Source organism: Brienomyrus brachyistius, chromosome 19, assembly GCF_023856365.1.
Source record: "Brienomyrus brachyistius isolate T26 chromosome 19, BBRACH_0.4, whole genome shotgun sequence".
Lineage (NCBI taxonomy): Eukaryota > Metazoa > Chordata > Actinopteri > Osteoglossiformes > Mormyridae > Brienomyrus > Brienomyrus brachyistius.
In genome coordinates, this window is record NC_064551.1 from 6,201,901 (window position 1) to 6,272,133 (window position 70,233).

Genomic DNA, 70,233 nt, shown 5'->3' on the forward strand with positions numbered 1-70,233 from the left:
GTTCAAGAGAACATCCTATAAAAGAAAAGAAAATATAAAAATACAATTTAATACAATTAAAAAAAGAAAATGAAAAGCTATGAAATATTAAAGTAACTGAATAAAGTGCAGTTTATATAGAAATCTTGAGTCCAAAAAGTGCCTAAAGTAGGAGAACATCTCAGATGTTCTGGAAGCCAGTTCCAAGAATGGCCGGCATAATATCTAAATGCAGTTCCACTGTTCACGGTTCTACCTCTGGTTACTGCTAGCTGACATAGCCCTGCTGATCTTAGAGGCCTCTTGGGTTTGTATTTGCATATTAAGTAGTGTATTTCGGTCCTGGGCTGTTAGCTAATTTACAAACAAGTAGCAGCACTTTGTGGGTTGGTGTGGAGGCTTTTCTCACCTAAAACATTTTGGATATTTAGCTCACAACCGGAATGCAGGGCAGCAAGACGACTAGCACCCTTTAGCCTCGCACCTCCGTGGTTGTGGGTTTCAGTCCCACTCCTGGTCCGTGTACAGTTTATGTATCTTCTTGTGTTATGTTGGTTTCCTGCTACAGTCTAAAGATGTGTAACTGTCATCTGTACAGTGCCGGTCGATGCCCATATGGTGCCCTAGGCAAGCTCTCTTGGCACCGCCCAATTTTACTTTGGATGGTGCAAAAACTAGTCCGGGGGAACCAGAGCTTTGCTTACTCAGGAGATGCCGCCCTGGGCAATTGCCCATCTTTCCTTTGCCAGGAGTCGCCCCGCATCTATAAATTTTCTGCGATCGTGTGTGCGCCCCCTGTTGGTTTGGGGCACTCCCCTGCTTTGTGCCCTATGGTCACTGCTATAGGCCCCTCTGACCTCATACCAGCTTTTATATACATATCTATCTACACTATTATATCCATCCATCCATCCATCATCTCCCGCTTAATCCGGAGTCGGGTCGCGGGGGCAGCAGCCTCAGCAGGGAGACCCAGACTTCCCTCTCCCCGGCCACTTCGTCCAGCTCCTCTGGGGGGACCCCGAGGCGTTCCCAGGCCAGCCGAGAGACATAGTCTCTCCAGCGTGTCCTGGGTCTTCCCCGGGGTCTCCTCCCAGTGGGACATGCCCGGAATACCTCCCCAGGGAGGCGTCCCGGAGGCATCCTGATCAGATGCCCGAGCCACCTCATCTGGCTCCTCTCGATGCGGAGGAGCAGCGGCTCTACTCTGAGTCCCTCCCGAATGACTGAGCTCCTCACCCTATCTCTAAGGGAGAGCCCAGCCACCCTGCGGAGGAAACTCATTTCGGCCGCTTGTACCCGCGACCTCGTTCTTTCGGTCACTACCCAAAGCTCATGACCATAGGTGAGGGTAGGAACGTAGATCGACTGGTAAATCGAGAGCTTCGCCTTTTGGCTCAGCTCTCTCTTCACCATGACAGACCGATGCAGCGCCCGCATGACTGCTGACGCCGCACCGATCCGCCTGTCGATCTCCCGCTCCATCGTTCCCCCACTCGTGAACAAGATCCCGAGATACTTAAACTCCTCCACTTGGGGGAGGACCCCATCCCCAACCCGGAGAGAGCACTCTACCCTTTTCCGGCTGAGAACCATGGTCTCGGATTTGGAGGTGCTGATTCTCATCCCAGCCGCTTCGCACTCGGCTGCGAACTGCTCCAGTGAGAGCTGAAGGTCACGGCTCGATGAGGCCAACAGAACCACATCATCCGCAAAAAGCAGAGACCTAATCCTGAGGTCACCGAACCGGACGCCCTCAACGCCCTGGCTGCGCCTAGAAATTCTGTCCATAAAAACTATGAACAGAATCGGTGACAAAGGGCGGCCCTGACGGAGTCCAACCCTCACCGGAAACGAGTCCGACTTATTGCCGCCCATGCGGACCAAACTCTGGCACCGGTCATACAGGGACCGAATCGCCCTTAAAAGGGAGCTCGGTACCCCATACTCCCGGAGCACTCCCCACAGGACCCCACGAGGGACACGGTCGAATGCCTTTTCCAAGTCCACAAAACACATGTAGACTGGTCGGGCAAACTCCCATGAACCCTCCAGAACCCTGCTGAGAGTATAGAGCTGGTCCACTGTTCTACGGCCAGGGCGAAAACCACACTGCTCCTCCTGAATCCGAGGTTCGACAATCCGGCGGACCCTCCTTTCCAGGACCCCCGAATAGACCTTACCAGGGAGGCTGAGGAGTGTGATCCCCCTGTAGTTGGAGCACACCCTCCGGTCCCCCTTCTTAAAGAGGGGGACCACCACCCCGGTCTGCCAATCCAGAGGCACTGCCCCCGATGTCCACGCGATGCTGCAGATGCGTGTCAGCCTGGACAGCCCCGCAGCATCCAGAGCCTTGAGGAACTCTGGGCGAATCTCGTCCACCCCCGGGGCCCGGCCACCGAGGAGCTTTTTGACCACCTCAGCGACCTCCACCCCCGAGATAGGCGAGTCCACCCCCAAGTCCCCACACTCTGCTTCCATATCGGAAGGCGTGTCGGTGGGATTGAGGAGGTCTTCGAAGTACTCCCTCCACCGACCCAAAACGTCCCGAGCTGAGGTCAGCAGCGCACCATCCCCACCATAAATAGTGTTGATGCTGCACCGCTTTCCCGCCCGGAGCCGCCGGATGGTGGACCAGAATCTCCTCGAAGCCGTCCGGAAGTCGTTCTCCATGGCCTCACCAAACTCCTCCCACACCCGAGTTTTTGCCTCAGCGACCGCCAAAGCCGCATTCCGCTTGGCCTGCCGGTAGCCGTCAGCTGCATCTGGAGTCCCACAGGCCAGAAAGGCCCGATAAGACTCCTTCTTCAGCTTGACGGCATCCCTTACCACCGGTGTCCACCAGCGGGTTCGGGGATTACCGCCGCGACAGGCACCGACCACCTTACGGCCGCAGCTCCGGTCAGCCGCCTCCACAATGGAGGCACGGAACATGGCCCATTCGGACTCAATGTCCCCCGCCTCCCCCGGGATATGGGAGAAGTTCTGCTGGAGGTAGGAGTTGAAACTCTCCCTGACCGGGGATTCCGCCAGACGTTCCCAGCAGACCCTCACTATACGCTTGGGCCTGCCAGGCCTGGCCGGCTTCCTCCCCCACCAGCGGAGCCAACCCACCACCAGGTAGTGATCGGTTGACAGCTCCGCCCCTCTCTTCACCCGAGTGTCCAAAACATGCGGCCGCAAGTCCGACGACACGACTACAAAGTCGATCATCGAACTGCGGCCTAGGGTGTCCTGGTGCCAAGTGCACATATGGACACCGATATGCTTGAACATGGTGTTCATTATGGATAGTCCGTGACGAGCACAGAAGTCCAATAACAAAACACCGCTCGAGTTCAGATCGGGGGGGGCGTTCCTCCCAATCACGCCCCTCCAGGTCTCACTGTCGCTGCCCACGTGAGCATTGACGTCCCCCAGCAGAACAAGGGAGTCCCCAGGAGGAGCGCTCTCCAACACCCCCTCCAAGGACTCCAAAAAGGGTGGGTATTCCGAACTGCTGTTTGGCGCATAAGCGCAAACAACAGTCAGGACCCGTCCCCTCACCCGAAGGCGGAGGGAGGCTACCCTCTCGTCCACTGCGGTAAACCCCAATGTACAGGCGCCCAGCCTGGGGGCAATAAGTATGCCCACGCCCGCTCGGCGCCTCTCCCCGCGGGCAACTCCAGAGTGGAAAAGGGTCCAACCCCCCTCAAGGAGACTGGTTCCAGAGCCCAAGCCGTGCGTCGAGGTGAGTCCGACTATATCTAGCCGGAACTTCACAACCTCGCGCACCAGCTCAGGCTCTTTCCCCATCAGAGAGGTGACATTCCATGTCCCTAGAGCTAGCTTCTGCAGCCGAGGATCGGACCGCCAAGGTCCCCGCCTTTGGCCGCCGCCCAGATCACCTCGCACCCGACCCTTATGGCCCCTCCCATGGGTGGTGAGCCCATTGGAGGGGGGACCCACGTGCCTTGTTCGGGCTGCGCCCGACCAGGCCCCATGGGTGTAGGCCTGGCCGCCAGGCGCTCGACATCGAGCCCCACCCCCAGGCCTGGCTCCAGGGGGGGGGCCCGGTGACCCGCGTCCGGGCAAGGGAAAACGTGGTTCCAAAATTTTTCTCATCATAAGGGGTTTTTGAGCCGTACTTCGTCTGGTTCCTCACCCAGGACCTGTTTGCCTTGGGTGACCCTACCAGGGGCATAAAGCCCCAGACAACATAGCTCCTGGGATCATTGTAACACGCAAACCCCTCCACCACGATAAGGTGTCGGCTCCAGGATATATTATTATATATCAATATATAATGCAATAGATAATTATAGCTACAACTTTAGCTAAGAAATAGTGCAAGCAGTTGCCAACATGAAACATTTTTCATTTTCATTGTAATTTTCCTTCGGTATCTGATTGGCAGGAATGTAGACAAACAGTATTAAGAGGCTCCCCTTCTTCACAGCTGCACATATGAACATTTTACATTAGCCAGTTATTAAAACCTTTTGAGTAACTGTGCTTATGACAAAACGCCGCCCGATTTTCTGGTGTGATTTATGAATGCTGACTGCGGTATAATTTAGATTCAAAAAAGTCTGATGAAAATGTGATAAAAGCTGATTGTTGTTCTCACTTGTGACAGATACTGGGCAAACGCTAGCAGTGTTTTTTTTTTTTTCTCCTGCGGGTTTCAGCGACCTGCGTGCTATGTGTCGCCACGACATGGTGCATGTCGCAATGTCCATCTGCAGCCGATCGCACGATTCACCGTGAATAAACAGTCCGTGCGCTGCAAAATCCCAGTATTTTTGTAGCGTTTTCAATCCACTTAAATTACAATGTGCAAATTACATATGGCACTTCAAACGGGGGAACTAAATAAGCGTACAACCCCGGTCGCAATTTTTTTTTTGTCTCCAGTCAGAGTGGAGCTCACTGCCTCTCCCCTGCTGCGATATGCACTGCTCAAATGCGCTCCTTTGCCAAGTTGATTTCTTGTACACTGCAGGTAATTCTGCACCCCACTGGAGAGCACTGGAGGCCCTGAGGAATCTTGGGGGGGATGTAGCTGGCTGAGAATCCTGAGGCCGTCTTTGGTGCAACAATAGCAATTTGCCATGGTGAAGTCCTGGTATCAGATCCTGGGCCCAACGCAGGGGTTTTCTCAGTGCTTGGAAAGGGGCCGTTTTAGTGCCCGATTACAAAAAGAATACACATCAACTGCAACCTCAGTTATTACAGGGATGCCTTTACAATTTCTGCCATTATTGGTGACAGTGTCTTTTGCATCTTCCCTAGATTCAAGTTTGTGAAAGAAGGGCATCATTTTCATTTTATGAATAAGTATTTTCCTAATATGTGTTGTGTTAATATGTAACATCACGACACAAGAAGGGAGTTTATCAGAGATGGATCGTTCAGTCCAGAAAGTAAAAAATCCAGACCAAGATTTGCTTCAACCAACCTGTTGAGTACAAAGACTCACAGTTACAAAGTACTGAACTGGGTGGTTGATTTAAAATCTTGGTCTGGATTTTTACATTCTGGACCTGAACTATCCACCTCTGGAGTTCATTAAGAGGCACTGGCAGACGGATGCATTGAAATGCAGATACTGTAATCATAATTTGGCAGGCGAAGCGGTCAGAAGGGAAACACCCACCATTCAACAAGGAGCAGGATTCAGCCTCAGGTTCACTAAGGAGTAGTTCTGAATCCCTGTATCGTACCATTGGAAAAAAAAAAACACTTTTTATTGGGGGGTTGATGGACATGAAATACGTCATGCAAATCATCTACATGACATTTATGAACTTCTAGCTTTGATAAATCATAACTCCTTTATATGCCATTTGCACAAGTACGAGTACAGGTACACTGGAAATTCCCTTCCACCTGCCCCATTTTGCTCTCCATAGTTTGGGAGTCGGAAGATTTTTTCTTTTTTAACCTATTTTAGATTTGTAGCAAAAACACGTGAGACAATCTTGATGAAGTGCAGAGACATGAGGATTAATAGTCATCACCGTGGCATGAACCATTCTGAAGGACCTTTTTAGATGAATAGGTTGTGCATCAGTGTATGTAGGACAGCAGACTTAAGGATCACAGAAGGCTACACAAAGACATGAGACACTGATTGTATTTCAACAGCTTAAATATGACTCAAATCCTTAAAAAGTAAGCAAATCATTACCTGAAAAAGTTGCTGGTATCTGATGTGCATTTTCTTTGTAATACACCTTGTTCATTTCACATGCTGTTAGCAATATTCCTGATTTTCACACATTATGCTAATGTTCTCATCCGTCATTTACCTTCTGTGGCTCTCTGTGAATGTGCTGAAATGTGGTTGAAATCCTAGACTTACTTAATTCAGAGTATCTGCTCCAAGTGTTTGGAAAAGACACATAAAAGCAAATTGTACATATTGCCTGGTGGACATTAATTCACTTTTACCAGAATATTAAACGAGGCACAAGGAGCAAACTAATGTCTTTTGGGGCCCATGGCCGACATAGGTAATGCCCCCTCCCCCCAACTGGGCCATTCCTGCTATTTATGGAGCTGAAATAGAAAAGAAAGGGAACTAAAGAATTATGTTAATCAAAGCGTGGGGTGCCAGTGGTAAAACTTACCCATCTGGGCGGGGGGCAGGAGTGCTGTTGGTAAAATACGCCGATCAGGGGGAGGGAATATCACCAAGTTTAGCTGTTCTCTCTTTTGCTAAGGTTAGTCTTGAATTTTTGCACACGCGCATTTCATTGTATTCTCTCCACGTCCGTTCACAATTTGTCTACCAGTCTAGCAGGACAGTATTCACTCCATCGGGATAGTATCAGTGACACTGGAGATGTAATGTTAGAGTTGTATCTTTGTACCATTTTCTGTCAGGCTACTTTGTATCTATTTGCTTACAGTGAAACAAGCAATAGACTCCAGTGCTAAAAGAAAACTGGGCAGAACACTGTCTCAATGTCAAATCGTCCATTACAACCGGACAGGGGCAACTTTGTGTACGCTGACAACTCTCGCTAAAAACATTCAAAGAACAGGAATGTTTTTATAATTTTAATTATCTTACTATGTTAGTGTCATGCCCGGCTCGTCCGCTCCTCCTGTGCCACGCCCCCTGATTACCCACGTGTTTTCTCCCAATTGTACCCAGCTGTGTCTAGTTAATTTGCTCAGTCCTGTGTATTGCAGTCCGTGTCTTACCTGAGTCCATTGTCTGTCATTGATGTTAGTCAGTGTCTGATGTCTCCTTCCCCGATTCCTGTGAATAAATCCCCGTTTACCCCGAGTACTGCCTGCCTAGCCTACTTTCGGCCCGCTCGATCCGCACGATCGCCGCTCGCTGCCGTACCGATCGTGACAGTTAGATCCTTAAATGTAACTTGTGTGACTTTTCTTGCATTAGGAAATAAAGGTAAAATAGGCAAAATATAAATATGTCATTGTTCTTTTATTTAAGAATAGTGCATTGTGATATAATGTAAACCCAAATTGTCACTTTGCATTCACAGAGGTGCTTTTACAAACCCTACTGGCCATCCTCATGATTATTTACCATGACTTTACACACAAATTCATTCCTAATCACTCTCCACAATTTACACCTGTTACAGTTCTCCCTTTATTCACACCGTTAATGGTGGTGACAGGTTCACTGAGGTTGCCTGTTATTCATAAATGCTGCGAACGGAAGCCATGTGTCTGAGCGATTGCACTTGCACGCGCTTAGCTAAGGCAGTGGTACGTACACGGTGAGTAATAGAGAAAAGCTTCATGTGACTATATAACAAAGTAATAGTCTCACATTAGGAATAACTAATCTTACTGAAGATCCTGTCTGACGATAAAAAAATAACTCAGGATGTCTGCCATTTAAGCAGCTGATATTTGTAATATAAAGTACGTTACAGAGGAGGGAGTGTAAATGGCCTTTCTGTGATATGATTAATGACACTGTCATAATAGGCGATGTACATACACTGGCTGATGTAACCTCTATTTTACTGTAAACACATTGTAACCATAAGGTCACCAGCACGACGGCTAATCAAAATTTAAATTACAAAGAGCACCGTAAAATGTTAAAAAGTGATATAAGGAGGGAAAACATATAAAAACTAACAAGCTGTTTTAACATTTCGGTGTTGCTTTCTTGGTAAATGTCAATACATAACGCATAACAATGCCCATCTTATATACAGAATATTTATAACAATTACTACAGAACGTATTCCACACTATAAGTGGCTTTAGCGGGTTTTCAATGAAGGCGTTATATTGACATATATTCTTATGTCACTGTCACACAGCTAAATCATTTTACTGTCTTGTGCTTTGTACCCAGTTTATGACAGCTGTCATTAAGTGGCATGATATGTTATTACAGACAATGTATTAAATGTATTATTATAATGGAATTAAATACTGTTACCAGTCTAATTTTATGTACAGTTAGTGAATTCGTACATGGTAATTTCCACACAAATGTGCTTCATTCTGCCATTGGTCGGACGTGATTGCCTCGTTTAGCATTGCCTCGTGTTTGAAGCATCATTCGAGGTTGTCTTTTAGATCCCTTTCGTGCTAAGCGAGAGGACAGCCTGCACTGTCTATGGTCCCATTTACGCACCTGAACACTAGGGTTACTTTGGGTAAGAAAAGAGAGATGCCAGGTGATCTGTTCATCCTCATGATGATCTATTAGGAGATGCCACTTACTACCCTTCGAGTGTGGAGGGTCATTTACAGCGGGTTCTTGCTTGAATACATAGGACCAGCATTCCCCGGAGCACCAGGTGGACCAGGCGGGCCCGGAAGACCAAATGGACCAGGCAGGCCCGGATCCCCCTTGGGGCCACTGACGCCATGGAAACCTGCGGGACCTTTCTGCCCCTTTGCTCCAGTGGAACCTTTAGGGCCTAACAGTCCATCCTTCCCAAGAGGCCCCATGTCACCCTTTTCTCCTTTTTCACCTTTGACCCCTGGATACCCCAGGGATCCTTTGGCACCCTTGATGCCCAAACTGCCTTTGACTCCAGCAGGCCCAGGCTCTCCAGCAGCTCCCTTGGGACCCATTAACCCTTTCTCACCTAGGGTCCCACGAGTCCCCAACAGCCCTTTGTCCCCTTTAGGGCCAGTGATCCCCCCAGGGCCTCTGGTTCCAACATCCCCCTTGTTACCCTTCGGACCTGGAGGCCCAGGCGCCCCTGTGAAATACATAGAGACGCATTGATATGGATTCAGGCACAAGATAAAAATGCTGTAAAATGTAAAACTATGTTAAACAGCTAAATCATAGTGTTTTTATAGTACTGGACGAAAGTCTGAGGCAGTCACAGAAAATGATGTTCAAATGATCTTCATGTTAGTATAAAACGATGATGTCATCCTTGTCATTCTAAGGGTGTTAGATTAGCCATTTCAAAACCTCTCCTAATGCCACTCCAGAATTTGCAGAAACCATGAAATATTAGTATTTGTACAAGTATTTGTTGACTCGACCACTATCATACCATGTGTGGTTACCCGATACCAAGTTGAGGTATCTAAAGTAGTCATATATTCATTTAAATACCATTTTTCTGATTAATACAAATATTATTGTCTTTATCCCAAGTTCACAGCCCCTGACCTATGGCAAGGAGTTTGCAATATGTTATGTGTTATGTACAAAGGACCGCAAATTTTAGATCAATACCTTTCAAAATGGTGAAGTTCTTGATGAGCTGATCATGCTTGACATCAACCAGCTTCATTTCTTCCATCAGCATGGAGAAGTTCCTCACATCCACATCCATACGTATACTGAGATACATATACTGTTGCCTCAGTGTGTCAGCAACGTGCATGAGAAGCAAGGCTGTATTGTTCAGATTGTGTAGGTCTTCTGTGTAGCTGCTGAGTCTGGACTGGCAAGAAGTGCTTTCAATGTTGATATACTTGTACATGCTTTGTACATGGTTGACTGTGGCATTGATGCTAGATGATATTGTATCAATTTCCATTTCGATTGAGTTCATTCTGGTTTCCAGAGTCCCAAACCTTTCTCTGGTTCGGTTTTCGTAATACTTGGTGTGATAGTGAAGGTCGTGCATATTTTCCTCATGTTCGTCCATGAATGATGTCACGTTGTCCATTTGCATCTGCAGGTTCATCACCTGCAGAGTGAGGTCATGGACCATTTCTGAGCTCATGCTGATCCTTTGGTGCGTGGAAGAAATTCCATTCTGGATGCTTCTTATTGACTGGCTTGTGGTACTGGAGTTGGACTTGATTGCTCCCAGAACCTTGCTGTAGTTCTGCCATTCTGTTGTCAGTTTTTGCAAAAGCAGGGTCTCCTCATCTGCCTTTCTCTTAAGAGTTTCAATCCACTGCTTGCTAAGCAGTGCTGTGGTGTTGACTTGTTGAACTGTTGCTTTAAGATCATATTGGTCTTCAATGAAAGACTTCATAGCTTCGTCAGTTTCGGTAATGACTACCTGCCAGCCATTTACCAGACCCAAGTAGCTCTCCAGCGACTGATTCACGAGCCTCATGCCCATGGAATAATTCTGCATGTCACGTGTCATCCTATTGTTAGACAGCAAAAGAGTTTGCTGAGTGTCTTTAGTCTGGTTTAGCGCTTGCTCCTGACCGAGAATCAGTTTTTGAATATCCTCCAGCTCCCTCTTGAGCTTGCTGATCTCTTCCCCGAAACGGGTGCCGTCAAAGAGATCTGAAACATTGCTGGCAGTGCTGAGATCTGCGATGGAGACAAAATGTTAACAAGCCTGATTCACACACGAGATCTGTCAAAGGAGCCGTTGCCACAAGCTAAATCTCAAACTAGCACTGCGTGGTATTGCTAAAGAAGGAAACCCCAAGAACAGAAATCCTACAGCCACTGTCAGAGTAATGGACGTCTCTCAGTGAGGTATGTCTCTCTGAGGACATCTTAGCGTAACCTGTCATGAGATATGATGGAGTGCTCTCGCTTTCATTGTCATGCTCAACTGACCTCAACGTTACACTCAACTGAAATGTTGCCTTGTTAAACAAAAACAGCCTTTCATTTTTTTCAAAAGTCAAACGTCAAAGTACCTTTTATTTTCAACTTTATATGTATTGGTGCCTGGAGTCAAACACTGAGGTGAAAAATCATTCTCGTTGTTCACAGTACAAATCAGACGTAATAAATATAACATAAATACTGAGACTTATAAACATAATATTAATATGACATTTTAATAAATGGACATTAATGTCTTGCCAAGCTTCACTGAACCTCCTATTGCCACCATTTCTGCTTAATCATATTATAAAGCTGATTTTGCCAAAAGCACCTTAGATGCCGTAACTTAACATAACATAGCATAACATGAAGTCTGACCTTGTAAACTTTCTTGTACATTCACAATTTTCTTGTTATAAAGGTTTTCTTCCTTGGATAAGTAGTCAATCTTCTGCATGACTTGTAACAGAAAAGAGTATGAGAGCAGAATTTTGATCCAACAAAACATTACCATAGAAATGTTTACATTATAATTAATATTGATGGAGATTAACAATTATACTTCATAATAAATGTTGTATCTTTGCAATTTCAGTTTTTCTTTAGAGTCATGACAGAAGCTGAAAATCTTTGAATCGAACTACATAGTGTGTTAAAAGATTCAGGTTTCCATACAGTAGTAATGTACATTTTTATTAAAGTATATTTGTAACTCAAACAGGGGTGGCATGGTGGTGCAGTGGTTAGCACTGTCGCCTCACACCTGTGTGACCTGGGTTTGAGTCCCCGCCTGGGTCACATATGTGTGGAGTTGGCATGTTCTCCCCATGTCGTCGTGGGGTTTCCTGTGGGTCCTGCGGTTTCCCCCCACAGTCAAAAAACATACTGAGACTAATTGGAGTTGCTAAACTGGTGTGCATGTGTGAGTGACTGGTGTGTGAGTGTGCCCTGCGATGGGCTGGCCCCCCATCCTGGGTTGTTCCCTGCCTCGTGCCCATTGCTTCTGGGATAGGCTCCGGACCCCCCCACGACCCAGTAGGATAAGCGGTTTGGAAAATGGATGGATGGATGTAACTCAACCCAGACACTAAAGCTGTTTGCAAGAAGATAATGACAGGACTTTTTTTAAAAAAAAAAAAAGGTATTTGCATATGTAATATTCTGAAAATTAGCAAATTTGTTATGAACATATGGATTAAGGTAGGCATAATTGTTTATAACTGATTATAACTGTCATCGACATAAAATTAGAGGTGAATAGTTCAGGTCCAGACAGTAAAAATCCAGGCCGAGATTTCGTTTCAACCAGTCAGTTGATTATAAAGAATCACAGTCACAGAGTACTCAACTGGCTGGTTCAAACAAAATCTTGATCTGGATTTTTTACTTTCTGAATCTGAACTATCCACCTCTCCTTATAACAGTTACACTATATGAACAAAAGTTTTGGGACACATGCAGTCAGGTTTACAAACACTTGTGAAAGAATGTGTCGTTCTGAAGAGATCAGTGAATTCAAGCGTGGTGCTGTCATAGCAGTGAAAATGTGGAGTGACAAATCACGCTTCTCTGTCTAGCGGTCTGATGGACGAGTCTGGGTTTGGCAAATGCCAGGAGAACATTATCTGCCTGACTGCATTGTGCCAACTGTAAAGTTTGGTGGAGGAGGGATAATGGTATGGGGTTGTTTTCAGGGGAAACCAGTGAAGGGAACTCTTAATGCTTCAGCATACCAAGACATTCTGGACAAACCTATGCTTCCAACTTTGTGGGAACAATTTGGGGATTGAAGGCCCTTTTCTATTCCAGCATGACTGTGCCCCAGTGCACAAAGCAATGTCCATAAAGACACTGTTGGGTGAGTTTGGTGTGGAAGAACTCGACTGGGTACGTCCATATTGATGCCTAAGGATTTTGAATGGCGTCTCATAAAAGTTCCTCTAGGTGTAATGGACAGTTGTCCCAATACTTTTATCTATAAAGTGCAAGTGTATAGCCAACTTATTTAATTGAATGAATTTAATTTAATATTATATGATCCAATCACCATATGAATAGAATGTTGAACATATGTCCATTCATTTTCCAGTGCTCATCCAGTACAGGATTGTGGAGACCTTGGAGTCTGTTCTATGCAGCACAGGGAAATAATGCAGGCAGCATCCTAAACTGCATACAACACAACCAGTACAACGGGTGGTTTAGAGTGGCTCATCTGACTGGATGTATTTAGATTGCAGGAGGAATTCTGCCTCCATACAGAGCTGGGTTAGGGTTCAAACCCCAACCCCTGGTGGTGGGGAAGGTAAGAGGCGTGGATACCCTCTGTGCCACCAGGCTGCCCAGTACATGGGCCCATCATGTGAAATTCCAGCAAGCTCATGGGCGATTCCAGGGCTTTTTAAAAAGAGGGATCATAATTCTTACAAAGGGGCGGGCAACCTTATCATTAGCCAATGATATGTTTTGAATTAGTGAGTGACAGGGGAGACCACTGCCCCGGTGACACTCCACCATGCAGACCTCAAAACAATAAATGATTACGGGACATAAAATACAGAATGTATCGTTTGTGGAGCTTCTTAACTTAACATTTCCAAGGCTGCAGCGCTGTTGGATTGCAATTGTAATCGCAGCCACACTTCTTACACAGACTTGTCACTACATTATTACGTTTCTTTACAGATTTGTCCCTGTTGAGGAGCCCCACACGCTTGTAAACAGGAAATTACAGTTTAAATATGGAAAATGTCTCGTGATATATAAGACTAAGAAGTGGCTATGCAAGACACAAGAAGCAGAATGGCCGAGAAACTCAAAGTGTATGCAAACCTTTCCCCCCTTTTGCAGTATTCCTCCTAAGTGATGTATACCTACAGTATGAAGCATAAGTAACGGAACAGGAATGAAAGGAGCACCAAAATTCTGCTGCGCATCATGTACGATAAATACCGGCCAGCTCCATCCTGGTGCCTTGCTTTTTCTCTAAACTGCGAGTTCATTGTCATGTATGTATGTGTATTTATTTAAATCTGAAATATGTGGCACAAAACCACCCAAAGAAGTGCCAAAGGAGGCAATCCGTTTGGGATCTTTAAAATGCATTTCAAATGTTATTGAATTTTCCTTCCTGGAACTTGTGTAACACTGGAATAAACAAAGGTTTGACGGCGCAGTCTGACAGCGGTCACTGAACCGCATTCCCCGTTGCATTTGTAGCTGCGGGTGGGCCGCAGCCATGTCTCACGGCGGTCAATCCCCCCCGGGCGCACTCACCCAGTGACGCCAGCACGGTGACAGCGAGGGCAAGGAAAGCGAAAAATGCGTATAGCGCTTTGACAGTCACACTGAGAGAATGCTTCTGCTGGCACTTAATGCAGCCGCCCCGGGTCCTTCCTGTAAACACAACAAGGCTTACTCTCCACACCATGTCTATGCCAAGGGGCCGAGAAAAATAAAAACATAATTCATTTATCTTGGAAGCTTTGGATAGATTTACCTTAGTGGGAAAGTAAGCATACATTTTTAAGAACTTCATTTCCATATTACAATAGGTAGCGGGCTTACTATGCTAACGAATGCGTAGCAGAGAAATGAAGTCTTTTGCTATGAACCCAAACATAAAATGTCTGAATGTAAAGTTCTGTCATCTTTACAAAACTACTGAAGAAGCGTATTCAACGACGCACATACAAGAATTACAATGTGCTGGAATCCATCAGCTATTACACCACGTAGGACTGCATCTGACAATGTTCTGACCAGCTTAATTCTGACCACACAATGGGTCAGTTCTGGGCCTCAGTTTTTGTCTTTCCCTGTTCAGCTCCATTGTTTTACTTCTCGTTCCCACATTTCAAGGTTATTTTATCCTACAAATATTTCAGGCTTTGAGCTGTTTCTGACCCAGAGACTGACACGATTTAATGAACCTCACCTCTAAATGGAGGCATCTCCTCTTCTTCTCCTGCCAGATCTTCTTCTGAAACGCAAGAAGTGGGAAAAAAAAAATTTGGTATCACTTTGCTTAAAGTTGTTTGTCAGGGTTGGTGCCCGTCCGTCTCTGTCCTATGTGTGATGTCCTCGTTTGGCCAGCAGGGGTTGCTGGCCATCCCTTTCCCTCATCTGTCTTGTAGCCCCTTAACCTAGTGTTGCCTCCCTGTTTCTTTGGGGTGTTGTATAGGTCTATGGGTTGAGTGTGCAGTTTGGAGACTGTTCCCTCTGGTCATGGGTTTGAAGCTGGCTGCAGAACAGCCTTATCTGTTATATTTCATTTGTGGTATTTTGTTTCCTAGTTTCTATTATTAATTGTTTCCCTGCTTTAGGTTTACTCCATTTCTGTCATGATTTATCATTCCTGTGTATTCTTATGGTCCTAGTGCTTCTTAGTATAGTTATCCTAGTGTTTTGCTATGTTTCTTAGTCTTGGACTGTTTTATTTGTGTTTTTGTGTAGATATTAATTTGTCAATGTACATTGTACATGGGGTTAGGGTTACCCAAACCTAACCCTAATCCTAACCTTTACCCTAACCCTAATCCTAACCCTTACCCTAACCTTAATCCTAACCTTAACCCTAACCCATTTTTTTCACTGAAGAAAACTTGAGTATGATAAACACATAAAATAAATCCCCGTTTTGTATGATATGATGTAATGATGGACTATAAATCTTTATCATTGAGCTGTGGTGTGTAAAACAAGTGTTAAAAAAAACTTTAAAAAGCAAAATATTTATGCACCTTTGAACAGCTGATTTTCATATCCACAATGGCTCTCTGAAAAGCAAAAATAAAATAATGGTGATTGGAAGGAGAAACGGAGAAAGCCAGTGCTTTTATACTGGGAGAATGTGATCTGCGCTTCGCAAACACTCAAACAGACATCCTACTGTATTACTCAGATCATAAATCACCAGATTTGCAGACTGTTAAGGTAATAGCATCCCACTGCACACCATTTCCAAGCCAATCAAAGCATCAGACTGAAGCTTGTTTTTTAGCATTTCGCACAAGTACTTATTTACTCACTTTATTGATCTTGCTGTTTCAAACCAAGTGTGTTGTTCACTGAGCTGTAGCTCACGTTACTGCTGTGAAACCTTATCATTGTGAGCGTAGCAACAAAGACGGAAAAGCTCATCGGTGTCAGGCATACATTCCGGGCGCAGATGTAAGTAAAGCCAGGGCTCTGCTTAGCAGATTGCTCTCCTCCCAACCGCGTGAGTGGGGCTTGAATTGGGATTTTCTGCCACAGAGCAAATGCAAGAACACACAGTGCACAGGACTAAATAAACACAACTGCGTGATGCAAGAGCTGGACTGATGCTAAACTCGCGTTTTGATTTCTCCACAGATGTGTACTGTAACCGGAGAAATTAGATCAGCATTGCTTCCTTGTCTTGTATAGATCACACCAGTGATGTAGGCTTCTCATAATGGGCCCCAATGCAAGACTTTTCTTTTTTTTTTGGGGGGGGGGGGGGGGGGGGGCTCCTTACTTCCAAACACATGTCCATGTACACAAACAAGGCCTTTGACCCATAATAGCTAAATGTTGCATATGTGCCATGTATCCATGAAATATCGTTAAGACGTACAATATGAATATGAACAATTAAATATTGGACACTCTGAGCAAGACAGATTTGCCAACAAGGGTATATATATATATATATATATATATATATATATATTGTTGTGATTCCTATGGTTTATAATGCAATGTAACATGCTTTGTTAATTTAAGCTGACACATGAATAGCCTTCTAGGGCCCCAATTTCTGTGGGCCTCACTGCAGCTGTACTGCCTATAGTTCTGCCAGTTGATCGTGCCAATATTGGTCTAGTAGCTTTTCCCTAAATACACCAACCTGGCACGTCTAGGTTCAAATGATTGTACACTAACTGACTTGAGTTACACAAATAGTTTGTTCAGTCAGGCCCATTGTTCCATCGCTATTGTAATGTTTGGCCTAACGGTTTATTCACCCAAAGGCTGTTAGGAACAGAATATGCCCCGAAGAGCCTAGTAATATTTTGAAGTGTTTTCCCGCTGAAGCTTAGACAGGGATTTTTAATTTCGCTTACATTTGTATTTATACTGATCATTACGATTCAGTTATTCCCATAGCCAACGAATGTATCCATGACAACTGAAATTTCATTATATTCATGACTTGCAGTGCTTATAATACACAGGGGAGGAAACTGGATAAAAACGCTTAAACCTGGGTACTTAGGTCGAGACTCTAAAATATAGCATTTTGGGGGAGCAGAGACACATGAATTTGTGTTACAAGTGTGACCCGTGAACCACTGCAGCCACATTGCCAAGCCTTGTTCGCACGTAGGCATTTGATTGGTCAATAAACAGGCCAACGGTCACTCGCAGGGAAAATGAAAGGGCTGCCCGTATACCTTTACTGCAGTGTCGTGATGGCATGTAATTTAATGTTGAAAGGAGGGGGGCGTGTTTATGTGCAATCATGGAAGGACTAAAGTCAGAGGCTGGGGCGGGGGGGGGGGGGGGGGCTGAGGTCTGCGTTATGCTAAGCGTGACGGGGCTGCGGAATGTTCAGTTTTATGCCCCCACAGCTGCTGACGGTCTAGGGTTTTACTTTTCCCAGTCAGAAATGCAGGTGACTCCCTGAAAATAGGTCAGAGGCAGGATTTCTGTCCAGACAGTAAAGGAGCGACTTCTCACTGCCTGTCTGCTTCTGAGGCTGGTCAAGGAATTTATCCAGGAAAGTGTTTTTTTTTTTTAGTCCCTCTGTAGTTCCTACTTCTCCTTGCATTTCAGAAGACGATCCATCCAGCAACTTTAGCACATAAATGAAAAGTAAACAAATAAAGAAAATAAAAAGGCTCATTAAAATTGTCTGACAATTCTTGCCAAAATCCAGCCTTTGGTTACACTTGCAGGCACATTTGTCACATAAATAGTCTAAACATCTACGTATGTTCCCGCTAGCGATGGATCCAAGAATTCACGTCAAGCACATGGTCGGAGTTTCTGTGGAACGCTGGTTTCAGGATGAGGGGCAAACAACAAGCGATGGAAGGAGTACAAAAATGTAATCCGAACATGGGTGTTTGATTTGGATTATATGCATTTCTATGTAAATATGACAGGAGTATAGATTATATATAGATTATATATAGAGTATAGAGTATAGAAAACAGATAATCTGTTTTCTTCCCCATCTGCTTCACTGTGATTGGCTTAAGAAGAAAACAGGAACTAAACTGTGTTAAAACACCCTTGTAAGCACATTACACTATGCAATTATGTTTTGGGTCCACTTCGACCTGGGAAAGATGGCCGTAACTATATCCATATGTACACCCCTGTAGATACTATAATGCAAATATTTTTTGTTCTGTCATGTACATTTTCCACTTGAAGGGGGACAAGCTAAACAAAGCAAATATTATTTTAGCTATTTGACTGTCTATTGTTCCAGTACATCGTTTTTTTATTATTGTTTAGTTTGGATTAGCATATGCTAGTTCTGGATTTGCTTCACATTTTATACTACAGCTAGTGTAAAAGTGTTGAAGTCAGTATGAAGTATATAATACAGCAATTTAAAGATTAAACCCCAGCCTGGATAAGCGATTAAAAGATGGATGGAATTTGGAGATTTCGAGGGTATTTGGTGATGTAGTTCACACTGCTCAAGGAGAGACTCAAACCACAGCTTAGCGTTCGGTTATACCCTGCCAAGCCCTAATGATGTGACCTTAAAAAATTAATCCGGTGCTACAGAGGTCATAAAGTTACTGTTTTTTCAACTAATGGAAGGGACAGTCTTTTGATGGCTTTAATACCATTAAAAGGGGCTCATATTTACAATTACAGCAGAAGTGGTCCATTATGTGTCTTTAAAGAAATTAGGCCCTTATGTTTTTTCTGTGCAAGCTGTTCAGTGTCGAAATAGGCAATTAACTCCTGACAAGTTAAGCAAAAACAATGATTTTCCTTTTCAGTTTTCCAAACTGTTTAGCTTTCGATTCAGTTTTGGATGTAGCTTTCAAAGCATCATGGGAGTATTTTGTTTTTGTCCAGTGAAAGCACGTACATGCTGCCAGGTGATTAGCGATCGAGTCCACCGAGGCAGATAACAGAACGCTTACACACTGTATAACAGTGAAATTGATCTGAAAACAGCAGAACTATTTCGGCGTATGTAAAAATAAGTAAATAAATTCAAGTTCACCCTTTAAAGGTCATCCAACTAATATGTGTTTTTCGAAGTTGAACACATTCAAACTTCCAAAAATCCTGTTGGAAGCAAGAACCTTGCAAGGCCTGCAACACAAGCCAAGTGAAAGCAGCCATATTCAGTACTGAGGCCTTCAGCTGTAAAGACATCCAACATTTTCATGTGAACCACCCAAGAATGTGGGGATCCACTGAGTGCTGGAAATTCTGGAAATGTGTAGATGTAGAGTTGAGATACAAAAAAAAATCATGTTGCGTTTTGTGGTCAAGTGGTAGAATCTGAATAATGATGATCATCCCTCATGCGAAGGCCTTTGAGTATGACATGCAGTCATGCATTTGTAGAGCTGACAAAAAAGTGTTTCCCATTTCCACTCATTTTCCCAGAAATGAATGTTTACAGATTTTTCAGCCATTCTTTCTTCATGCATGTGATACGCAACGATTTTAACAAAATCTCTCTTGGGCAAATTAAATCCAAATAGGTTCCATATTATATAACTCTGATGAAACCTTTTACTGATTGTCACAACGCAGTAGTGGGCTGGCTTGTTACGTGCACATTTTGTATTGACCCCTAACACCAGAACAGTCATGCCAGTGGAAGTTTCCGGGCTGTGGCGGTTTCTCCCATAATCACTCTCTCTTTTCGTGCTATAAGGAACCTGCAGGTCTCATCTTTCCAATTACTAGATGAACATGGAGTTTACACGTAGCAGAAATGACGCATGGAGACCCCCTACCTAAGAATGCCCCCCTCCCCCCCCCTTCATAAATACCTCTGAACTTTATGACACCCGTTCGACCAGCTCAGCTTTCTTGCTTGAGGAACTGGTGAATTTTTCTACCTCCTTAAAAGAAAGGTCGTGTTTCCTGCATTGTCAATAGAAGTCAACACTTTGGTTTCAGTTTGGTCCTTATATACGAATCCAAGAACCTAAATCCAAAGAAATCTGCCTGGTGAAACAGGGAAATTACTCAATATACCTATTTCAAAGTGAAGTAGAGGGCGTCTCACATCCAAGGACAACAAACCAACATTTTTCCTGGACTCAGAGAGGTGCAGCTTATAAAAAGATGCTGTCTGCATGTTTTTTTTGTGTGTCAATGCACTTTCAAGTTCTGTCAGTGACTTATGGCTGCGTGAAGCAGGCCAAGGCATTGACACTTCTCACAACATCAACAGAGAGGCAGTTAACCTTACCTTTCATGGTGTTGCCCCTAAACAACTTCAATGGTCAGGTAAAAGTAAACAGCAGCTCGGGCTGTAGGGCCCTCACCTCTCCACAGTACCTTCTTGACCGCGGTAAATATCCCTACAGGAAAGGCAAAAGGAAAAGCCGTTTAAAGTCCTAAGCAGCCGGGGTGTTTACGGCAAAGACATATCCGTAATTATGAGCCCCAGGCTCCTGGTGTGGCTGTCCAGAATATGAAACTGCATTCACCAAGCCGGTCCCCTCAATGTGTTTTCAGAGCTGAAGAAGTGGCTATCCCTCTGTGGATCCCGGCGTTCCCACACCAGACCACCTGCGTGCTTGACAGCCTGCGTAAACTTCAAACGTATAAAGCCCCCGTACACCTCATTCGTCAATCAGAGCAAAATACTTGAAGGCGACGTGTAACGTCAGGCACCCTCAGAGACGCTTCTTCTCTTCCATACCTCAGGAAGAAAATAATACCTCTGTCAAACCATGTGCCGTACACTGAAACAGAACATAGGGGAGGGAGTGAGGGAGGCAGGCAGGGAGGGAGGGACGCAGAGATGGCGAATGAGAGGGAGGAATGGTGAGCGAGAGAGCCTGTGCTGTTGCCAGTCAGCACTTTGGAGCTGGCTAATTGCTAACAAATGTCCATATGCATAAGGAAGGACACCTTCTCCCTCTCAATCAAAAACTACAGCTCTGAACCCACCAGCTTTTAAAAATCAGTATTAAATAATGCCATTCCGATCAGGAGAATGGCTTTCAGACAGATAAATGAACCTTTATCCATTTCCATTGCAGATTAAGTCAAATGTCCATTTCAAATAAGTACGTTATTATTGTCTTCACTGCACATATCAGATGTTGGGATTATGGGTTATGGATACCACGATCTGATATTTCACTGACATGATAACTAAGCTTAACTTCACACACTCACTGTCAGTAATCACGTACACACCACTGGTTTGGGTTAGGCATGGACCAGTATGGCTTCAATCCCAGCATCTTCTCTGCTTACATGTCTTGAATTTTGTCAAACATACATTTCTAATAAACCCAACTCAGTCCCCTTTAGTGTGTTGACACTGAAATATTGAATAAATGTGACGGTGATCTGGTTTCGATACAGCTTATTTCTTAATTTCTCATGGGTCATGTGCTTATTTTGAGCCTTTATTAATTCCATAGTTTTATGATGTTAAAACTATTTCCTTTCGTATTTGTGTTTTATTTCGCTGTCGTAAATTCATGTTTTCAAAACACAGGTAAGAGCCAAATGGAAGTTTCATCTGAATGGCATTATCACCCATGAGTCAAATGCTGTTTGTGTTATTCTGGAATATTGAACGTCATTTAAAACATTTTTGCAGATGCTATATTTAAAATGTGCTTTGGCTGTACTTTTAATATGTCTCATGTGCACGTCGAGTCGTCCCATTCATGTTCAGTCTGTTATATGGAACATTTCCATAATACTTATCAGTTGTTGACTTCTTTCACTCCAGCTTGGATGTGGTTCAAAGTGCCATTTTAAGCTTTATATAAAGTGATTTTTTGGGTAGAGTCCTTAATCCAAAACCCAGCCTACAAGTTGGACATTTCTCTTTTCAATAACAAGCATATTGAAGACAAAAATACGTGACCTGATGTTATACATGGGCGAGGAGGCAATTATGTATATCAAATATTCAGTATAAATGTATTTTCTTGGCCTGAGTACAATGCACAACTGACGAAAATGAAGGGAGACTAGAGCAAGCAGAATAATTGTAAAAATCAGTGTGGAATGACAGGATTTTAAAAGCTTGTTCAAACTACAAACGTAGCTGTCAAATTGGAGCCAAACTTGTTTTTTTTCCCCCTCACTTATCCATGCTATGCTAGCAATCCTGCTCTATTTAGGATACTGGAGCATGTGGTTCCATAGATTACAGAAAATACCAGCATACCAAGATGCTTCAAGTCCTCTCTCCATTTGGAGGGATGTCTGTAATCAATTTGTGTATTAAAAACATGAGCCAGCTTGATGTGATCAACACGCAACACCAGACAACAAGTTAAAGGAAGGTGTAGGAGAAAAGCGTTTTAAAAATCCATCCGTTAAGCTTAAGCACAGAGGCTTTATTTTAAATGGAATCAATATTTTGGCAGTAAAATAAGATGTTGGTTGGACTAATCACTGTTAGTCATATGATTCTTGCATCTTTTTTCATAGATATTAGCGTTAACAGACAATGCCCTTGATGAAAGACAGCCATGCAAATTTCCCAAGGACCAAAACAAAGAACATATGACTGTTTGCATTTTATAAAGTTGTGCTCTGACAGAGTCTTAATTACTACTGCTGAGTTAATGCTTTTGTCAGCCTTTCTGTTCCATTTGACATCAATTTGAACCAGATAAGTTCTGTTCTTAATAGTTAAAGAGTAAACCCTTTCTGTGGTTTAATCTAGCAACCTTCAGATCACACGGTTATGCCCCAAACCACATTCCCACCCATTTTTGGCAAAGATCCGTTACAGTCCCTACCCACCATTATATAGCTGATTATCTGGCTGGAATTCCACTGAATTAACTTGCAAAAGCATTGCAGAATGATGGTAATCACCTTTGTCAGACTGCACTGATTTAATCGAGGAAACAGACTAATTACTTCACCACCAGTTAAATAAAATGTAGAGATTTTGTTTTAATTCTTTTGTGATACAACGGTTTCCTTGGCAAGAAGGAAATCTTTTTTTCATATTCTGTTCAGACATCTGGAGAGATGCAAAAGATGATATAATTAATAACTTTTCTCTACAAAAGTAGGTAGGGAGATGGTTGAGTAGACTAGAATTTCAAGTGCATTCATTGTTTTTATTAGAAAAATATACTTCTGGGATTTAAATTTATGAGTTATACTTTACCTCTAAGATGAGCATTTTTCCGCTTAAGAATTTTTGGAAAACGTCCATGCTAACTGTGCCATGATAACATTTTCCAATTGGTTTGTTGTGTATCTGTGTAATCCAAAAATATAAAATGAGTGTCAGGGTGAAAGTAAGTATTTCTGTTTACTGACCCCCGACTCAGATGTATCAGTAGAAGGCTGGAGATTCGTAAATCTGACAAACATAAGACATTAACTTGATGGCCGTACCGTAGAGAAGGAACGCTAATCCTGATGACAGGGTTGTTTAAAATTAAATTACTTCAAGATGAAACCATTCTCTGCGATGCCAAACCTCAAATGCATTCCCAGCAATTGGGCCATACAGTCAAATTTAATGGGTCATCGTGAGTGACTGTTGGACCTGGCAGTGAAAACACACACAGTCATTTAAAGGTCTTTGTCAATAAAAAGCAGGAAGTATTAATCATAATATAGAAAACACTGAAGCAATGAAAACCAGTGCATTCCTAATAAAGAATGTGCTTAATAAACCAGTGCAGTCAATGCTTAATGTCAGATTCTCTTACTGAAAATGACAAACATCAGAATAAAACAAATAAAATGTAAAACTGTGCATAATTATCAATACTGCACAGATTGTGTGACCTCTGATTAGGCAGAATATACCAGGCAAACTGAAGATGAAGCAAATGAGTAGCATGCTGTCCTACTTATTTGATGTACATGTAGAATGTGTAACAAGAGAACCCTGGTTAGATGGAGATGAAAGTTCAATCAGGAGGATGAATTGTCAGCAGCCTCTGATGAGTTAAAGACGTTTATCTCTTGGTTGAAAATGAAGAAGATTATCGATAGACAGACTAGTGTCTAAAAGCCCAAATTAACATCACATAACCATGATGATGACAACTGAGACAATTGAATAAATAATGGAGAGGAGATGGGCCTCTCCTGGAGCCGACACATGGTGTCACCGATTCTGTTCATAGAGGGTCTGCCGGAGATCCGCTCGGAGTTCCTTAAGGCTCTGGATGTTGCGGGGCTGTCCTGGTTGACACGCATCTGCGGCATCGCGTGGACATCGGGGGCGGTGCCTCTGGACTGGCAGACCGGGGTGGTGGTCCCCCTCTTTAAGAAAGGGGACCGGAGGGTGTGCTCCAACAAAAGGGGGATCACACTCCTCAGCCTCCCTGGTAAGGTCTATTCGGGGGTTCTGGAGATGAGGGTCTGCCAGATTGTTGAACCTTGGATCCAGGAGGAGCAGTGTGGTTTTCGCCCTGGCCGTGGAACAGTGGACCAGCTCTATACTCTCAGCAGGGTTTTGGAGGGTTCATGGGAGTTTGCCCGACCAGTCTACATGTGCTTTGTGGATTTGGAGAAGGCATTCGACCGTGTCCCTCGGGGGGTCCTGTGCGGGGTGCTCCGGGAGAATGGGGAGCCGGGCTTCCTTTTAAGGGCGGTTCAGTCCCCGTATGACCGGTGCCAGAGCCTGGTCCACATGGGCAGCAATAAGTCGGGTTGGACTCTGTCAGGGCTGCCCTTTGTCACCGATTTTGTTCATAGTTTTTATGGACAGAATTTCTAGGCGCAGCCAGGGCATTGAGGGTGTCCGGTCATGGTGAAGAAAGAGCTGAGCCAAAAGGCGAAACTCTCGATTTACCAGTCAATCTATGTTCCTACCCTCACCTATGGTCATGAGCTGTGGGTAGTGACCGAAAGAACGAGATCGCGAGTACAAGCGGCCGAAATGAGTTTCCTCTGCAGGGTGGCTGGGCTCTCCCTTAGAGATAGGGTGAGGAGCTCGGTCATTCGGGAGGGACTCAGAGTAGAACCGCTGCTCCTCCGCATCGAGAGGAGCCAGATGAGGTGGCTCGGGCATCTGCTTAAGATGCCTCCTGGACGTCTCCCTGGTGAGATGTTCCGGGCATGTCCTACTGGGAGGAGATCCCGGGGAAGACCCAGGACATGCTGGAGGGACTATGTCTCTCGGCTGGCCTGGGAACACCTCAGGAGTCCCCCGGAGGAGCTGGATGAAGTGGCCGGGGAGAGGGAAGTCTGGGTCTCCCTGCTAAGACTGTTGCCCCTGCAACCCGACCTCGGATTAAGCGGGACATGATGGATGGATGGATGGATGGATGGAGGAGATATTTTGGATATTTTACCCTCCTTTGAATAGTCATGATCAAAAGCATAACCTGCTAGGAAATATTAAGAACATCGTTGTTTGGATGGACTGCCTTGAATCCTCAGGAGAAATTCTTCATCAGTGGCTTAAAATAGAGGAAATGTCTTTACGAATACGTCAATGCTGCGATTTAATATGACATATTTATGGAAACAGTCGACTGAATGGGTCGCCGAAAATAGAAGATTGCTTAATGCCACATAATATCAATACAGAAGGCAGCCGTGTTGCAAAGGCCCAGTGAAGCCCATCCCCTATGGTGCAGGGCTGGGGGGTTATTAGCCCACACCGTGCTTATAAACATTTGCAGCATATGCTAAATAAGTAAGTGGATGTGAATGTTCATGTAGCTGTCTTCCGAAAGTCTTTAAAATTGTTAACTGGATTCCCTGCAGCCTGAAATACCCTACATGTTGATTTTCCAAAAACCTTTACGTTCCATAGCTTGAGAGGAGCGTTCGTTATTGGGTGTACTGCCATCCAGTGGAAAAAACTGGTATTTTTTTTCTATCATTATTATTAATGTAGCCTTGCTGATGCAGAGCATTCAAACACCAAAAAGCAAAAATATCTCAATTGCACTGATTTTTGTTGATGTTAATTTAGAGGAACACGACATAATCTTGGAGAGCTCAGACATTAGCGAAACATCGTTCCCTTTTACGTTTGCAAATACTCAGCTCTGCATGGCATGTGAAGCACGTCTGCGGAAAAAGGGGTGAGTGAAGAGAGCGTGTCCAGGTTTCTGCTGAGGAGCAGCGGCCAGACAGGCGTAACCAAGGGTGACACAGGCTGTTTGCTGTAGCCCTGCAGGCTTGAAAGTCGGTTTCTCTTTGTGATTAACTTCTAACAACGGTTTTACTTACATGACGTGGAATGAAATAGTTACTGATTTTATCGTGTTTAGAGCCATGCGAGTTTCAGTCGAATGGATAAATGAACTAAATGACCGAGAAACAAAATATGTCCCCAACGGAAAGCATTCAAAATTCCTCTTTATATAAAACATCTCAGATGATTTCCACCCCTGTCTTTCAGATATTACTGCCCTACTTTTTCTCTTGCCACATCTCCTGCGGAGATGGCTATAGCTTGCATGCGTTTGCATGTTTGACATCAGGTCAGAGAAGCTCATTATACAGCCAGTTAACTGTACACGTGGTCAGAGAGCAGCAAAGCATCCAGCTGTATAAACAGATGAAGTGTTTGCAGTGAGCGTGGGCGGGTGCTATTATATTGTGTCTTGTCTTTTAGGTCTCGGGATTGTGGGTGTAAAATCCAACCGACAGCCCTGCTTCAGCGGAATATAAGACATCGATCTCTGAGCACTTTAGCTCTATCGTGTTACCGTGTGCGAGAAATCTGTGATGGACCGTCGCGAAGTTCAGGCCGCGCTCAGACACACATCCTATGCCTCCTAAAATAGTTGCTGAATCACCGTGACCCTGACTGGCCTAAGGTACTTCCTGAAAATGGATGGATCTATGGATGGATGGATGAGTCAACAGGCTGAAATGCTTTTAAAAATTACAATCTACTCACGTAAGGTGCTACAGTGTCACCTTAGTGGCTAAAATAAATAGAAAAGGAAGAGACTGGTAAGATACAGAAGAGGAAAAGAGTATATGAAGACCTTGCGGAGAATTCCCAGTGCTGTTCTTCTGTGAAACTAATATTTGTGTAAAGCCAAGTCATTTTATTTATATAGCACTGTTAAAAACAACCAAATGGTCGATCTTGGGGCTTTACAGCTTAAAAACACAAAACGCTTAAAAGGGGGGGGGGGGGGGGGGGGAGAGAGAAATATAAATATACATAAAAAAATACAAAGTGAAAAAAGTGAAAAATATATTAAAGCTGATATTACAATTACAAATTTGTAATAAAACACACAGCATATTTGTCTAAAATGCAAATTATTGAGTTGTGTGATTATCGTACTACTAAACCATCAGTTTTTCTCGGACGAGGCATTTGCTTTGTCTGGGAAACGTTTGCTTTCTTTTCTGAAGGTTGTTTTTCTCTTTTATTGCTCTCAGCAGATAGTCACCCTGTCTGTCTCTCCCTGACCTTGGCTGGCAGCGGACACTGCAGAAGCACGGTGGGAGGAGACAAAAAACAACCGCACTGCTTGTCTTCCACCCACAGGGGGCATTTATCCATGGGGAGCTGGCGGTAAGCATCCAAGCAAACGTGACAATTATGGCTGGCCTCCGCCGCCCTTAGGTTCACCTTCTCTGCACTGGACTGATCCGATCTGTCAGACTATCCCAAAAATGCAGCCGCTCGCCCTTAGATCAATGGGGAAGTTCACTCGGCTGACTGGTGTGATGAACTGAGCAGTTATGACCTGACCTCTGGCAGTGTCATTGACTGCTATTGCCAGGTCACTGGGCATGCAGTGTGAATACCTGGAGTAGATGGAAGGCGATGGTTATCTTCAGAGGTAGCTCATCCCAGACAGTTTGTGTGTCACGGTGCCAAAATATATGACAGAGGGGTCTGTTATTTACAAGCGTTTTAAGGACACAGTACCTTGTTTTTGTTGGTGGTTTCTTGTCGCACTGGTTTTGGTGCAGTGTTAAAAACATTATTATGCAGTGACCTTATGTTGGAGGGAAAAGTGATTAACCAGCTGGGTCTCTTCCCACAGAAGTGGATGAGAAGGGGCACAAGTGAGCTGTACGTTTGCAAAGCTAATCTGAGAAGCTGCTTATTTCATAAGTCAAGTGCGTCGGGTAGTTAAATGCATCTGCCAGAGTTTGTGTAGCTTTATTTTATAAAATGAGAATATCCACCCCTGTCTAATGTCACCCAGAAATACCAGTCACTAAAATGGGTCCGGAAGAAGGTGGTGTTGTGATTTTCGGTTGCATTTGTTTATATATCATTGTAAGAATTATAACCTTTTAATTTTCATTATCGTCTCCGTGTTAGTTCCTCCTCTGGTGTCCAGGGCGACGTAGGAAATGCGAAGGAGTTCGATGGAACAACACTGCCCACTTCCGGTCAAAAGCCGGCAGCTGCCACCGACAATTACACAACTTCTAGAAAAGTCGGAAACCACAGCGCATTCTGTGGGAGTGAATCAGAGTGTCAACATCGCAGGGAGGTATAAATACGTAGAAGGGGACGGTGCTTCTGCCTTCGCCTGGCTGCAGTGAGGACTGGCGGGGAGGTGAGTAGCACCGCGGAGGGTCGCTTATGATCTGCGCCTTAGCTGGGGTGCGCACTGCAGACGGGCTGCATGTTCGGTGCCGTAGCGGCGGCTGCAGGGTCTCATGCATGACATCAGGCTTTCTTGCATGCATGCTTCTTTGCTCCGGTTTTTTTTAATGTAATGGAAGATGTTTTTAATATATACAGACAGGCAGGCAGAGAGAGAGACACACACACATGCATAGATACACATGCTTACACACAGATACTGTAAATAAGAGTTGCGTCAGAATGTGAATAATGGGTGGGGATGACATTCTGTTGAATTCTCCTGATTAATATCAATATTAATTAGTATCACATAGTATTACGCCTGATCGTGCGCCACAGCTTTAGTTAGATGTTTTAAAATAAAGTGCATTAGTGGTTTTATTATTATTATCATCAGTAGTAAAGTTTCTGTTATGTAAGGGGTCTGTCGTCGTTTGTCGGACTGCTTGCTGGTCGATGCGTCAGAATAAATGAAAGCAAAATTAAAGCGTTAGAATTGAATTTGGATCCTGTTCTGACCTCTTGCTCCATTGTTGCTGGCAATTTATAACCCTGTTAAAATTTCCTGCTTTGCCGAAGCTTGTGTTAAATACTTTTGTCGAGGAAACACATTCGTGGAATTGTGGCTGGGCTGGTTCATTTGTGTTTCAGTGTAATGCACCCCAAAGTCCTCGCCAGGAATGATGCACTATAAAATAACACTGTATTACACATACACACACACAGGTTTGTAATTATGTCTTTGTGGGGACTCTTCCATTCATTTCTATAGGGAAAACTTTAATCCAAACATAACGACCATATCCCCTTCCCAGCCCTAACCTTAACCATAAGTAACCAAACAAAACACGAGACTTTCGGCATTATTATTTTTTCTGATTGCATTCACGGATCTTTGTGGGGACCTGAAAAATGGTATTTTATTACATTGCGCAGAACACACACACACACACAGATTTTTTTAACTGATATTAATCTGCCGTGTCTGCTGTACTGTACAGGACATCCTCAGTCTGACATTTATTGACAAAAAATGCTTTTCTTTCATTTGTCCGAGGGAAAAAAAAACAGGCTAATAAAAATTCTTATTTGATGGAGAGAGAAAACACCCAGTCACTGCAGCTGTCGGGGCAGCACTTCCAGCACTAAGGGCTCAGACAAGAGGGCATCTGCAAGTCTCCCCAGCCACCTGCTGTAAAGGCTGCATTTGTATAAGGCATTCTGGGGATAGCATGCTTGTTATGTAACTAGGCTTCCTGCCTCAGTTTGGCTACGGGCCCCATCTCCCAAGTGCTTCACTTCACTGTGAGAGCCAGCGGCCTGCTCCCTATATGCAGGCCGGCGCCGTACAATGAGAGCGGCTGTGTTGTTTTCTGCTTGGCTGCTTGTAAATGCCTCCACTGGCCGCGTGTTTTGCAGCATCTCTCCCAAGATTGTGCTTCTAGCCATTTGTCTGTGAAGGTACCAAATGATGCATTGAAAGTAAGCTTTGCTTTTTTATTTAAGAAGAAAAAAAATCTGTGTAAAATTTCAACTTCTTGACGGAGTGATTTAAAGAGGAATAAGTGGTGGGAAGTAAGGTGTGGCCTTATTCGATCGTAAAATTCAATCTGTCTTCTATTCCTTTTCAGGTTATTTTGGTTTATGGATTACGAGTTTAAAGGTGTTTTCTCTCGCCGCATATAAACTGTTTTCATTTATCATCGTTAAAGAAATAATCCCTTCGGTGTTAATGCAGCTTCAGTTTTTATGCTAAGATTAATAACGATATCCCTCCAGCTTTTAAAATGTAAAGATTAGATAAATAAATCCTATAGTATACTAATAAGAATCGGTAACAGTTAAAAATGAAAGCCTGGGGTAAAGCAATGAAAAGACGTAAAACGAATCACTGTGCTATCTGGAAGCAACTGCAAAGTATAGTTTTAATAAACCTTAGAAAATGCACAATGTGAACAATATCGCCACCTTCTGGTAAAATACTGTTTTTACAAAAACACTACGGCCAGGAAATAAAAAAAAAAAACATCTGTCTTTCAAGTACCCAGTAAAATACAATTCAATTACGCCTACTGCAAAGGGTGGGACACAGCGTTTCTCTCTTCATTTGTTGCTGGAAGATGGTAATAACTTTTTTTTTTTTTTACATTTTGTTATGCTAGTATATAAATAGTATGCAATTATATATAAAAATACTTTTTCTAAGGAATCCAAGGATTTGACAGTCATGCACATAATCCACAGGAAATACTCGCTTCTCTCTGTGCAGCTCTCTGTATGATACATTTTCATTGTACAATGTCTGACGGCTTCTGGCATTTGAAGTTGACGAACAGCAGGAAACGATATTAGCTCCTAACCAAACGAAACAAACATCACACCACATGCCAACACCATAATCCAGGGCTGACAAGGAAAGATGGATGAAAATAGTCATTTTAAATAACAGCCAAAATGGCGTGCGTTGGACTTCTGATAGCTGCTTGAAATTGTATTTTGTTTTTCTATTCAAAAAGGATGTTTGCATTTTTTTTTGTGAGAAACACGAAGTAGATATGTTTACTTCACTGAATGTTCCATAGTTTGAATCGGGGTTTTGGTTTATATTTGTCGCATGTGATGTTTTTAAAGCCGAATGTTCATTTTAGAGTCTTCCGAAAAATCATTAATGAAGGACAATCTGGCATTTGATAAAATTATTATCCATCTTAAGGTTGCCCTTTTTTGAGGAATCTAATGGATCCTGTGTTAAAAAAGGATCCACTGTCAAAAAGTGATTAAATGCTTCAGAGATTTAAGCCTGTAAGCATTTAGTTGCAAATTCTGCCACCATCTGCTGCTTCCTGTTATTCTATAACTAATGCTTAAAGCACGTATTGAGCCACTTTAGTATATTCTTATGCATCTCAGTCGCTTAGAGGGCACGTTTATTCAAAATGACTCAGCTTACAGCTTCACACTTCACCCCTCCAGGTAATTTGCTGTTGTCCTGGAGTGAGTCAGCATATGGGAGGTGAGGAGAGGCAGAGTCTGAAAGCGCAGGCTGTCCCTGGCTTATACGCTCTCCGCTCTCCCTCAGGTAGTCTCGTCTCTTGACTTCTGGCACGATGAAGCATTTGTGGTCCCTTCTGGGCGTGTTCCTGCTCTATTACTCCTCAGAGTGTCTACTTCCCCCATCCCAAGAGGACTTGAAACGTGAGTGAGCAAGCTGGCCAATCACCAGCATAGACACACGAGACTGCTAGTGTGGGGATTGTAGTTCATTATGCGCTGAGCATTTTAATTCAGATGCTACTTTGTCTTTAGGAATATATATGTTGAGTAGACTTGTTTGTTGCTTTGTTATGATTAGACCTAGAATAGTAAAGTTGACATGACTCAGATAGCCGGGGAAAGATTATTTTTTTTAAATTATTTTTAACTTATTTTCTTTCCTGTGCCATATATTCCAGAAATTTCCCTTTTAGGGGAGAAATACCTTGACAAGGAGATTGCAGATGCCATCAATGGGGTGAAAGAGATGAAGACAGTGATGGAGAGGTCTGACGAGGACCACAAGAACTTTGTAGATGCTCTGGAGGAGACCAAGAAGCAGAAGGAGGTAAGGGCAGAAACGGGCCGAAATGGGTCCAGGGGCTCGAATAAACTGAGCCGTGATGGTAGCTGAACCTGCAGAGTCAGGGGGCAGCGTGATTTTTGCTGACTCATGATCTGATGCTGCACTGAAGCACTCAGAACAAACTTCATATTTATTATGGATGTATCTGTGTCTATAGGCTTGGAAATATTTTTGGCCAGTTTTTTTCTATAGATAGTGCAGGATAGAATGATATTAGTTACATAAGTGTGAGTGTCCGACTGATGAGTGATTCGGCTTGAAGTTAATTTTATAAGGATGTGGTCTTCTGTCACGTCACAAGCATGTAGAAGCCACAATTACCTAGCGAGTGTTTGCCTCTCCCAGGATGCTCTGAAGGCAGCTAAGGAGATGGAGACCAAGCTGAATGCAGAGCAGGAGGTGTGCAATGAAACCATGCAAGCACTATGGGAAGAGTGCAAGCCCTGTCTGAAGAGGACCTGCATCAAGTACTACTCCAGGACCTGCAGCTCTGGCTCTGGGCTGGTTGGTCGCCAGGTGGGCTTGCCACTTTGTGTAGACTGTTTTGATGTAGTTTCGAGAATGTTGCATGAGCCACGGGAATTGTACTTTCTGTAGCATTTTCAGAGGGATTAGGCTGTTCATTTGGCAGGGGAGTTGACCTTTAAGATTTCAAAACCTATGATTCAGAGCTATTCAAATCACGGTCCTCAAGGGTTGAGCCCTGCTGATTCTCCAGCCTTCCTTGACCTGGGAACCAGGTGTGAAGCCTCACAGAATGAAGTGAAGCCAATCAGAATAAATGATTATTAAACTAACTACCTGACAGAACTGAAACTAACCCTAACCCTAGATTTGGAATCAAGGTCCATATTCGCAGAGCCCTGCTACAGCCCAACATGGGTTTGGCATATAGGTCACCACAGAAACCTGACGCGAGTGATCTGTGCATGACCTGCAGAACACTGACCCTCCCTGGCCTCTCTTCGCAGCTGGAGGAGGTACTGAACAGGAGCTCCCCTTTTTCAATCTGGATCAATGGGGAGAATGTCGACTTCCTGGAGAAGGAGAACGAGGAGCAAAACCAGAGGTTCCTGGATCTGGAGGGCCAATACTCAGAGGTGGGCGACACCGTTGACAGCATTTTCCTGGACAGCATGAAGGTGTTCGACCACATGCACTCTTTTCACCGGCCTCTGTTCTCCAACCCCTTCATGATGCCTGATATTTTTGGACGCCGTTCCCGAGTGTATCGCTCGCCGGAGCTCAGTTCTCAGTTCCACGGATTCCAGAGTATGTTCCAGCACATGATGGACATGACCCACAACCTCTTTGGCTCACTGGGCCCCTACATGGGCACAGGCACCGACGTCGACACGGACCCATCTAAAGGTGCGTTCATCGCCTGAAGTTCAAGTACCATAGGCCGGGATGCACATGACTGGTACGCAAGTACGCATTTGCCTAGCGACAATCGACTGTTGTAACCTCGCGAATGCATACTTCTTTTATGCGCATCTGCAGAGCTACGACAAGAAACCACCGTGCATTTTAACCTCTATACCGCGAATGAAATACAAATTAACATGTGAAGGTCGAAATGCATGATAATTTCATAGCAGCGCAAATGCACATAAAATGCGCATCGCTGTATCGCATTGTTGTGAGATGTCTCTTTCTCTGTCTGGGGCGTAGCTAGAAATGTGGACAAAATGTCACCTTGGCCCCCTGCTAGGTTGGCCGCTGTCTTTCCGGGACCCACCCTGGTCAATTTTGCTAAATTGGGGGACATTACATTTTGGGACCCCTGAAAATGCTGAATCCCTTGAGTCTGCCAGGGTTTCCAGGCCCCTGCTCACTGAAACACAGTTTGCTGTGTAATAAAACGCTATAAATTCAAATTCATCGATTCGTAATATTTATACAATACAGACAAATGAAGGGGAAAAAAAAACTATTCTTGATTTTATGTTTTCTATTTTCCCTTTTCCAACAGATGGAAGCGTGAATGAGGACGTTGTGATTACGAAGCCGTTCGGGAAAGATCATATGACCTGCAGGGAAATCCGTCGCAATTCTGCCGGCTGCATCAAACTGCGAGAGGAGTGTGAAAAATGCAAAGCCATCCAGTCCATCGGTAACAGGCCCTTGTGGACGCCATGCACTGTTCCGGATCACCCTAAGGCAGAATTATTGATTGTGCATGGAAAGCATTACAGTCTGCTATGAACAAGAGAACTAATTCAATGTCTGATGGTAATGGTTTGTTTTAAACGTCTCATGTTCCACTTGTCTTGGGTTTCCATTTACCCTCAGGCATTGAAAGTTTGTTGAGTTCTTGTGGCAGTGTGTGCAACAACACAGGTGTTAAATCAGTTGGTAATATTTAATTAATTTTCTTTATTACCTAAGCAAAATTCTATGTGCATTATGTGATACATTTGTGTTCAAAGTTTCTGTTATTAATCATTATTTTTGAACAGGCCAAAAAGCACCTGATTATAAATTAGAAGAGCCAGTAACTTCAGCCGTTGGCCTGGCTTCCTGATGTCACATGATATCACACCTCTTGCCCCAGACTGCTCAGGAACAAAGCCTTTGGACGGCCCGCTGAAGCAAGAACTCGAGGAGGCGCTGGCCATGGCCGAAAGGTTCACTCAGGAATACGACAAGCTCATCAGAAAGTTCGAGGAGAAGATGTTCAACACGTCCAGCTTGCTGGACATGCTGAACAAACAGTTTGGCTGGGTATCTGCCCTAGCTGACAAGACCAAGGACAAAGATGGAATCTTCCAGATTGAGACTGTGAGTTTTTAACTCAGACAACCTACCTGGACAGACTCTCCTCCCCATCGGCAATTTTAATTAGAAAAATATCAAGATCAAATCTATTAACATAACTAAACACTGTGTGAAGGGCAACTAACTGCAGTTTTGTTCTTGTATGGTAGTTCCCCTAGACTGTGTATATAATTACAAGCCTGGCAGCAATTCATTCATTCATCCAAAGCAATAGACAGATGCCTATGATACGAAACCATGACTTTCACATCAGTAGCACAACACTCTTGTTGAGCTACATGAGCACAGTAATTGTGATTATTACTTTGCATCAACAGTATTTAGAAAAAGCATTTAGAAGTACAATTCTGAAGCTTCGTTTTTTCTTTTCAAGGTAATGTCGAGGACCACAGAAGACGCTAAAAGTCCTGGAGACACATCCGTGTCGGTCAAGCTGTTTGATGGCTCACCCATGACCTTCACGGTGCCCGGAGACATTCCCTGGAGTGACCCCAAATTCTCGGAAGTCGTGGCACAGGAAGCCCTGGACCGCTACAAACAGAACACTGTGTGAGTGTGAACGTACAGCAAACTCATCCCCGTACGATTCGCATTGCGAGCCTGTGGTAATCCACGTTACTTTTGCCAAGCCAAGTAAGGGCCTATGGGTATTGAAAGAGATTAAAGAACCAGAAAGCTAAATATTTAAATATGTTATAAACGTTCAAAACTATTTATGCTCACGTTATTTTTAGTATGCGTTAAAGGCATGATATCACTTCACGCAAAAATGAAAAAACAGCATTTTACTTGGGTTAATGGTTAGTTAACTTAATGCTTAAATTAAATACTCAGGCAACATGTCAGGTAGGGCTAGACTGGATTTTTTTAAGGCGCCCCATGATAGCTTTTGGCCAGTGATGGATTTTGCCAACCGGAAGGGGGGGGGGTTGCAGTATGTGCGTTGGCTTGTCCAGCCCGGGTGTGAAGTAAACCAAATGATTCTCGCTTTTTCACACCAACAAAATGTGAAAAAAGTGTACATAGATTAGTCTTCCCAATCAAGGCAGTTGCACCAAATGCAAACTGAGTATGTCATGAATAAATACATTAAATTAGCATTCTTGCTTGCCTCACCGTTTTTCTTTCCTCAATTTCAGAACTGTGAAGTAAACCTCTGGACGTGATCTACATGCTTCACCTTCAGCAGATTGTCACAAGTCAGCTCATCACCGTAACTTCTGCCCTGCCACGAAACAGCACTCCCAAATGAACCTGGGGGGTTAGAAGGCTCTGTTCAGCTAGCTGCTAGCACCTTAGACACATTTCCAGAAGATTTAGCTTAGACCCTGAAATCCTTGTGGAGATTATTTAGAAATTAATACTAGAACAAAGAATTTATTTCAATGGTCTCAACTACTGCTCCAGCTCTGCTATCACACTGTCGTCATACTGCTTTTCTTTGCAAATATGCCCTATTGTATTGCAAGAAAACCACCATCTTGGGCTGGATAGGTCATCTTTGAGGTATTAATAATTTTGTATGTTTCCTACATCCGTATCGTACAAGCATTAATAAAGCAAGCAGTATTCTGGAAAACACATTCATAACGTTTTTTTTTTGAGAGAGTGATGTCACCATTGGGCCTTTGATCAAGCCCCTTAACTTCCAATTCCTCCAGGAACTTGATATTGCTTTGGTTTTATGTTGCTTTCGATATCATCTGCTAAATAAAGAAGTGGAGATATGCACCAGTACAACGCACTAAAGTAACTCCCAAAACACACTTGTCAAATTTCAAGATGCAGTCTTTTCAGTTCGATCTGGACTTCAGAAATGGTCTAAATTTAAAAGTGAATTAAAATGAAGCTCAGTGGTCAAGTCTTGTGGATTGACTTTAGTTTTATTATTCCCATCAAGTATCAAAATGCTGGAAAATAATCTTAAGAGCATCTCTTTGAAGTTCTTCATTATGACTGCTTGATAAACAGGCTTCTGGGAAATACGAGAGGCCATTAAAATATTGTGCTGTTTTTATTTCTTGCGTAAAAATCACACAGCGGCTAGTTCATTCTGCAGAGACACATCCATGCAGTTAAACATCTATGATCTCACAGCCATAATATAAGCAATTAAATAGAATATTTGCTGTTAGTCAGCAATTAATGCAAATTTACATATGAGATCAAAGGTGTGTATCATACAATATACAAGATACCCCTTATACAGTACATCAACCTGAACAGCAGGAGAAAGGCTCGCCTTGGTTCAACAGGAGAAATATATATATATATATATATATATATATATATATATATATATATAGTGAAAACCTGAATGCCAGAAATAAGGCTTAGATGAGCAGAAGATGGGGAGAGACGAGAAAAGGACATGGAAAAACCAACAGGTGCCAACATGATCAGATCATACTAGACTTTTAGGCGCCAACATAAGCCGGTATTTAGGGTTAGACAGAGAACAGGTGGTTATTTTTCTTTTTTTTTAAAAAAAGGAGATGTGTTCAAAATGAGTCAAAATGGGATCCAGGTGGAAGGTGGAAGAAAGTGCAGCCATTAAACTTCAGATTCTTATGAGGAAACTCTGCCTGGAACAGGTCTTTCTCAGATGATGAACTGTGTTAAGGAGAGGGCAGTGTCCGTGTAGGAAGGCTGGGGGGTTTAAAAAGGAGAAACTGGCTGTCGTGAATCATACGCGGGGGGGGGGGGGGGTGGCAGGCGACTCATCCTGTTAGTTTTAACTGCTGAAGGCTATGTGAAATTAAGAGAACAGAAAAAACACACACACACCCACACCCACACACACACACACACACACACACACACACAAACGAGAAGCAGAAGCCTTGTTGCGTGAGAGTACAGATTGGTACGATATGTCCAGAATGGACCAAAGACACTCGGAAATAAAGCCTTCATGGTTGCTGCAGCACTCCGGATAATCCCATGGCGTTCCTGACCTCGCTGCGGAGGGAAGCGTCTCCCAGACAAGCTCCTCCGCGGCCTGCCCTCTCGCCAAGACGACTGGCCGCCTCCCATGCGCGAGTCTGCCACCCACAGGTCTACCCAGTCTCTTACAATTGCACATACATTATGGGGAACAGCTGCACGGGTGCCGGGCGCTTCTTGTCCCGAAACGGTCCAGGTTAACGTGCTCTATGGCCCTCCGGCGTCTGCAGGGGCGAGTCAGCTGAAGTATAGACAAGGTGTAGATGGGGGGAGGGAGGTGGGAGGGAGGTGGGAGGGAGGTGGGAGGGAGGTGGACTGGAGCATCCTGGCAGAGGTCAGGTCTGAACCAGAAGCAGCTATGCGGACGTGCGCATTACAGGTGTGAAAACGGTCTGAGCTGCTCAAGCTGCACCTCCAATGATATCCTCTCCTCGAGCAGATCCTGCAACAGAGGCACACGCCTTCAGGCTCTTTCTGACGAGTTTTCAATATTCATTTATACACTCTCCAAAAGGTTTATCTACCAGAGGGTTCTCAAAACATCCGGTAACGCTTTACATTAACTGCACCTTCACAGTGCATTCGTCATGCATTCATAGAACATTCATGCACCTTCATAATGCATTCATAGAACATTCATGCACCTTCGTAATGCATTCATAGAACATTCATGCACCTTCATAATGCATTCATAGAACATTCATAAGCAGCATGTAAGTACACCTTAACATCCTAATATACATTAACAGCTTTAATATACATTAATAAGAAGCATTACATGGTTATACAATTATAATGTTTGTTATTATATAATGTATATTACAGCTGTTAAGGGATGTTAGGATGTTAAGGTACACATACATGATGTTTATGAATGTTTTATGAATACTTAATGAATACATTATGAAGGTGTCCTGAACGTTTTATGATTGCGATATAAAAGCATTTTGAAGGTGCCCTTCATGTAACGCGGTACCCAGCATCCTTTACCTTCAGCTGCTGCTGCAATTCGCTGTTGAGTCTGGCCAACACGGTGTTCGTCTCCTTGTTTCTTCTGATAGAGGCCTGTATGGCCTTTTTATCCTTACCGACTGACCTGGTGAACGACACAGGAACCTTTACGTCACGTAATCGACAGCGAATATGTCGGTGATTAGGGAATGACGTCACTGCACTATTGAGTTAGTAATCCAAATACAGTGGATAAATACCTGGCTGGCACCATATAAATGTAAGCAAACGTACTGTTAGATTAGTTGCTGAGCACCTGCATAATAACGAAAAAAAATGTTACCTGGTAAATAAGGTACCAGCATGTAACTAGGTGCTAACTTCCCTGGACAATGGCGAAATAAGCTGCTCCTTTCCCAGTTCGAGCCCGGCCTCATACCTGGGGATGGACAGCTGAGTGCTCAGCACGGCCGGCACGACGTTCGGCTTCTGCAGGTGCTCCTCCACCTCCGGTCTCAGCTCATCCTCCGACTTTAACCTCCGCCGCACAGGCTTTGGGGGCGGGGCCAGGGGTGTGGCCCCTTTGGTCTGGGGAGATGTGACGAGCAAATCTGAGCACATCTTAAAAGCATGGAACAAGACCTCTCCATATCACCATGTACTAAGTCAGCAGAAATTATTCATCAAAAAGATTTCTTTCTTCTTATTTCTTTCTGCAATGGGCTGGCCCCCCATCCTGGGTTGTTCCCTGCCTCGTGCCCATTGCTTCCGGGATAGACCCCCCGCGACCCAATAGGATAAGCGGTTTGGAAAATGGATGGATGGATGGAAGATTTCTTTTGGTCTATAAACTGGATTCTATGCACAGTACTGTGCAAAATTTTTTTTAACCGTAATCTTCATTTTGCTGTAAAACTACAATAATATGCCTGTGTGTGTCAGCTTAGCTATTTCCAAACCTCTCCTAAAATCTCCACAATCTAATATGCCCGTGTATTTTTTCGATTCGGCCGAAAGCTAACTACGTTTAGCCAATCGAGCGAGCTGGCAGTGAAATTTACCGAATGCATGGGTTGACTAGGATGGCCCTGAGGAGAGGTTTGGGAACCAAAGTGATGTTCACCTCAGCTTCCCAACTTTTTGCACAGTGCTGTATTGCGCGACTGTGAGCTTTAGAAAGAACCAGTTTGTTTACAGATCGACAGAAACATGCAAATGGCTCTCGCCGGTTGTTAATGCGCGTCTCCAGAGCACACTCTCCTACGCACCGAGTTCACAGTAGCTGCGGCCCTGTCCTCGGCCTGAGGATCGGCCTTTGGGGTGCGTGACGAAGCCGCCGGCTCGCCTGACTTCTCCGGTTGCGTGGGCAGACGACAGGCGCTCTGTGCAAATACCCATAATGCAAAGGTCTTAGCGTGATCGGTGTCATCACCTTCATACACAGTGACAGCAATACCTGGCTTACTCATATATGAAGATTCTTCTGAAATAATCCTGGCTGACTACCTCATCCAAGGGTACAACAAGCAGGGCTCCGACTGGTGAGTCAAATCGCTGTTAAATATCGGTGCTGCCTCTAGTTTCTTCATGAGAATCACGCCAGCCAGCAGGGGGAGTAGTTGGGTACCATTGAAGCACCGACGTATCTCATCTGGATGCCTGGTTACGCTGGGATGTAGGAGCCTGTGGCGGAGGGGCGGCGGCTCCCCACTAACCTGAGCTCCCTCCGCGTGCTTCTCCGTCTCGTCCGAAGGCTGCTCCACAGCGAAGGCCTGAAATTGGCTGAAGTCGGCAAAGTTGGGCTGCTCGGGAATCTGCTGGGGCGAGGTGCTGGCGTGGGGCCCCAGGCTGTCGCCGTCCGCCGGGCGGTGTGCATGAGAGCCCGCGGCCTGGGGTCAGAGGTCACACAGGTTAAGCAGGCAACCAGTGGCAAGGTGGCAAGTTCCCCCTCAAAGGACCGGCTATTGTCAATGAAAATTAAATTAAAATATAAGCAAATATATATATATATATATATATATATATATATATATATATATATATATATATATATTCATGTCACAGAAGCTATAAATTATTACAGATTATTACAAAAAAATTACGACTTGTAGAGACTGCAAGAAGCACCATATTCTAGTGCTTTTTTCCACCAGAGGTGGGGAAAAGTGCTGTTCTTATGGGTTTATATGAAGCCATTCATCAATCAGCACATTTGACGACACTAGAAGTTGCAGGTAAAGGGCAAAAAGTCAAATAACTCGGTGCTTCATTACAGAAGTGTTTCCCAATCCGGTCCTCAGGGACCCTCAGATAGTTCATGTTTTTGACCTCCCCATGCCCCTGGTAGGCTTAGCAAAAATATGGACTGTCTGGCAGGGAGCAGGGAGGGAGCAAAAATGTGGACTGTCTGGCAGGGAGCAGGGAGGGAGCAAAAATGTGGACTGTCTGGCAGGGAGCAGGGAGGGAGCAAAAATGTGGACCACTTGTGGGTCCCCGAGGACCGTGTTGGGAAATGCTGCATTACGGCAGTGACTGCAACTCTAAGCGTGTGAAAGGTGTGAAAATGGACGAACCTGGGTGGGCTGCGGCCTGGGGGGCACGGCCGGGGCATAGGGGACAACTCCGGCTTGCTGCTGTCCTGGGGGGCCCAGCACGGGGGGGAGAGGGGAGTGGGGCGGGGGTTAAACAGATTTGCCGCATGCAAAAAAAAAAAAAATAATAATAATAATAAAAACCAAGGAAGTCTTTGGAGAGAGCAGCTGCATCAGTACCTGCAGGGACAGCAGCGAAACTCCTGTTCATGTCTAAAGACGAGGACCTGGAGTGCGAGGCGTGGGGCCGGGGGGGCGGTGGGGGTGGGGCCACTGCCTTTAGCCCTTCAGGAGACGTACCCGAATGAGACCTGCGAGGAAGTCGGAGGAGGAGCGCTCACAAACACTCTGACTTTTATCTAAATATATATATATATATATAGTGAAACAGACACTCGGGGTGAAAACAGACTGTTCACAGGAAACAGAAGGGAGCCGACCTCTGCCTCGTCACCACACTCGCAATCGGTTCTTGATCCGAAGTGAAGGAATCGGAGCTGCTGTAACAGTCACCTGATTGGACGGAAAAAGGCCATAAAGGCATTAACTTCTGGACAGCTTTCCCCAAGACGCAACACAATGGGCCTCAAAGCCTTTTCCTACACCGAACCTGCAGCCCTAGGGAGAACAGACAGGAAAACCTCCATCAAGACGGGCAGGTAGGTACTTGGATCCCTAATGTCGCATCAGCATCTGTGACCTCGCGGCAAGGAACTAGGTGTGGTGAAAACCTAGTGAAAAAAACTGCTAAATTACAAGATATCTAGTGAAACAAACTATCTAGAGGAAAAAAAATGCTTGCAAATGAAATAAAATGAAAGATTTCCCTGAAGATTAACCCCCTTCTCCAAATGCGAGAAAAGTCAGGATATGCAGCTAAAGCAAGGAGACCAAACACCGACCACCTAACACTCTGCAGTGCAAACTGCTGACGGCGTCTGGAAGCTGAACTACTACATGTAACCCGACGGCAGCTTTGCGGTTTAGAGCTTCTGGATGCGGCCAAGCTGCAGCCGGATCCCTTCGGGGAGGCAAACGCGTACCTACGGTGTTGCTGGCTCCGAACTTTATAGAAGCTGCCAGCTTATTTTCTTCTGACAGCTCAGGTGGTTTGGCCATCAGAGGGCTTGTGGGATGAGCATGGTCTGCGAAGAGAAGACGACAAAAGCAGAATGTTTGTATATTGTGCGCATTTCGCAAACATCTCCCAAAACGGTCCGGTAAGGCAGAAAGACTCCTGCAATTGTTAGTCATAGTTCAGGTCAGGGGACCTTGTACACATGAAGAGTTATAACCGCGTACGTTCTGCTCTCACAGACGCAGACCACAATCCTGGTGCCAGCCTGAGATCTGCACTGCATCCCCCCACTGGAATCTTGCCCTCTTTACTTCCTGGTATTGTGCTGTGCTTGTCCAGTCCCAGTAATTCCTGAACGGAAAACCCTGCCACAGTAAACTCATTGCCCAGGACTCTGTTACACATTTCCTATCCTGCAAGACGCTTTCATGGTCTCTAAATACGGTGTTCCTATACATGTGTTTTATGCGTTAAATAAGAGCAGCAATAGAATATGCAATCTGAGTAAGGGTCAATGTACGACAAGCTGAGAATTGCATGTTTTTAAACACATGGCTGCATAGGCAAAATAAAAACCCACCCACTTACACTGCATTAACTCACATATACCACGGTTACCACACGTTTGGCTTACGCTCTGTACCTAAAGACATTTTCAATTTATATGACAAAAAAAGGGTTCCCACTGCTTCCCACCAACAAATAAACATTTTCGTTAATTTTAAATTCTGCATCCGGAACATTAAGTCATGCTAATTAGAATTAAAGATTATAACTGTGCAGTAATTTACTACAGTGACTCGCATGACTAGCACTGTTCGCAAGTGTTCCAAAAAAAATAATTGATCAACAACCTTTTGACCATGCAGATTCAAGAATTCAACAGTGCTGGGGTATAGCAATGCTTAATAGATTAACACTGTACATAAGGATCCGCAGTAACTCAAAGGGGGGCAGTAAGGCTATTGGGTGTTAATGCAGTTTTTCTCAAACCAGTCCTCAAGGACCTCCAGGCAGTCCATGTTTTTGAGTTTTGGGGGGAAACAAAAATAAAAACCGTCTGGCAGGGACCTGGGAGGGGGCAAAAAGGTGGACCGTCTAGAGGTCCCCGAGGACCGGGCTGGGAAACGCTGCCCTAGGGGACACTAAAGGAAGACGCCCCCACCGAGATGGGGATGGAGGAGGCCATTACCGCTTCCAGTTCTCTTCAGCTCCATCTCCTGCATGTGGATCTTGCTGGGGGTCATGCGGATTGGGACGGGATGCACTATCGCCGTGTCCTGTGCAAGGGAAAGACACGTCCCGGTTGGCAGCCTTCGCGCCACGTCACCCGCGAGCTGTTCACCCGGGTAAACCTCCGCAAATCCAACATGGCAGCCAAACTACATGACTAAATATACCAGTTACAACTGCAAAAGGATCAAATACTAACATGCATCAAAACACGTCAGACTCCTTATAACAGAATGTCATCTAGTCATCCACAAAGAGAGGTTAAAACCAATCGTTTACTTAGATATTAAGCAGTTTCTGAACTGACTGAAAACTTTTACAACTTAATGTATAAATGGAAGGAAAAACCATTTAAGAAATGGATCAATATCAGCATAGGATCCTTTTACTTAATTAGTGTTTTGAAGTAAATTCTTAATTAGCATGAATAAAAAAAATCATTCTGCCTGGCATTTAACAGACATTCAAAGCAAAGACTGGCAGCATAAATTGTGAGGTGTGTTTGATAAAGGCATGCTTGTAACTGACAGGTGATGCCATACTGCATCTGCTGTGCATAGCGTTAGCATGTGACCTGGGGGGGGGGGGGGGGGCGGAGTTAATAAAACAATTAATGAAACAGGCACACTCAGTGATTCACTTACAGGATCAGCTGGTGCAATGTTAGAATCAAATTGGGTCAGAGTTTGTGAGCTTGACGAGCGTTCGCTAAAAGTCTCCCACTGCTGAAGGAAAGCAGAGACAAAATCAGCATTGTGTGGATACTGGAAGGAGGGGGGCGAGACGCCCTGATGGATGGAATGAATGCATCTTCGATAACGATCAATTAGCAAAAGTGAGCAAGAGAGAGCGATGAACTCAGTTAGTAAGAACCTGATCATAAGAAGATGATATTTGCACAAAAAACCAACACGGAAATTACTTCTAACAAGTTTCTAACAAGTTACAGACTGACAGCCTATATTACGATATAGCAAGAACAAAAGAACTGCATAGAAGTACAACAGAGTGTAAGATTCCAACTATCTGCAGATAAAATCTCTCAGCAAAATAGGTCTATTAAACCACTCAGAGGGCAAGATCTGAATAACCACCAAGTACCTCATTTAATATTAATGCAGGATTCTGCGATGAAGTGGTAAATAGACAATGGAACAGGTTCAAGTACCTGGTGTAAATCACTAGGTAACTTAAGAATGAATGGCGGTCACCCCTGAGTGAACCAATTTCTTTGCGACGATGACCAACAGAGCTTGACGAACCTCGTTGCTCTGATTCAACTCCGGCCAGTTCTGGTTGAGCGAAGGCATGGAGGGAGATTTATTCGGAGTCACTTCCACGGGAGAGTTTGGGTACCCGACCTCCTGGACTTGGTCTGGGACTTCTGAGAGAGCAACATAGGGTGGAGAGTTCAGAGGAGCTCACAACAGCACATGAAAAATTCAATCGCACGACACCCGGGATGAGTGGTGAATGATTAAAACAATCATTAGGTAGGAAGTGGCAGCAAGTAATCCGGCAAACAAGCAAGACACAAGTGGCTCTCACCCGCGGAGTCATCCAAGTCGATGAGTTTGGGCATCAGGCTCTCCGGAAGCTTCTCTGGGAGGTCGTAGCCGTTTTTTCTCGCCACAACCAGGTGAAACGCCGCACAGAATTCGTCCAGTGTTAACTCGCCATCCTTGTCGAAATCTGACAGCTCCCTGAAATGCAAAGTGTGTAAATACGGTCGCAGAGAATAACCAAAACAGGAATCATTGCAGTGTAAAAAAGGAATTCCCCCTTTCACTGTACTGCCGCCACAGGGGACACTGTACACAGACTTTCAATAGGACACTGCACAGAAAAACAAACAAACCTTTTTCCCTATTTTCAAAGATCAGTTTTGCAATGAAGTAAAAGTGGTCAGTTACTTCGACAGCAACCTAGGCCGATATTCACGGAAAGTACGTGGATATTAAAACAGACTGAACATTTTGAAAAGTAAAATCTTTATAAATAACTACAAAAAATTACAAACAGTTAAAACATTCTAAATAGGACGTTTAAGATAAAACATCTATAAAAAAAAAACCTCTGGTTTGACATTAGTAAGAACCTCTTTCAAAGAGTCAGTAAAATAGTATCTTCACCTAAGGGAGTTAAAACAGAAAAAGGAGTTTTGCATGTAAAGACACACAGGTGGATCTTCAACTGTAAGTAAAAACATAAATCAGCCCGGTTATGACCCAACTGACAACACAGATAGGTGACCTGACCCCAAAACTTAGCTTTTATTGAGTAGAAGCTGTTCTCATATAGACAAAAAAAATTATAGCCTCACATCTCAGCCCATGAAAGCAAGTTTGACACAGACTTACCAAATGTGAGACAGCTCGAGAATGGGCAGCTTCGATTTAGTGAAGAACTCTTTGGCAGCGGAGCCTGAAATGGAGAATTTCAGCACGTTGAGGGCGGGAATTAAATGAGCGTAAGAGACACGGGAGTCCACGCCGAAAGCAGGCCACTCACCGGGGATGAAGCCATTCAGGTCAGGTTGGATGGTCTTGAACTGATTGATATAATACTGCCTTTGCTCGTCGGTGATTTTCCACGGGTCGTCGTAACTGCTGGATTGCCTTTGGATTTCATTGGAGGTTGTAGCAGAGGCCGCGATCCTTATCGTCGTGCCCTCCTGGCCGCGTCAAGGGACAGAACGAAAACAGCGAAACACTGAGAAAAGCACAGAAAACACAGCACGTCCCGTACACTCAGCAAGAAGAAGACTTTTCCGTTATTGACAAATAGCACTGACTTTAACATTTTTACCGAGTTTGCAGGCTAGAATGTCAATATGTCCGTACTGTGACTTAAGACTTAAATAAAGCAAACCAAAGGCAGAAAAAAAAAACCATCGGACTAAAAAGATATTTAGAGTTCAAAGTGCAAAAACATTTTTGGTTCCTCTAAATCACTTTGATAAAACCGAAGCACAGTAACTCTGAAAACGTAAAAAGTGATTAGTCATTGCTGTAGAACACGAGTTGGGAAGACTTTAAATAACACAAGTGCTTATCTTCTGTTTATATGTGAAACATGCCTTCGCCAGCGGGCTTTCGGGTTGCCCTTCAGCCATGCGACTCTCTCAATGTGGGACTATCCCCAGATGCATGTTCCCTCAGGCTCCACCACTGCCCACCAACCCACCGGAACATTCCATCAGATGCATAGAGAGATGCCACAGACGTACCTGGACTGACGAGGGGTGCACAGTGGGAAGTGTGCTAGAGGGAGGCGTGTCTGTGAAACTGACCCAACTCTCCTGAACAGGGGGCGACCACATCCCGTCACCCGTCACTGGCCCTTGGGGGGGGGGGGGGGGGGGGGGAGGGGGGGCGGGGACACGGACACAAAACAATCAACCAAGACACCAGGTACATTCCTTATGAGCCTTAACCACAGAAAGCACATCACCAATTCATCAAGCTGGATTTGTCCAGATGCTGTTTTATAATAAGAAATTTTACCAATTCATTACCTCTCACGGCCTGACTGGCACAATTTACACAATTTTTAGGGCTTTACGCAGAGTCGGAGACAGCTGGGGGAGCAGCCACATGCAGCCTGCTGATGGTCTACGCTCCGCGTTCTGACATGACCTCACAGCGACCTCCATGCCACCTGCTGCCTAGAGACGGCTCAGCATGTTCTCAGCGGGGTTCGTGTTGGGCGAATCGCCCAGCGGGTAGCATTACTAAGACTACTGACCACCGCTGCCTAGGTTAACCTAAAAAAGATAACTAAAATAAAATAATGCAAAGTTTAAACCAGTTCACAAAAAAAAAAAATCTAGCCCGAGTTACAAATGTTCACCTTTCCCACCTCAATAGGAAACAGGTTGAATAGGTTTTTCAGATGTCAGATGTCCACTTCATTCACTAATTAAAATATTCTTTAAATTACTATAAGTGTTTTAGTCATTTGTTTACAACCTGATCAATCAATCCAAAGAAAGATCATTAAAAGTTTAAGAGAAGACTCCATACTGTTCTGTCACCACAAGCTGATATGACAAAAGTGAAAACTAGCTAAGTGCAATTAGCAGATGCTAACAACTCTTGGTCTGCATGTGACCCATCGCCTTGTACCCAGCGTTCCCGGGAGGTCACCGCCAAGCAGAACTCTGCAGTACCTGACTGTGCCTCTCCGAAGGGGGCCCAAACAGCGCCGGTTACCACAGGCTGACGTTCCGAGTTACCTCCGCTAGCCTGCCGTTTGTGCTTCCTCCAGGTATGGGGTGAGGTGGGAGGGGACTGCGTCGGGGAGCCCACAGGCGAGGTCGTGTCGGGCTACGGGGGTGAAGCAGAATGGTCATCTGTCTGCTCAGCATTACCAACAGATCTAGGCTGCTCCTCTCCCTGCCAAGAGTTCAGGCTAGCATATTAGCTTGTGATGCTTTTCTGTGCGATTATACCTAAAGGACTTTTAATGTACAAGACAGGATATTTCATCGTTGTAAAAACTTGATGTATGCGCCTCTCCCCTCTCCAACAAGGATCCAATGTCCTTTAAGGTCAGTAGCGCGGAAAGAAAAATGCAATTCAGACCCATTCTTTGATAACACTTAAGAGAGAGACTGATGAACAAGCCACTCCTTAACATCATGCACGTAGAGTTTTTAGACAGTGCCTTTCAGTACCGTGAAAATGACCGAACTCGGCTCAAAATAGTTCATTCCAACAATCCAAATGCAAATTTACGTGCCGCTCTTCCAGATGCGATAAGCATGTGACCAAATATAAAACTGCCATTAAAAAAAAGCAAAAAATGTCACAATCCCTAGTGATAGCTGTCAGCTCCATCAAAAAGCGTCGGCCATTCGCAGACTGGCGTCTCACTTTCCTCCACCCCCCACCCCCCCCCCCCCCCCTCGTCGCCACTGGAAAGTGTGGAGGCGGAGCTCACCAGCGAGTCTATCGTGGACACGCAGGGCTGTAGAGACTCGTGGGGCTGAGTCTTCTTGGGCTGCGCTCGGCCCGGGGGCCGCGGGATCACGCCGGAGTAAGGCGCCTGGTTCTCGGAGTCTGAGTACAGGGCGGCGTGTCTCACCTCCTGCTCGTTCTTTCCCACGCCGAACCACGGCAGAGGCAAGTCCTTGACTGTGGATGGGCAGATGTGGGAGGGAGTGTAACATAATGCCCTAACATAATGTGGACTACAGCTCACAGACCAACCAGGGAGCAGTACTATAAGTAGACCGTGAACTAATGACGCGTAATACGGCAGCAAGTGTGTAACAAAGAACCCACTTAATCACTGGCAACATGTCAAACTAACCACTCTGTATACAGTTTCATAAAGACGTACGCATGTTCATCTGATGTTAAACAAGCATCCTAGTAGGTAGCTATTTAAAAGTTTAATGTCTTGTCAGTGTCTCATTGCAATAACTAGGTTCAGTCAACTACTTATTCTCAGATAAGAACCAGATAAAATTAGACACACACATGCACAAATATTTTATGTGTGTGTCTGTGTGTATATATAAATAATTGAATTGATATATAAAAATGGATAGACGGGTATAAAAAATGGGTAAATACCAGGAAATCCTGTACAAATGCAATGCTTAGTAACATTATTAAGATGCTTAGTAATGCTTAAAAGTTTAAGAAAAACAAAAACAAACTTAAGACTACAAAGTGTGCGTCAAATATTTCTGCGATAGAAATTCTAAAACGCTTCTTTGGAAAAAAACAAGAATCCCGTCAGAAGCTGCGAGGCAGTTCATCTAGTCTACAGACGTAAGCGAGCTCCTTGGCTTGAGAAAGATAATGTCGATTTAGAAAATATTCACACTAGTGAATAACTGTCATAAACAACTTGACACATGAAAAGAACTTTTGACTGTATTAAGCCTCCCCCCGCAGCGGAAGAACATGACTGGCCTGCACTCTAGGATCCCGGAGATCCAGCCCTCTGCTTGAGGCTCGCAATTTCCTGTTTTACTTGCTTTCCCATTCCTGCTCGCATCTCAAACCCTGCAGGGATGTCTTTATTGCCTGCTTATCCTCAGTCGCTGCTTTTCCCCAGTTTCCCCTTCATCCTTTATCTCCGAAAATCCATCAGTGTTGGCCGCTCTTTGTTTTTTGTCATTTTTGACGAGCTAACACTCCATACGCTCTGTGTGAACATCATAATGGACACAACGTTCGCTAAAGCTGTACCGAACAGATTCTAGCATACAAGGGAGCTCGCGGAGATGTGAGAGCAGCATTAACTTCCCAGCACGTCCGGCTTACTGGGTTGTTGTCCCATGTACATTTATAATGAAGCACAGACCATGGCAATATGATGCAACATTCGTTATGGCTGGCATGTGTTGCGATCTCTTACAACAGTTAATGATTTTCAAAGCTGTGATTCTTACATGTAGAGCTCTATAAACTAGGCCTACTTCACGAACTAAATTACAGGACAGTGTCTTACAAAAGAACTAACAAGCCTAGAAAATTCAGGTTAAAGAAGAAACAATGGTAACTTATTAAGTCTGTAACTGATCTAGAAATAAGAATGAAGACTGAAAACAGGCCAGCTTACCAGTGTTTAGGCTTTCCACCCGCAGTGGTAAGCCTGACTGGGCCACAGCTATCAGTTTTAATGCAATGTAGAACTGGCTTCGTCCAAAGTGCCCAAGGCGCGTAGCTCCGCAAAGCTCTTTGATCTGCAAAAATAAAAATAAAAATAGTAGCCCTTTAACACCACTGAGCGTAAATTGATCGGCAACACACTGCCGTCTATTTGCATAATGCACAGCTGCCCTTATATACAGCTTCATTGCAGAATTCGCCAAAGACCTGGTTTCAAGTTTACCAATAACCTCAGGGCCATTTTCAGAAATAAGCTGAAGCATTCATAAAAACAAACGAGTTTACATCAAACTGACATGCACATACATAATATTTTAATTAAGCCGATCAAAGGTAAACGGACAAAGCTTCCATACGCACAGTTTTGTTTTAATTCAGTTTATGTTTAGTGATGACAGGGATTAAAAGATGGCAGTGTTATCTTTTATCTCAGTTCATTTCACGTTAGTCTGTTTACAGAAAGTATAGAAAATTTATAATTATGTTATACTCAAAATTGATAATGTATTACTTTACCTCGTGAGAGAATGATATATAAAACCAAAAGTGATTTAAAACAAAATTTTGGGGGTGGACCGACAATCTGTTTGAGGGTAACAGAATTTACCAGAATGAGGGATTTTGCTGACCAAACATTTCATCAGGAAAGAGGAAGTTGCACTTTGACAAGAGGATGTCCTAGAACAATGATGCACAGGCAGGGACATTAAAGGAAACAACTTTAGCAATGCTACTACAGTTTCATACTAATTTCAAACACAGCTGTAGTTTGATCTACCATCACCATTTGAACAGATAAGTTTAACTTTGTCTTCTGTTGAAAAAAATTAACACTTACACTACTGTCTTAAACATGCCAGATTTCGGAATAGCGCTGTACAAAAAATAAAAAAAATTTGATGACAGAGCCAAACATGGCGAGGTTTCATGTACCGGATACAATCTATGCAAGTTGCAGTACACAAGTCAGATAAAGGGCACGTTTAACATTTCCCTTGTGACAGTTGGTGCCGAACAGGAAAATAGAGTCCAAAGAAAACGCAGGCAGCGATTGTGACCTTATGAAAAAATGGACCAGGAAAACTTGGAATAAATGTCGATTCAAAGCATGCATCAGCCAGACACACCCATGCCTATAATATGAGGCGAAGAAATGCACGTAACATTCTCAGATGACACGTACATTTTAATGAATTTTTTTATTGCTGGCGTGTCATTCCCATCGCTTTAGTAAAACCCAGCATTTATGCGAGATTAACACTCTTTGAACGAAGCACTGATCAATTAAATACAGCCTCACCCACCGAAGCCGGTAAACAGGTGTGTCTCCGGCTTGACCCACACAGTTCTCCCTTAATCGCCAGTGAATGGACAGCTGAAGTACAGGGATCCGGAATAAACAACCTAATTAATTTCCAACAATCTCGTCTGTCATCTAGACTAAATCGCAGTAGTAGGCCGGGAAAAAAAATATATCATTTATAATTATGATTAGTGAATTTTCACGACCAGGGCGCAGAATCGCATGCATGTTTAAAAGAGCGGCCACATCCCTTATTGAGGTTACGATAAAGTGCAGAAATACAGGATGCTGGCTGCCGGAGCGGAACGGCGGATAAGGTGGACACGCCAACCACGTAGAGTTTACCATCTAAAACATTTTGCTAGATCATGGAAACTAGTGACATTATTCATGCGGGTTAAAAAAGGGGGGATCAGCCCAGTTAAGGCGTCCAGTCTTTAACCCCACGCACTGCGGTTTAGTCATACGCCAGGAAATGACCATAAACCCCGCAAAGAGCCGATCTGCGCTTCCCCGGACAGGAGCATCAGTCTCCCCCGGCCGAACACAGCTGTCCCGGCCGCAAGACGGACACCCAAGAAGGCGTAGCCCCCCCTCGGCTTCCTCCAGCAAGCCTCAAAGACACGGCGAAGGGGCTGACAGGACGGTACATTCGGCAGAAACACGGCAAGGGCAGCGGGGCAGCGGAGCAGCGGAGCCCCGGCGTCTCCCCCCCACCCCACCCCCTTAGCCCTTCACCAACACACCCACCCCCGGCTTGACAGATGCGTGAAGCGGAGGGATACCTGCAGCACCACCTCGTTCGGCAGCTGGGCCGCTCGGAAGAGGTCGCGAACCCTAACGCTGGAGGCCACTTTCTTCGTGTTGTCCGTGTCGCAGTAGACGAACAGATCCGAGTAATATTTCTGCTCCACGTCGCTCAGGGTTAAAGTTTCCATTGTGGCATAAAAGCGCCGCGGGCGGGCAGGCTGGCTAGCTGGCTAACCCGGCTGCGTTAGCGACCACAAAGAGCGAGAAGCGCGACGCGCCTCGGCTTAACGCTCGCTGCGCTGCCGCCGCGAACCCTGCTACAAGTGGCCGCTGTATTTTAAAACTTCCCGAATAAAATAAATAGCCCAGTTATACGGCTATGCAACTTTTACCCAGCTAACCGTAGCCTGCAAGTCTATATATGATTATATTAGCTAGCCAGGTAGCTAGCAGAGCAACACAAAGTCGGCACCCAACTCCTGGACCCCGACGCTGGCGCCGCACGCCCGGCGGGAGCGATTCGAGTGCCGTGCAGCTCGCCTCGGTATCTTTCCGGCTTTGGCTTTTCTTTTTCTCGGCTGTTTCTCTGTAATTCCGCAAACGGCGTTAGCAGTAAAGTTTGGGGCTCTTTAGGTCGCTTCCCCGAACAGCCTGCGCCGCCATTCCTGTAGGCCGTGACGTCACCGCCGCACGCGGAGCGAGTCAGCAGCGCGAGCCTCCGGTGGGGCGGGGGTGTGTTTGTCGGAGGGGGATTGTCCTTACCGGTCGTGCGCCGAGCGCTGCTACGGCTCTGCTGCTAATGTGGAGCAGCGTGTTTCATATCAGGATTGTGTGGCAGAGGACAGTGCTGTACAGCAGCTGCAGAAATGCATGTTCCCGTTACAGTTACATCCCACTGTATTGCATGGAGGTCACACCCATGCATGGACGATTCTATACCATTTTTAAGAGTGCTTCAGCCATCCTATTTTTTGTCTCAGGTCCCTTGAGTAATTATTTTCCCCGTAATTTCTCCAGATTGAAAGTGGCAACCCTACGAGGGCTGAGCCACCTAAGGGTCAATTTCTAGAATCGCCCCTGGTCACACTTCACCCATCTCGAAAACATAATAATAAGGTTTTCAGTACAAATGAACTTTGTAAATCTTGAAAATATTTCTCCAGCTTAAATTCCTTGTAGCTGTTTTTTAGTTGTCGCCTATTACACTTTATGTTAAAGACACTACATATAATTGACTTCCGGATAGTGGAGTTGGCAGGTTGAGCCTTTCTGAATCTTCACATATACTAAATCACATGGTGGTTTTATTTACTGGGACCTGGTTTTGCCTGGTGTTTCAAACCTATTGTTCCTAACTAAAATACTATGCCCTGGGGCTGATAAAAGTATTGCAACTATATTTATGTATTTTTTTTTATATTTCTACCCTTGAATGTGAGCTGTCCATATGCTCCTACAATATGAAGTTCTAATTACAGAACTTAATATGAATTTCTATATTCTGTGTGTCGTACATTTGATGCAATCTAAACTTTTTCTACCTACTACCTCATAGGTATTGTTTTATTGTTAACAAATATATACATTCCACTTGTAACTCCACTTATGAGTTTCATTACAATGTGATTACTATTGTGCTATCGCACTATTAACCTGTGTCTGATTACATTTTGTTTATCATATCACTTATTGTTAATAGGAAAGAGCATTTCTTTCTGCTGTGTTTTATCCCTTTGCTGCCTTCAGCCTAATCTAGAGGAGACATACTATTAAAGTATAGTAATTTAGTTACAATAGTCACCAGCTCTGACATGGTCTGGTGTCATTTTAGGCTCTAAAATTGGGTTTGATGGTGGTGCAGTGGTTAGCACTGTTGCCTCACACCGCTGGGACCCGGGTTCAAGTGTCCGGTCCAATCCGTTACATACTCTTTCTATTTTATTTGAATTTTATTTTCATTTATAGTTGTTAAGTCAACTTTCCAATGCTTAACAATTTATTTAGAGCTGGTTGTGTCAAATTGAGCACTTTCAATGATACACTGCTATTCAATTTGTACCTTTGCTTGTCACTGGGGCTGTACCCTCAAGGGTAAATGTACCTTTTTAGGTACAGAAGTGGACTATGAGGAACACTACCATCGCACCATTAATGCTGTCTGTACCTTAAGGATGTTCTTATTGTCAATTTATGCATCTTAAATTAGACTGAATTACCTACAGCTAGGGGTACAATTGGCAAACACTTGTGAGTACAGCACCAGTGACAAGCAAAGGTACAAACTGGTACTCTTTTTCTGACAGTACGGTTGCATATGATTTTGTAATTGCAAGAAAAAAAAACACTTCTTTACCACCATGTAATGCTGTGTGCGTTTTCCTTATAGAAATGCCACACGACTCCAGTTTCTCAACACACTATTACATATGCATTGCTTTATATTATATATGGTGCCATTATGAATATAATCAATAAGGCATTGATTATATATTGTCCTAAGCAGCATAGTACTAAGCAAAATTTTTGAACGTCGCTTTAAACTAAAATCTCAATGACAGCATTCTTGCAACGTCTTGCTTTGTGAAAACAGATATTAGTGCCAGGATATAGTAGCGTATCACCTTCACGTTTTTGCGGGTACATCCCTTTCTGGCAAGGCGTTGTGACGTCACAGTCACCGACTGCCTTTGTATGGTTCTATTAACTGCTCTCTCCTGACAGTGAGTTTACCCACTTCCTGTAGTTCCTTTTTTTTATGAGTGCAGAGACTTCAGTAGAAAGATTACTACATCCAGTTGCCGAGGTGAGTTTGGCACATTTTCAATGTACAAGAAATAAATGGAACAGCAAATTTGGGGTGTGCTGGATATGTTTTATATGGAACTGCGGCGACTCTGACAAAATGCGGATTCTTCACTTTGCAGCGGTTTTGACCGTATGCTGTTAGCTGCAGGGTGTATCAGTGTCAATGTATATTTCTTTAATTACTATCTTTCATACGGATTGCAATGGTTAATAGTAATGATCGGGTTATGAGCGATTAGAATTTTCGCGTACTCTATCATGTGTTTTGGAGTTTGGTAAAAGCCGGGCACTTCCGCGTTCTATTTCTTGGATCCGTATTATTTTACATTTATTGATTCTCGATCGGAATAATAAGGTTGGCCGGCGTTGTTACATGAGGCAGTGTGTCTTTTGGAAACCGCAGCACGAAACATTTTCCGTATGTATGAGAAATTTGAAAGAATCGGGGCAATCAGACGAAAGCAGTAAAAGACTCGGGTCGCTCCACCCTCCGTTTCTCCCGGCAGGTTAGAACAGAATTGAAACGAGAGAAAAGCGCTTGGCAGGGACTCAAATCTGGGATGTGAACCAATTGTTGATCCGTCTTTATTTGGCTTTTCGTCATTATATGTATATATATTATTATTATTAGGCTATTATTATTTCGCCATTGCGCATAAGAGCCCTGCTAGCCCTACATACATTCCAATGAATGGCCAAAGGAAACATACAGCCAAGAATAAAGCAGACTCCTTATCCTTTATAGGAGGAAAAATGCGCATAATTTCGTTAAGATTAGAGTACAACACCTTAAGAACAGAGAGAAAGTGGTTTCCGTAGTTGCTTTATTCCTGCGATGATTCCGTGCACCTTGATGCCAAAACACCCACGTGTGATCTCCACAATCGTATTTGTATTTCTCGCTGTGGCCATGTGTAATTAAAAGGGAAAGTATAATCTACAAGGTCATATCATTTTATGCCGTAGCATATAGTCAGTAATGTGTGCCGTGTAACTTGCAGAAACAATGGACGTGGCTCATGAGGTAGCGCTGTTAACTGAGGAGATCCAACGTCTTGGCAGCAAAAGTGAGTATTACGAGTAGGTCAGTCACTTTTTAAGTAATCTAAATGTACAAGAAATAACTATCATCACACTGAACTGCTTCATGTACTAGAAATAAGTCTATCAAATTAATACGAGGTCAGTGCAATAATTTCAAGGTTCTTTGTCCAGTAGCACAAAGTGGAAATACAACAAGGATAAGAAATATATACAACAAAACTACATATTTAAAGAATATATAAAAAGATTATATAAAAAAATCTGGTTAATACAGGGCAAAATGGTCTATGTAGATTAGTCTTTAAAGCACAGTAGTGAGATGAATGCCTGGATCTCCTGATTCCATTGCAGATGCAGATGGAACGACCAGTGTGAAGTTTGGGGTACTCTTCAATGATGAGAAATGTGCCAACCTCTTTGAAGCTTTGGTGGGAACCTTGAAGGCTGCCAAACGGAGGAAGATCATCACCTTTGATGGAGAGCTCCTCCTACAGGGCGTCCATGATAATGTCGATGTCATACTGCTGTAGAACTGATGCAGGACCAGCAATTATACATGTATACAATACAATTTTCTGTTAGTGCAATACCATGCAGCATTAGGAAAAAAAAAGTCATCAATCAGCATTTTCAGGGTGACTGCAAATGGGTGCAACCGAAATGACAATTTGTATGTTGCATGAATGTTTTTTTTTTTACTATTATTAAATTAAGGATTACTATTTTCTAAAGGTTGCACGTATGTCATAGCTACTGTTTGTTACTCAGACAATTCATCATTCCATGATCACTTTCTCATTTTTAAATGCCATAGACAATTACTTACATGGGTACACGACTACCTCCTTTATTACGTCTTTGACTAATGCATAAATAAAATTAGCTGGTATTTTATTCAGGGTCCTTTGAAAACATTGGCTGTTTAAATTGAAATTTCAGTCAAATATAACCTTTGTATTTTATAAAGTGCACAACTTTGACAATGCACAAGATTAATAGTGTATGGGGGATTGTATGCATTTCACGTGCAATGATATGGTATTTTATTAGTGCAACTCTCAATAGGGTGTTTGTGTGCTAAAATGGATGTTTGATTTCGTAGTGCTTTTCAGGAGAGAATCAAAATGACTTAACCTGAGTTTGGGACAGATTATCACACCTCATAGAGGAATATTTCCCCCCACTTATTCTCAGAATCTCTTTCTAAAGGATTTTAATAACTATTTTAATAAAAGTTACCGCTAATTCTATCACCAAAATTGCATATTTTAACTCCACCTTGAGCCATATGTACTCAGTTTACAAGTTACATGAGTGCCCTTTAAAGTGGTGGGACTTTCAGATGATTTAAAGGTCTTGGCAGAGATCTTGTGTGTTTAACCAAGAAGAATATATGTTTAATAAATATAAGATTAGTGCAGAAAAAAATATATAAGGAAGATTTATCTAACATAGAGTTCTTGTACAAAAACACACTCAGGAGACTATATGTGTCGTTTATATGACTGGAGTTATGATCTTCGTAAACCTAAGATAATGTAACAGAAAACTATGGAATTTAATTGCTCTGGAGTAAAAATATATCCTTTGGCATTTGCTGAGTTGCTGTCTTGGTGTTGAACCCTTGTTTTTTTTTTTTTATACATGTAATCATAATAAATGTGCATTTTTGACATGCATCAGGAAGTTTGTACTTGTAACTATGGTTAAACAGTGAACAAGAATCAAAGTGCTGTACAACATACAAAGAATAAAGTCTAAACTGAATATTGAACTCCAACTGTGTGTTCTGATGAATTCTCTCGGAGAAATGTCTCCATTGAACACATTTATTTAAACACTCTAAGCGCTGATTCAATTGCGTTGAATTATTATTAAATAATAATGATGATAGTAACATCATATTATTGTTGTAGTTGTTATATTTTAATATGCTGTAACACGGCCATGCAACTTGTTTAGGAGTTGAATACATTCCAGGACTTTGAAGTATCACTGCGCGGTGGTGCAAAATATCTATGTATTATATATGCATCACACGTTTCACAATGAAAAGCGCGTCTGAAAAATCAGGCGCTGTGGTGCATTTACCGCAATGACTGGCGCAGAACTGCAACTACTGTGAAAAATTGCATCACAAACAGGAAACCCCAGAAACCTGTTTTGAGAGAACACTGGCTAACTCAGCTCAAGGAGCTTTTAAGAGACACCTTAGTGCAACTCCCTTAAAGGCTTGAATTTGTCGCGTCAGGAGTCCCTTGCCAGATCTATTTATATCCCGGGAGGCGGAGCCAGCCGACGTCACCGAGGCTGGGCGAAAGCAGCGCCTGACCGTTCGAGCTCGGAACAGGAATCAAAACAAGGCACAGACACGCCTTCTTCGTGGTATACCTTCACTGTCAGGACTGCAGAAATCTGGAGGGCGATAAAGCCGTGAAAGGCACTGTCACCTGTAAAGAAGGAGCGGGGGGCGCGAACGCCATTGCTCTTACATGCCATTTCAATTTAAAACAGCCGCCGTGGAAATGAAAGGCAAGATCTGACAGCCGAGTGCTTATTAATAAACAGGAACACCGCGATGCCTAACCAGAAAAACAAGGGGAAGAGAAATAAGCGCACTAATAGTAGTGGAGATGAACAGGAAAATGGAGCCAATGCTGCCGCAACGGGAGCGCAAGCGGTACCGACTGCGTTGTTGGGGGCTACGGCTGCACCACCAAATGAAAATACTAGCGGTAAGGGCCACATTGATATGGATAAAACATACACGGCTGCACACGTCCACCGATCGTTTCGTTTGCGGGCAGATAATCCCGAGACGCCGACGATACACGCGTATTAGCTACATTTCCGTTGTTTTGATAACGATGGAGAACCGATCTAACAATGCAAACACGAGAACGGCATCGTTTTTGTCCCGGTCTTTGTACACTTGTAATAACTTGTTCAAGATAAAAGGGCCTCGTGACTTGAATGCATTTTAATAACATCTGTTTGCTGTATATTGCACAGCGATTGACAGATCGCACAGCTGGGCTTCCGCAGAGGTAATTCAATAAAGTACATTAGGCCGAAGCCACAAGTTCGGCTTGATATAGTCATTTAATCTCACGTGACTCGGTATAAGCCAATCAACGCGCTTAATATCAACGTTAAGCCCAAAGGTAAATATAACATGGTGCTCGGCAGGAGGGTGGGGGCGGCTTGGTAGACGGTGGAGAGGGGGGTTTCTGCTGGGGATCTAGGTGGCAGTTGTTAATTAAGCCATCATTTAAAAGTATATGTTAACTGTGCAGAGATATACTTTAATGAATAATGGGGGGATTCTGGCACGACAATTTACATGTATATCAAATCATGTTCCGTAGCATGAAATTGCTTAGTAAGAGAGAAACAATAAGTATTTTTTTTTGCAAACACTCCATCAGGCTTTATCTAGATACTGAATAATGCATTTGTTCTATTATATTTTCTTTTAAAGACCATAAAAATGATATAGAGAAAAATGAAATGATTGGTTTACAGGTGAGGCTTGGGGTTGGAATGCAGGGTCAGGCTATTTAATAGGCACCCCCGAAGCGTTTTAGGGGGGTAGGGGTGGTAAAGGCCTTGATCAAAGGCCCAATGGAGATGCGACTATCCTGCTTAGAATGGGATCTGAACTGGTGACCTTCTGATTATAAGCACAGAGGCTGAGCTCCCCTGAGCCACAACCCCAGCTAAATAAAATGTTAAAATTAAATAGGATAGTAGTAAAATATTTGTGATGTTGTAGCATTTATCATCAATTTATCATTTAAAATTGTTTATAGCTACTTATGCTGTTAAGGTTGCAGTGAGGTTCACAAGGTTTTTGTCATAGCTAAATAATATGAATAAAATAATAATCTGGCACACGACTATTTTTTGAATGCATGCTTTATATCGATTATCCGCATCCAGTTCTGGCACATTTCTAACTGTATAATATGTGTTGCTGGCAGACCTTTGGCAGAATTTGCGGAACAAATTAAAGTATGCAAAATCCCATGTAATTTTACTGAAGGTAATTTCAAGGATTTTAAGGGATAGCAGTAATTGAAAACTTAAGAGGAAGGAAATGTGTCGTTAGATGGAGTCGCTGCCAACAAGACCCTATCACACTAAAACAATGTTAAGGCAGCATTGAAAAGATTATGGACTTCAGGCAGTAGATAACTCCAGTAAACAAGTGCTATTGTCATTCATAAAAAGTTATTTGGTGACTTTAGCGTAAATGTTTTTCAGTTCACCACATTTAAGTGATTGTTTCAAATGTGTAGTGTATTGTGTACGAACATGTTCAACTGAGACTTTAAACTTAATAGTGTCATACTTAATAATTGTATGCATGGATGTGATCAGGGGTGTTTCCGGCTAAATCATGTTTTTTGACTTTGAAGGAAGGCCTGTATTGGGGGTAAAATACCTGGGACCTGGCTTAAAATAGCCCAGAGAGATCGGACCTAACGACACCCATGGATTTATTATTGTATTTGTCATCTTGGTATGATTGTGATTATTTTTTGTTTTTTCCGAACACATTACATTCAAATTTTACCTACAATCCAAGTTCATTTGCCTTTGCCTACCGATTACACTTCCTTCATCATTGTATATCGTAATTCTGAAACTTCATTAAAGGTATTATGGCAGGTTTGACCAGCTTTCAAGATGCTTATCTTTCAATAAAAATGTGCTTCCTCTAGCAGGATTATGCAGCTGGAGCCAGCAGCTGCACTGGGCCTCAGACTTTTCTGTAATGACATTGACGTGTCTGTCCATTAAAATGTCTCTGCTTATTTCTGAAGGCGACACACAAAAAGGTGGTATTTTACGTTGGAAAAAGTTCAGTTATATGTGGGTCATTTATAAATGTTTCAATGGATGTATCATTTACTTGATTGCGATCATATGAAGCATTTGTGCTACTAAGCATGAATCTGTCTCTGGGCTTTTAAATGAAATTCTATAATTTCTGTGTTTTTGTCCCCCCCCCCCACAGAAGTCCCATGTGCGACGCCTCTGGTGTGCAGTCTGGGGAGGCCCATTGACCTAGAAAAGGACGACTACCAGCGAGTGGTGTGCAACAGCGAGGCCTGTCCGTATGGCAACTGGATGCACCTGCAGTGCTTCTACGAGTGGGAGAGCAGCATCCTGGCACAGTTCAACTGCATCGGCCGCGCGCGCAGCTGGAACGAGAAGCAGTGCCGGCAGAACATGTGGACAAAGAAGGGCTATGACCTGGCTTTCCGCTTCTGCTCCTGCCGGTGTGGCCAGGGCCACCTGAAGAAGGACACGGACTGGTACCAGGTGAAGCGCATGCAGGACGAACGCAAGAAGAAGGTGGGGCCCGAGAAGGGCCTGGGGAAGCCCTGCAGTGCGACCGGCAGCGGCGGAGCGACCGGCAGCGGCGGAGCCTGCGGGGGTGCCCCGGAATCCGGAGAGGACCTCAAGAAGGGCAAGCTTACAGGGAATAAGGTGGCCCAGCGGACATCCGGGCCGGAGCTGCCTCGTCGGCAGAACTCTCAGGAGCGGAGCGCTGTCGGACTGTTCTGTGGCACCAGCCTGGGCCCCCGTTCACCATGCGATTCGCCCGGTCAGTCCCCGCCCTCCGGCTTCTCCTTCTTCTCACCGTTGCCCTCTGGTGGCCCCCGCAGCTCACGTCACCTGGGGGAGTTCCTGAAGAAGGCCGTGCACATAGATGGCCAGCGGCGACACCTGCTAGCTGGGCCGGGGTCGGCGGTGGGACGCCACATCCACCCGGAGCACGGCATGCGGCTGGCTCCCGCGGACCACCCCGTGCAGTTCCTGCGGAGGCTGGACCTCTCTGAGCTGCTGGCGCACATCCCCAGGCACAAGCTCAATACGTACCACGTGCGAATGGAGGACGACGCCCACGCGGGCCAGGGCGAGGACCTACGCAAGTTCATCCTGTCGGCGCTCAGCGCCAGCCACCGCAACGTGGTAAACTGTGCTCTGTGCCTCCGTGTCCTGCCCGTCTTCGAGCAGTTCCCCCTGGTCGACGGGACCCTGTTTCTCAGCCCGTCCCGCCATGAGGAGATCGAGTATGACGTTCCCTGCCACTTACAGGGTAATGTTTCAGCCTTTACTGCCCCCAGGTTCATTCAGCATGGTTTACAACACCAGCAGGTTGCTAGTTCACAGTATTGTAACCAATACCAGTCTTCTGCAGGAACATCTTACCTTTAAGGTGTGCAAGTTGATATGCTTCAATAATTTCTTCCAGTTAGGATTTGGAGAATATTGCCTAGATAGCCTGCAGCACACTGGCTGTATGGGTAGCACTCCTGCCTCGTACCTTCAGTCCTGCACTCTGCCCCATGTGTGTGGAGGCTGCATATTTTCCCTGTGCTTCTCCTGGGGTTTATGTTGTTAAATCAGGGCCAATGACTTATGTTAATTTGAAAAAAAATTGAAACTGAAACTTGAAGTTTTGATATTTAATTTAAAAAAACATGTCTGAGGTCTTATTTTTTCAGTTTCAGATTTTTTGTATTCATATTCAGATCATATTTTTTTACAGTTTAAAAACGTACTTTTTCCATTGTCAGACTTGTGGCTGTGATTTGGCATAGGGGCGTGGCATGAGCTGAGAGGGGCGTGGCATGAGCTGAGAGGGGCGTGGCATGAGCTGAGAGGGGCGTGGCATGAGGTGAGGGGGCGTGGAATAATGATTGCAGCATAACAAAGCAGGCTGAGGATCTCCATCGCTGCCTTCGTCATCAGCTTGCGCTAGACACCAGATACCAAAGACAGCCATTTATTATTATCTATTGTACGTTAACATGTACAATATGCAGTAGTGACGCCCATAAATCCAAATGCTGTTCACAAGGGCTTTCGGGATTGGTACATTTATTTACTGGATCTTTTAGCTTTCAACTGTCTAATAGACTTTTGGCACAATGAGAGTCGAGTGTGCCAGAGCTTTTTACAGAGAGCTACTTTTACAATAGAAAATACTCTGGCAAGCTACAGAATTGTAATGGTGTAATATGTATTTTTAAATTAGTGTTGCGTAAGATCCATCCTTCCTGTACTGCTTATCTGAGGTCGGGTCGTGGGTGCAGCAGTCTCAGCAGGGAGACCCAGACTTCCCTCTTCCCGGCTACTTCGTCCAGCTCCTGCGGGGGAATCCTGGGGCGTTCCCAGGTCAGCCGGGAGACATAGTCCCTCTAGAGTGTCCTGGACCTTCCCGGGGGCCTCCCCCCAGTAGGACATGCCCGGATCACCTCACCAGGGAGGCGTCCAGGAGGCATCTTAAGCAGATGCCCGAGCCACCTCATCTGGCTCCTCTCGATGCGGAGGAGCAGCGGCTCTACTCTGAGTCCCTCCTGAATGACCGAGCTCCTCACCCGATCTCTAAGGGAGAGCCCAGCCACCCTGCGGAGGAAACTCATTTCGGCCGCTTGTACTCGCGATCTCGTTCTTTAGGTCACTACCCACAGCTCATGACCATAGGTGAGGGTAGGAACGTAGATTGACTGGTAAATCGAGAGCTTTGCCTTTTGGCTCAGCTCTTTCTTCGCCACGACAGACTGATGCAGCGCCCGCATCACTGCTGACGCCGCACTGATCCTCCTGTCAACCTCCCGCTCTTGTGTAAAATCATATCCACAAAAATATCTGTATTTTTGCACTTTATGCAGATTGCTACATTCGTGATTTCCCTCCTTTTTTTTGCGAACTTTTGTCGTATTGCTGCAGAGCCCCGAAGAGGTCAGGTTGGCAAAATATTTTTATAATGAGTTTTGCGTTCTCATGCAATACTTTCATGTTCCCTCACAATAGTTTTGCAATTCCACTACACTTGTCCACATTTTGCTGCAACTTGACCGCAGGGTTAATATTATGTGTTTTTATACGCATGTATTAATAATTGCACTGTGTCTATTCAATGCCACTGACTTTAAGCAAGGCAGGTGCGCTATTCAATGTGAAGTGCACTTAGACAAACATTGAAATATATTACAGACATTGAAAGCTATTAGTCGGGAAACTGCATATAAAGCAAACTTTTCCGTGGTGTTGGACTTAAGGTTTAAACTCGAAGCCACAACTATTTTACTATCCACAAAAATGTATTTTTATGTGTCTTGTGTCGATTCATATCCACAAAAATATGGAGTGATTGTCACACGTGAAAAGGGTTTTGCATATTCGCGAATCACTTCCTGTCCATTTGCAGATCACGTTACATTTGTGACTTCCCCGCTATTTATTTGCGGATTTTTTGTCGCATTCATAGCAAGGCTGATCTGTAGAAAAAAAACACAAATATATCACTACCCACAAATAAGTATTTTCATTGGTATTGTATAAAATCGCATCTGCAAACATACAGAGCAGTTTGTACACCTGAAACGGGTTTTGCGTATTTGTGGATCACTTGTCTAATTATGAATCACGCAACGTTTGTGATGTCTCCCCTGTTTATTTGCGGATATTTTTCTAATTCTTTGGCCTACAGTAGCGGATCTGTAAAAACACTAATATGAGGTACAGTTCTGAAATGTATATATTGTATTGGGATATGAAATGACTAACGTTGGGAAGTTAGATTTTGGTCAACATTGCACAGCTCTAGTCTCTGGTATTTGGAATTTGGAATCTAGCACAAGCTGATACCGAAGGCAGCAATGGAGGTCTGCAGTCTGCTTTGTTATGCTGCACTCATTATTCCACGCCCCTCTCTGCTCATACCACGACCAGCTCAACTCATACCACGCCCCTCTCAGTTGATTCCACGCCCCTCTCAGTTGATTCCACGCCCCTCTCAGTTGATTCCACGCCCCTCTTAGTTGATTCCACGCCCCTCTCAGTTGATACCACGCCCCTCTAAGCTCATACCACGCCCCTCTCAGTTGATTCCACGCCCCTCTTAGTTGATTCCACGCCCCTCTCAGTTGATACCATGCCCCTCTCAGCTCATACCACGCCCCTCTCAGTTGACACCACGCCCCTCTCAGGTCATACCACGCCCCTCTCAGGTCATACCATGCCCCTCTCAGTTGATACCATGCCCCTCTCAGCTCATAACACGCCCCTCTCAGTTGACACCACGCCCCTCTCAGGTCATACCACGCCCCTCTCAGTTGATACCAAGCCCCTCTCAGCTCATGCCACGCCCCTCTCAGTTGATACCACGCCCCCTCAGCTCATACCACGCCCCTCTCCGTTGATACTACGCCCCTACGCCAAACCAGTGCCACAAGTCTGAAACTGAAAAATACGACCTGAAAGTAAAAAAGAAAGATCTGAATGTGAACAAAAAAATCTGAAATTTTGAAACTGTAGAAACCTGTAGTGTTCCTGTTTCCTTGCACAGTCCAAGCACAAACATTTAGGCTAATTGGTATTTCCTAATTGGTATTACCAAATTTCCTGTTATGTGTGATTCACCCTGTGTGGGGTACACCCTTGCCTTGTGTGCTCTGTGCTCTTTGAGATAGGCATCAACACCAACCAATCTTGTCCAGGATAAGTTGTTAAAAGTGAATATACAATTTGTTTATTATAATAGTGATGATAGTACATTTTGCCACTGTCAGTTTGTGGGAGGTGGGGGAAAAAACCCCATGCCCCACACTCTGGGGCGCCTCCTGCTGGTCTCGACTTTAACAATTCATATAGATCTAATGTCCACTCCAAACCATTCATTTGACAATTTTGGCTAAATATTACATATCAGCCATGTTTACAGTGCCCTGGAGCAATTTTTTTGGGGGTGGATAGGTGTCTTTTTCAGGGCCTTAAGTTACCTTATTACTCTGCTGGACATGGGACTGGAACCCCCAGAAACTCACAGAGCCGCACCCCCCCCTCAATAATAACCACAGATGTTATAGACAATACCTCATCTCTACCTCCGTGAAGGGCTTTGTCCTCTTGGAGAGTGCAATAAATTGTAGAAATAAAGGAGCCTGCATATTTGGTATTCCTAATGCATGCAGCACGCAACATTCAATGCAAAGAATGCAGGAGAATATGCAACAAAGGCAGCGGATATAGGCAGGGATGCGCTTCGGCTTACAGGGGTCAGTCAGGTGACCATCACTGATTTGTGAACATCCTGAACATCCCTGAATATTACTTTACTTTTCTTTTGTTCTGGCAGCAACCTGCGTCAGATTCAAACACCCAACTAATGACAAAACATCTAACTTCTATATTATATAACTTTAAAAAAATCTTGGGACAGGCTGTAAAATAGCCTGGAATGTATAGTAGATTAGTCGTACCAGGTTGGTGCTCATTATGCACATTTTGTTTTCGTTCGTTTGGTGTAGAGGCTTTGATCTAGAGGCTGTGATTTAAGAACTTTTAATCATGGCTGGGAAGAGCTGCAGGGTCTGTTCAAGGTCAGCACTTTGTCTGGTTGCAGTGCATTGTTTTTGGTGTCAGCAATGAGCCGTTAACTGGAAAGGGGGTTGGTCAGTGAAGCCTTCATGTCTGTGCCAGCCAGGTGCCGTTATTCATTTAATCTGAGTCATGACTTCATTTAATCCGAATCACGCCTTTATTTAATCTGAATCAAGGCGCTGCCTGACACCGGCTCGCTCCTGTGTGTTTGCTCCTGCCCATGCGCCGTCTAAGTTCGGGGGTGTGGATTGACGTGCTGGTCTGCTTTTTGAAGGGAGGCTCATGCACCTGTACGCCGTCTGTGTCGACTGCCTGGAGGGGGTCCACAAGATCGTCTGCATCAAGTGCAAGTCGCAGTGGGATGGTAGCTGGCACCAGCTGGGAACCATGTACACTTACGACATCCTAGCCGCCTCGCCGTGCTGCCAGGTAAGTTAGCCACAGCGTACCTTGGATAACAATGGAAAAGTGCTAGCATCTTACTACAAAGTAGCCTTACATGTTACACCCCCCCCCCCCCACCCCACATTGAGCATCCGAGTTCCATTCCAAAGGTCAGGTCATTAAGCGAAATGGTCACTAAGTATATCTCGCGGTAGCCTAGCTTAGACCATGACTGTGCTTCATGCGGCAAAGCTCACTGGAAGCTACTGCTCAGTTTCCGTACAGTTACGCATTACTCTTATTCAGGCTTACAAAATTTGTTCAATGTTTCGCTCATTATTCAGACATCTATTTTTTTATGTCGTATTTGCAAATAGTTGCAAACCGAGGTAGTTGCTGAATGGGAAGAGGGTGTACTATAAAACTGAATGCTAAAATATGTGGGGATGTGCTTTCCCGCCTTTTTTTCGCTTGCCATGGCTTATTCTACAAGTCTGTCAGTTTGTTCTTGTTCAGATTCAGCAACTGGCAGCACAGGAATGGGAATATTACACTAGGTCTGATCTAACAGGTTGGCAATTTTGTAACCATTCTTGATAGCCTTTTCACTGTGAAGATGTCTAACCGTTGGAAAGCTGTAACAAAATTCAAGCATGTTAGGTCACTCTAGATGTAATTACTTGTGAAGGAGTTTTAGAATAAAAGCCATGTATCATAATGAAGTGTTCCATTATAGTCATAATTAGGATCAGTTATTTAAACAACACCCTCAGGTATAATTGGCCTTACTGTGGTTTTCATACATTTTACCCTTAGTCATTAAAATTGGGGTTAACATATCTATTAAATCTTTTAGGTTTAGTGATCCACGGCTGTCTGCTATGCTCAGGTGTCATTGAACGTCATTGGGATACTCTTCACTGTTGAGATTCTGATGGTCTTTCCCTGCCAGGCTCGACTGAACTGCAAGCACTGCGGCAAGCCAGTTATAGACGTGCGAGTGGGGATGCAGTACTTCTCGGAGTATAGCAACGTTCAACAGTGCCCCCACTGCGGGAACCTGGATTACCACTTCGTCAAACCCTTCTCCTCATACAAGGTCCTAGAGGCTTATTGACGAACGTTTGTTTGTTATATTTCTCTAGGTAACCTTGCTTCTGTTCATAAAAATGATTCTTTTGTTTAAAAAAAAACAAACACCTTTTTTCATACAAGAAAATTACGATATACCAAGAAAGTATCTTTTCTAATGAAAGAAAAAAAAGTAAAAAAAAAAAAATGCACTCCGCTGTTTATCTACGAGGGAGTTTTTGAAACAGGTGTGGGGAAAAAAAGGAATTCAAGGAAAACTGTGACGAGTGAATGTATCGGTACACCAAATTATTATTATTTTTTTTGGATAAAATAAAGAAAAGGAAAGACAAAACTGTCCTTTGGATTTCATTGCAGATATTGCACATTTGCACATTAAATTTAAACCTTTTTACTGACCTGTGATATAATATTAGACTTCCAGACTCTTATTACTCTCATTTACTGCTTTTATTTTATGGGATTGTTGGTTAAAACATGCAGTTTATTGGAGCCAAATAATATTCATTGCATTTCATAGTATTCCACCAAGGTAGTTGTGCAGGTTGATGGTAATAAACAGGGGATTTTATAGGACTCATCAGTTATGCATTATGAATTTTTTATAACGCCATATTTACAGAGTTTGACCTTTGATGCTGGAGAATCTCAGTGACCTAAAACCAGCATTTAAAATTCTGCTACAGTGCCATCAGCATTCTGCCTCTGTCACATGCTTTAGAAACAGAAACTTCTCGATATTTTGGCCGGTTCTATATTGTCGTTTAGCATTCCTACATTTTGTAGGACACCAACATGTCTGAATTGCTCTGTAGTGGTTTTGGATGAAAGCTGACGCACACTTGGCACCCTGTGGAGCATGTCTGCGATTCCACATTGACATTCCTGACATCGCCGGTATATTATTTCCTGGTTTGATGTTGTGCTTTGATGTCATTTTACGGAAGGATGGCATTTGTAAATATTTGGAATCCTGTGATTCATTTTTATACGTGTTTATATGTGGGGTCAGTAGCCCGGCCCTCTGTGACTGCCAGTTCAAACCCAGTCTCAGCACATCTGTGGGTCCACGAAAATAAGTCCCTGACTCCCAGCTTCCTGGGCTCTGCTATTGGGTCCTGCCCTTTGTGGCCAGCTTGCTCTCACCTAAAGAGCAGGTTGCGGGAGGCATCAAAAGAATTTCCTCACAGGGATCAATAAAGCATCACTCCGAGTCTCTTCCCTGCCGCTACGTGTGTAGGGTTTGCATGTTTTCCCCAGGTTGTTATGGAGTTTCCTCCACAAGAACCCACCCCCCCCCCCCCCCCCCCCCCCCGCCCTTCCCACAGATCAAAAACATGCTAAGATTAACTGGAGTTGTTCATAAGTGTAATCTGCTTTCAGGGCCCAAGATTGAAAAGTGGCATTCTCTGGGATCCCAGAATTTTAGTTATGCCCTGTATGATAATAACTATATTTGAAGACAACATGTCTAAATGAATGCAATGACTGCCTAAGTACGTAAGAATAGAACAAAATGACTATGTGTTTGGCATTATGTAGCAGAAGCATGTCGTCTGTCTGCTCTATCAGCGATGAATCACCAAATAATCCAGATGATGTCATCCAGTGACTCTGTGGGTGGCACTCCTGCCTCACATCCAGGGCTGGCAGTTGTAATCCTGCCTTTGCTCTGTGTGTGTGTGTGTGTGTGTGTGTGCGTGCGCAGTTTGCGCGTTCCCCTCGTCCATTTATGCTAATGGGAATATCTCAGTTGTCCTTAATGTCTGATTGTGTGGTTGGCTGTGCCCTGTGTTGGTAAGTGCCTGCAGTCATATATATATATTTATTTCTTCAGCAGACATTTTCATCCAGAGTGACCACTTAAGAGTTTCTAAAGACCTGGCTAAGCCTACTTTTTAAAAAATTTGAATAGGATTGGATTAAATTGTGTTTGTACTT

At 44.1% G+C, this 70,233-nt stretch overlaps 5 protein-coding genes across 8 annotated transcripts; 3 read left to right on the top strand and 2 right to left on the bottom strand.

The window, feature by feature from the left end:
* Positions 1 to 7,403: 7,403 nt before the first annotated feature.
* On the bottom strand, positions 7,404 to 20,882 carry scara3 (scavenger receptor class A, member 3). Of its 2 annotated transcripts, none has more exons than XM_048986309.1 (8): positions 20,632 to 20,882; positions 20,391 to 20,502; positions 15,703 to 15,738; positions 14,898 to 14,939; positions 14,237 to 14,356; positions 11,339 to 11,419; positions 9,668 to 10,711; positions 7,404 to 9,176 (listed from the first exon to the last, which is right to left on the bottom strand). In XM_048986309.1, exons 2-8 carry the CDS (start codon positions 20,395 to 20,397, stop codon positions 8,713 to 8,715), a joined length of 1,794 nt encoding a protein of 597 aa, XP_048842266.1. In that variant the 5' UTR covers positions 20,398 to 20,502; positions 20,632 to 20,882; the 3' UTR covers positions 7,404 to 8,712. The 2 variants fall into 2 exon arrangements, with proteins under 2 accessions (XP_048842266.1, XP_048842265.1); XM_048986308.1 differs by having other exon boundaries at positions 14,898 to 14,942.
* Positions 20,883 to 28,492: 7,610 nt separating this feature from the next.
* Positions 28,493 to 36,661, top strand: clu (clusterin). The gene is made up of 9 exons (XM_048985241.1): positions 28,493 to 28,650; positions 31,762 to 31,877; positions 32,135 to 32,283; positions 32,647 to 32,817; positions 33,273 to 33,672; positions 34,277 to 34,417; positions 34,859 to 35,085; positions 35,456 to 35,631; positions 36,222 to 36,661. The coding sequence occupies exons 2-9, from the start codon at positions 31,790 to 31,792 to the stop codon at positions 36,232 to 36,234; spliced, it is 1,365 nt and encodes a 454-aa protein (XP_048841198.1). The 5' UTR covers positions 28,493 to 28,650; positions 31,762 to 31,789; the 3' UTR covers positions 36,235 to 36,661.
* A 285-nt stretch (positions 36,662 to 36,946) lies between these two features.
* reps1 (RALBP1 associated Eps domain containing 1) lies at positions 36,947 to 53,266 on the bottom strand. Of its 3 annotated transcripts, none has more exons than XM_048985239.1 (20): positions 52,599 to 53,266; positions 50,461 to 50,584; positions 48,826 to 49,019; positions 48,119 to 48,209; positions 47,111 to 47,223; positions 46,393 to 46,555; positions 46,242 to 46,305; positions 45,430 to 45,584; positions 45,144 to 45,265; positions 44,526 to 44,606; positions 43,841 to 43,928; positions 42,614 to 42,715; positions 42,011 to 42,083; positions 41,751 to 41,881; positions 41,553 to 41,617; positions 40,695 to 40,868; positions 40,248 to 40,361; positions 39,419 to 39,567; positions 39,019 to 39,124; positions 36,947 to 38,470 (listed from the first exon to the last, which is right to left on the bottom strand). In XM_048985239.1, exons 1-20 carry the CDS (start codon positions 52,749 to 52,751, stop codon positions 38,402 to 38,404), a joined length of 2,331 nt encoding a protein of 776 aa, XP_048841196.1. In that variant the 5' UTR covers positions 52,752 to 53,266; the 3' UTR covers positions 36,947 to 38,401. The 3 variants fall into 3 exon arrangements, with proteins under 3 accessions (XP_048841196.1, XP_048841195.1, XP_048841197.1); XM_048985238.1 differs by having other exon boundaries at positions 48,053 to 48,209; XM_048985240.1 differs by lacking the exon at positions 44,526 to 44,606 and having other exon boundaries at positions 48,053 to 48,209.
* A 1,946-nt stretch (positions 53,267 to 55,212) lies between these two features.
* abracl (ABRA C-terminal like) lies at positions 55,213 to 58,192 on the top strand. Its single transcript, XM_048986153.1, has 3 exons — positions 55,213 to 55,366; positions 56,370 to 56,435; positions 56,764 to 58,192. Exons 2-3 carry the CDS (start codon positions 56,375 to 56,377, stop codon positions 56,940 to 56,942), a joined length of 240 nt encoding a protein of 79 aa, XP_048842110.1. The 5' UTR covers positions 55,213 to 55,366; positions 56,370 to 56,374; the 3' UTR covers positions 56,943 to 58,192.
* Positions 58,193 to 58,729: 537 nt separating this feature from the next.
* Positions 58,730 to 68,626, top strand: heca (hdc homolog, cell cycle regulator). Its single transcript, XM_048986355.1, has 4 exons — positions 58,730 to 59,147; positions 61,436 to 62,524; positions 67,091 to 67,245; positions 68,153 to 68,626. Exons 1-4 carry the CDS (start codon positions 58,991 to 58,993, stop codon positions 68,315 to 68,317), a joined length of 1,566 nt encoding a protein of 521 aa, XP_048842312.1. The 5' UTR covers positions 58,730 to 58,990; the 3' UTR covers positions 68,318 to 68,626.
* Positions 68,627 to 70,233: the final 1,607 nt, after the last annotated feature.

Bases quoted from the DNA above. Each gene is read 5' to 3' on its own strand.
- scara3 (XM_048986308.1), bottom strand. The intron at 10,712-11,338 runs GTCAGACTTCAT...TCTCCATCGCAG, and splicing joins TGTACAAGAAAGTTTACAAG to ATCTCAGCACTGCCAGCAAT. The intron at 9,177-9,667 runs GTATTGATCTAA...TGTATTTCACAG, and splicing joins GAACTTCACCATTTTGAAAG to GGGCGCCTGGGCCTCCAGGT.
- clu (XM_048985241.1), top strand. From the start codon at position 31,790: ATGAAGCATTTGTGGTCCCTTCTGGGCGTGTTCCTGCTCTATTACTCC. The intron at 33,673-34,276 runs GTGCGTTCATCG...CTTTTCCAACAG, and splicing joins CGACACGGACCCATCTAAAG to ATGGAAGCGTGAATGAGGAC. The intron at 35,086-35,455 runs GTGAGTTTTTAA...TTTCTTTTCAAG, and splicing joins GAATCTTCCAGATTGAGACT to GTAATGTCGAGGACCACAGA.
- reps1 (XM_048985238.1), bottom strand. From the start codon at position 52,751: ATGGAAACTTTAACCCTGAGCGACGTGGAGCAGAAATATTACTCGGAT. The intron at 41,618-41,750 runs GTACTGATGCAG...TGGGCCCCCCAG, and splicing joins TTTCGCTGCTGTCCCTGCAG to GACAGCAGCAAGCCGGAGTT. The intron at 40,362-40,694 runs GTTAGTGGGGAG...GTATTTGCACAG, and splicing joins AGCACGCGGAGGGAGCTCAG to AGCGCCTGTCGTCTGCCCAC.
- abracl (XM_048986153.1), top strand. From the start codon at position 56,375: ATGGACGTGGCTCATGAGGTAGCGCTGTTAACTGAGGAGATCCAACGT. The intron at 56,436-56,763 runs GTGAGTATTACG...ATTCCATTGCAG, and splicing joins CCAACGTCTTGGCAGCAAAA to ATGCAGATGGAACGACCAGT.
- heca (XM_048986355.1), top strand. From the start codon at position 58,991: ATGCCTAACCAGAAAAACAAGGGGAAGAGAAATAAGCGCACTAATAGT. The intron at 59,148-61,435 runs GTAAGGGCCACA...CCCCCCCCACAG, and splicing joins ACCAAATGAAAATACTAGCG to AAGTCCCATGTGCGACGCCT. The intron at 67,246-68,152 runs GTAAGTTAGCCA...TTTCCCTGCCAG, and splicing joins CCGCCTCGCCGTGCTGCCAG to GCTCGACTGAACTGCAAGCA.